Source organism: Coffea eugenioides, chromosome 10 (genome assembly GCF_003713205.1).
Source record: "Coffea eugenioides isolate CCC68of chromosome 10, Ceug_1.0, whole genome shotgun sequence".
NCBI classification, from domain to species: Eukaryota; Viridiplantae; Streptophyta; class Magnoliopsida; order Gentianales; family Rubiaceae; genus Coffea; species Coffea eugenioides.
In genome coordinates this window covers 18026503-18098591 of record NC_040044.1, presented here as the reverse complement: position 1 = coordinate 18098591, position 72089 = coordinate 18026503, and the positions used below count along the sequence as shown (strand labels likewise).

At 35.7% G+C, this 72089-nt stretch overlaps 1 protein-coding gene and 1 pseudogene across 1 annotated transcript; both read right to left on the bottom strand.

Moving 5' to 3' along the window:
• Positions 1–14505: 14505 nt before the first annotated feature.
• On the bottom strand, positions 14506–16247 carry LOC113748733 (taxadiene 5-alpha hydroxylase-like). The gene is made up of 3 exons (XM_027292280.1): positions 15302–16247; positions 14989–15176; positions 14506–14802 (listed from the first exon to the last, which is right to left on the bottom strand). The coding sequence occupies exons 1-3, from the start codon at positions 16245–16247 to the stop codon at positions 14506–14508; spliced, it is 1431 nt and encodes a 476-aa protein (XP_027148081.1).
• A 12593-nt stretch (positions 16248–28840) lies between these two features.
• LOC113750532 lies at positions 28841–32576 on the bottom strand (annotated as a pseudogene).
• Positions 32577–72089: the final 39513 nt, after the last annotated feature.

Here is a 72089-nt window from a genome sequence, read left to right as displayed (position 1 = left end):
TTCTTTTAAACGTTTGTGAACAATTTTACTTTAACGGAAGTTCAAGAGCCAAGCCAAGTCACAGCCGTATTTAGATTCAGGTCGTCTTGATTTGATTTGTACTGTTATAAATGTGTAGAATCAATGATAATCCCTTACTCAAAATGGACTATATTGAATTATGTGTTGCTATCTTTTACACTAATCAAGAAACTTAATTCATCTCTCTTCCTTCTCTCTAGAAAAAACTCTCTAACTAAACCTCCCTTCAACTCTCCCATACGAAAAAGAACAGATTTTTTCTAACCTTTCCCTCTGAGAGGAGTCCTCTCTATAGTTTTTTGTGTGATTAAAATCTCTTTTAGAATTTTCTAGTAAGAGTTTCTTCTCTCTTTAGGATTGTCTAGTGAGAGTTTTTTTGTCTCTTAAATTTTTTAGTGAGAGTTTTATTCTTTCCTAGCTAGGGATTCAATTCCTAATGAAAATTTTTGATATTTTTTTTATTTATTTTTCTTTTATTAGATCTGAGTTTTTTTATATTTTGATTATCAGATCTAGAATTTCTTGGATCCCTTCAGCGGATCTTACCATAATATCTGGATTTGAAGCAGTTAATCAACAGATCTAGTGATTAGAAGTATGTACAGATGTCCGTGGAGTTATAATTATTCTATCTCATTTTTTGAATTTGGAGATTTATAATGTAATTTTTATTATTCTTCAGATTTAGAGTATCCTTTCTTCATATTTGTTCTTTGATATCTGTGTATATTTGGTGATGTAATTTCTGTCATTAGTGCAGATTTTAATGAAATTATGATGTTTTATTTTTTTTTTAAAAAGGACTATATTGCAGGGCAATACAATCTCAATTAATTCAAAAACGTAAAAATAAATATTAAAAGTCGGCTTCTTCAACCGACTGCTCATATGCAGTGCACATGCATCCACAAACCAAAAACTTGGTGTTGTATAACCTTGCAAACTGTGGGTGCTCAGAGCATGAAAAATGCATCGACTGAATTTGAAGGTTCGAAAAATTGTGCTGACAATATGTTAGTCAAATAGTATTAAAATGTTTTAGCGCCGTACTATCCCTAGAAATCTGCTTGGACTAATAACTTAATAGGGTTTATTAGCTTCAAGTGAAAGTCAATTTATAAAAGAGACAAAAGGAATCTTTTTAATTAAAAAATGATTATAGAAGACAATAATGAAGGCATGCGACAAATGAAAATAGTAAACTACCATGGGCTTGTTTGTATCCGATTTAGGTTTTGAAAAAATTGATTAGAAAAAAGTGATTCTAGAAAATATCTAGAATCGACTAAAGTTACTTGTTAATAGATTATAAATTTTAAGATTTTTTTTACTATTAGAAAATACAAAAACGAATGAAAACATCAGAAAAATTGATTGTTTTCAAGACCAGAGTGTATAATCAAGTTAAATAATTAAACAAGAACAAATCCATGAGTCTTAAAAAGGATTTGAATATTAACAGTTGAGGTTAAATAACTGAACGAGAACAAATCCATGAGCCTTAAAAAGGATTTGAATATCAATAGTTTTTAGTGATTGTAAATATGTGTACTATTTCATGCTCAATCTGCCTAGCTATAATCTTTTAAAGGGAGAAGAAATACAGTTTTGGTTCTCAATGTTCAACACATATACAAATTTAGTCCCTAAAGTTTTGACAAAAACAAATCTGATCCCCATTATTTGACACTTAGTATCTATAAAAACAAATTTAATCCCCAGCATTTTCATTTCGAAGCAAATTTAGGACAAGTGATGGACTTTTTCAATTATTGACAGATCTAGAAACGTGTAATCATTTGTTTGTTAAATTAAAGTTTTAAAATAGAAGAAAAATAATATCTAACTTTGAATAATAAGAATAACTCACATGATTATACATAAATGACTAATTTACCAAGAAATTTAAAAAATGGAAATTTATTAAACTATATGGAAAATTTGAGTCTTAGGCTTTTCGCCTAGGGGTGGTAGGGATAGAAAGTGAGAATTATTGCACGTGATTATTTTTTATCAGTAATTGGAAAAAATTCTATAAATATTCTTAATCGATTTTAAATTGGATACATTGGAACCATATTTGTTCTTGTTAAAATTTTTGGAACTAAAATTTTATAGATGCTAAATATTAAAAACTAAAACTACATTTTTTTGGTCCTAATTTTAGACATTTGAAGTATATTTGTAGGACGAACAAGAATAAATTGAATGCTTTGGTTGAATGGATAAGAAAATTAATACTTAGTGACGTACCCCGACCTTGATGGTGAAGTTCCATCGACTAGTTACATGTTCTGCTCTAAATTGCCCAAATCCAACCTTCGACATAAAGATAAGCAAAATATATGCAAGATTGGTAAAAAGTTTGCTAAAACAGATTAGGTTGTGATATAACTTTTTTTTTATAAAATAAAAGTCAATATTATTAATAAATTAGTTGGAAATCGTCTAGCATAATTTGTTTGACAAAGCAATCTATAATAAGGACAGAAAATACATAGAACATGTTACAAATATATTTGATTTGAAAAATCATTAGATTTAATAGAGTTACAAAATATAAAAGATTATGTTGTGAATCAGTTACAAAATATAAAAGATTATGCTGTGAATCACAAATCATCAGATCTAACCAATTGCACAAGCTACTCCATAGATATATGTGCATGTCTATTCTTTTAGATCTGATGTCCAACTGGTTCAAAATCAAAACTAATTATGAGATCTGACAAGAAGACCCAAAGAATTCCAAATCTAACAAATAGATCTAAAAATATTCTTAGATTTGGGAAAAAATAACAAAATTTGAACAAAACTATCACTGGAATAACTTTGAAGAGAAGAAAACTCTTATTAATAAAACATTAAGAGAGACAAAACTCTCACTAGGATATTTTAAGAGAAATTTTATTAAACAAAAAATAAAAACAAGGGAAGAGGAAGGGAGACCTTGATTTGAGGTCAAGATCTCTCTCCTTTGGAGAAAGAATAGTAGAGAGAATGGATAGGATATCCTAAGAGAGACTTTATTAAACAAAAAATAAAAACAAAGGAAGAGGAAAGGAGATCTTGACTTGAGGTCATGATCTCGCCCCTATGGAAGAAACACAGTAAAGTGAAGGCAGAGAGAATGGATGGGAAGAGAGATACTAATGTATATCATGACTTTAGGTTGGATATAACTTTAATCAATTATAAATACACCGATCCACCTGCAAGTAATATAGTAAGTAATAGCTTGAATTCGTGGGGAAGGAATGTGTTGAATGGTATGGTGGAGGGAGTGTAAGAGGTACCGGATTTGAAATCTCTTACTTATACTTAAAAAAAATCTTGAATTCCTGAAATGTTGTGTTATTACTGCAACTATGATTAGTAGATTTGTTGAGTTACCATTTCCACCAGCCACATTGCTTTTTTTTTTTAATATAAAACATCATAATTTCATTAAAATCTACAGAAGTTACATCATTAACCATACACAAATATCAAAGAATAGATATGAGAAAAATGGATACTACAAATTTGAAGAATAAATAAAAATTAAGATAAAATAATTGTAACTTCAAGAAAGTTTATGCATGCATTCAATCACTGGATTTACTAATTAATTGCTTTTGATCCAAATATTATAGTGAGATCTGCCCAATGAATCAAGAAATTATAGATCTAACGATCAAGACCTAAAAAATTCAAATCTTGTGACGCCCCCACTTCTCCCAAGGGCGAACCCAAGGGTATCGGCGGAATGTCTGCCCAACTCTCGCCAGAACTCGGTACTAATTCAATTTACACTCAATAATAACCAATCGATACTAAAAATCGAAGAGATAAAGGAAGGTCAATTCCTCAATAAATATTCAAGTCTTACATCATAATCTACTCAATTACTTTACATTCCCAAAATATACAGCTTCCAAAATCAAATTTTAAACAAATACATTCACAATTCTAATCAAGTGAAGCATCAAGTAAGCTTCTCCAGAATTCCTCCCATTTTAGCTCCTGTTAAGGAAAAACAAATCTAACGGGTGAGCGGACGCTCGTGAGGCCAAGAAAATATGCAAGACAAGTAATTCAATAGCAATAGCACTTACACAACAGTGACAACTATAACATTCAAGAAATTCACAATTTATAATAAACCCCCTTGAGTAGGATGTAGGAGCTCTCAGGAGCTAAATCTTTGTTTACTTTGCCCCAAGTTCAATTCAATACCTTCTCGTGACGACACCCCGTCACCCGGGTAGATAATTAAATTCATAGCACTTTACATATTTCATTTATGTTTCTGAGACGACTTGAGAGGCACCTCCCACCCAAATCGGTATGATATTTACTATCGCTCAGTTTATAGCTCTGAGACGATTCGAGAGGTACCTCCCACCAAATCGGTGTGGTACTTGCTATCGTTCAAAGGTCGATGAGACACCGCTCCAATCGACTTAGAATGTTTAATGGTTCTGAGACGATTCGAGAGGTACCTCCCACCCAAATCGGTGTGGTACTTGCTATCGTTCATAGGTTTAGGGTACTGAGACGACTCGAGAGGTACCTCCCACCAAATCGGTGTGGTACTTACAATCGTTCAGTGGTCGATGAGGCATCGCTCCAATCGACTTAGCATGGTTTAGGGTACTGAGACGACTCGAGAGGTATCTCCCACCTGAATCGGTGTGGTACTTATAATTGTTTAGTGGTCGATGAGCAACGCTCAAATCGACGATTCCAAATAAGAATCACAAATACGAATCACATGTACGAATCACATATACGAATCACATATACGAATCACAAATACGAATCACATCCACATTACTATGTACAAGTCGAATATGAATTCACATAGCAAAATACGAATATAATTTCGTTCGAAAGAGAGCGAGTGTGGCAATGTACACTCGTCTCAAAATTTTCAATTCACATAACGGATAATAAACAGTTAACCACTTAGCAACAAATTCATGCACTTGACACTCACCAATCGAAACAAGGGAGTGAGTGCGTAAACAAGCCTTTAGGTGTTCCCCTTGAGATCCTCTTGAAGGTCTCCTTGAGCACCTAAGCAAATAATAATTGACTATCACACACCGTTATTTATAAACCCCCTTGTTACAAGAAAGATTGTACTTTTGTACAATATTAAGAAAATGTCGTAAAAGAGAGCCTTAATTACTCATAAATCGAGGCTCAAAAATGGAGTTTAAAACACAAGTGAAATCTGATTTTCATCTTTGAAATCAAGTGTAAAACGGTCTAGCAATATCGAAGAAAATAGAGAGTTCGCAACCTTTAATTTCCTTTAAATTTGGAAATTTCAGATTTGTCGAGCGATCTTTAAAAAATCGTATCTCACTCCTTGTAAGTCCAAAATTGGAAAACTTGGTTCCATTGGAAACTACTTCCAGAGTACTAAAAGTTCTTAGAAGGTACTTTTCCATGATTCTGATATGGTGCATTTTAGTGGGTATTTTGGGCATTATTGCACAATTAATTGACTAAATATTTTCATTAATTGGGTGGATTCTACTGATATTTTGTTTTGGTGCTAATTGCAGGAGTGGATGATGGAAAGTGCTTAAATTCGAGTTTTAGAAGATCCATGGTACATGGGGCCCGCTTGGGGAGCTGAAGACATTTAATTGTAATAGATTTTACTTTATTTTTATTTTTATTTGAGGGAGTCTTGTTATTTCTATTTTGGGAAAAAGGAAAAACACAACAATTGGCTATAGGGAAAAATCCCTTCCTGGAACTTCGGTCGACAACAGGAGGCGGTAGTTAGTTTTTTTCGCTTGGTTTTTAGGTTTTCTGGGAGGCTATGCTTAAAGGAGTGGAAGCCGCAGCTTTGTAAGGGGGGGGGGGGGGAGAGAACAAAGCCACCATTCTTGACTTTTGTATTGCTTCCCATCTTTTGTTGACTCTGGAATTCCTTAGCTTTTGATTAGTTTTGACCAAATTGAGGAATCAAGGAGAATTGAATCTTTTCTCTCGTATGCATTGCTAACAAAGGAAGGAAAGGCTAGCCGCAATTGTGGACCTACCAACTGTTTGTCAATTTGGCTTTGACCGAAGTATAGATAGTGCCTACGCTTCGTACGTTTAGCCGCGAAAGGCAATCGGAAGCAATTATAATCAATTGGTCCCTTTTCCGTCTTGGGTTTTGCTGAATTGGACGAGAGTCAATACCAAAGCATCGATGGCCTTTCCCTACCTTGTACGCACGGCCTGTTCACTAATGGGGAACTAAACCCCTAATTCTAGTCAAAGGGATAACTGACGATTTGGTTCGGCAATTACTGTGAGATCTAAACCGTTTTTAATTATTTTCTTCATTTATTGATATTCATATGTTCCCTGATTTTCATTGTTATAGCCTTGTGTATGATTGATTAGTGCGCAATAATTAATTATTCACATAGGCTATTTTGCTATATAGGGGTAATTGAATCCGTAATTGTTCGTTATCTCTATCCCAGTAGCAACTGACATAATTGGATTTGTGTCAGGGGAATATTTGACCTAACTTAAATAAACCCTCGTAGCGTGTTTGTTAGCTAGGATTGGGCCTTTCTAATTAATAATGCAATCTAAGAATTAAATCCTACGGTCGTACCTAGGGTTGTTTTTGGGTTAGAGAAATAGCTAACGGTCGTACCTTAGCTATCGATAAATTAAGGAAGGGTTGGTTGTTTAGCGCGTGCGAGACAACTATAACCAATCTATTAATAAATGTTGGAATTATCTGTGATTCGATGATCAGTGCATGAACCATTTCTGAAGTGTACCCTTGGCTAGAGCTTCTCCATTATTATTTCTTTTAATTAATTATTTTCTGCATTTAATTTGTTTAGTTGGCATTTGATACCAAAACCCCCCATTAATCTTGATTTGAAAAGAAACAAAATATCTTGCTAGTCCCTGAGGAGACGACCCTGCTTACCACTGTCTACTAGTTAGGGAATTCAGTTAAATAATTAATTCAGGTATATCGGATTAAGCAAACTCTTCGGGACCAGGGTGAATCAAGTAACCCATTGCACACCTAGAGTCCCTGCTCCAGTACTCGAATTGATTACTGACTGTTTCAGGTGGTAGTTAGGATTTATTTATTTATTTATTTATTTATTATTGCACAGGTTCGGCACCTGTCAGATTCCAAATAGAAGATATTCAAATTTTGGGTTCAAAGTGCTATTTTGGAATACCAAGACAGATTTGGGTTGATTTTTGGCAAAGTTTGGAAATTCGGCAAAATTCACTCAATGCGAACTAACCTCTGAAATTTGGAGCTCAATTAGAGTTACAATAAAAGTTTAAAACAAAATAAACGGAACAAGAATCGAAGTTTTGAGCACCAAGATATGGCGGCTCAAATTTACTGAAATTTCCTCCTTAAACAAGGATTTTCCAGATTTAAAAGGTGAACTTTGAGACTTTGGTTGAGTATCGAAATGGACTCGGAATGGCACCAAATTTGGTATGATTATACTACCATATAAGAACTATTCATCTGTCAAATTTCATGCAAAAATTCGTTCGGTTAACAAAACCATTAAATTTCCACAATTTGCTAAGGGTCTGTTTGATAACATAAAAAAGTGTTGAATCTGAATTTTTTCAGACATTCAGATGTTTTGAGTGTTTGATAAATAAAAATCTATTTGCTGAACTTGTTAAGTAGTGCTGAACCTGTGCGTATTTTTTTCAGTACAAGAATCCTAACTGAATGCTTAATTCTGATAAGAATCAATAGAATTACTTCAATTACCTTATCTTATCTACCAAATCTACCCTTGTTTGTTAATTATGTTCAAAATTCTTATCTAATTAAACAATCTAATATTCTCTATCTAATGATTTTCTATTTCTTTTTTCTCCTTTTTGAATGATTTTCACATTTTCTCCATACTCCTCATATAATATATTTCATCTTTTATATTAATTTGATTTAAAAATAAATATTATCATTTTCATACCTAACATTTTTAGCTAATTAAATCATAGGTTCTATTTCTTTTTTGGATGAAAGATATAAAGGCAAATTTGTCAAATTTAACTTATTAAGCATTCAATAATAAATATTTATCAAACAGTATAAATAGGTTTAACATTAAAATTCAGACATTCATATATATCTTTTCAGTGCTTAAAATTCAGTAAATTAATTGTTTTACTATTCAAATTTCAGAATTCAGATTCAGTTTTATCAAACGGAACCTAAGGCAAATATGCTTTACACTTTCGTTTTTCTTTTCTCAAACATTTGGCCAATGAAAATTCCTCGAACATGATTCATTTATGAAGACAAAGTCTAGGAAACATTCAAAATATGTTTGGTAGGTGATTAACACCAAGGATTTCGAATAACAAGTCCCAAATCAAGATTAGCTATAAATCAGTCCAGAATTAGGGTTTTCTTTCACGAAGACAGCTCTGAAATCCGGCCACAACTCACTCAATTCAACTCATTATTGAGCGTGGTTAGTCGCGTTGAAAACTACATTCATAAAGCTACAATTTCACAGAAGGAATCATTTTAAAATTCTGTCGACAACTAGCTCATATTTGAGCATCAATTCGCAGCTCAAAACAGGGCTTCTAGTACAGACGAGAAACAGAATAGGCAACTTTACAAGGTTGGTACGGCTCACTCAGGTGGAATCAGGGCATGTATTTTAACCGTTAGAAAACTGGAAATGTCTAGTTTCTAGTGCCACAAATAGCACTCGATTTTGATGTCGGAGCAAAGAGTTATGGCCGAAACAAAATCACTGCCAGAGCAATACGGACACAATTCTAGTTTTGGTAAAATTTTGAAATCTCAACATTTGCTCATCCAAATCACGTAATTTTTTGTAGAAACTTTCCACACAACCTATATTACACATATAAATAAAAAAAAAGTCAATTGGACCACAAAAAAGTGCACCAAAGTGCACGGCAATAGCAGGGGCAAAAACGGTAAAATTTCCTTTTCACTTCCTTTGAGCTTTCTTCCACAATACAACTTATTTTCACTAGATTAAGCACTAATCCAACATAAATAACATCAAATCTCATCAAATCAGTTCATCAAGCTATTGTGGGATTTCATAGAGCCCACTCACAAGATTTCCAACAATATAAAGCTACCCTTGTGAATCTATAAGCTCACAAGTGCAAGATAACTTCTATAAATCAAGATTTAAGAGGTTGATTGTTGTTTACCTTTGTAGGTGACTAAAACAGAAAATTTCGGTCCTTGGAAGCTAAAGAAAACCGTGAGAAGCAAGCCCTTTTCCTAGCTTTGGAGAGAAAAGGTGCAAGATTTGAAGTGGAATGATGATGGGTTTTGTTCTTCTTCTTCTTGGTGAAGCTCGGCTGCTAAAAGGAAGAAAGGAAGTGATGTTTCTGATGAAGAAGCTAAGAAGCTTCCTTGTGAAGCTTATAAGTTTGTGGACAAAAATGTTTCAAAAGTCAACTAGGAATAGTGCGCGTTCGCGGGCATTTTGTGCCTGATTCCTCTTGGGTTCGTTTCACTTATGCACTAAACCTCCAATGCACTTTCTTAAACATTATAATTATTTACTCTTAATCGTCTAGAATAAATTCCTTAAATCTCCAATTAACCGCTCCACCTCGATATACGTGAACTTTCGATTTGCACGCGTTACGGTGAAACTTCCAAGAAATTCTTATAACGATAGTATAACTAACTAATACTTGAGTATTTAGGCATAAAAATACATATTTTAAGGCTAATGTACAAGTCTCCAATTTTCCAAACTCATTGTCCCCTCGAATCGATTATTGTCTCCAAACGCGCATTCATTATTCTCACTAAATGAACTTTCAAAAATTAAATTTTTATAATAAGTCATTTTAAAAATACACGTAAGCCATAGCTCCATGTAATTGGGTCTAAAAAGATTGAAATGAAATATTCGGGGCAAACGGGCAATTAAATACTTAAATAAGCTAGTAATAGGAGTTTAAAATAGATAAATTTGTGAGTCCTCACAAATCTAATAATAGAAAAAATGTGTAGAACACAACAAAATTCACCAAAAATATATAGGAGTTATATTTGACAAAATGAATGTATATGAAGAGGCAATTTACACATATAAGAGTATGTGTGGAAGAAAAAGAGGAATAAATATTAACAATATATCATTAATTACACATAATAATAAGACTTTCAATCTTTCACTCTTCTCAACTGATACAATAATAAGATTCCCTATTTATAGATTAGATGACTTGGTAAACAAGTCTTACAATCATAAGAAAATTTTTTAATAAAATATTGATTCCTACATAACAAAACTACCATAACTGGATTCAAATAGAATTATTAAAAACTTTAACTTGACTAAAACACTACTAAATAATAATATGAAAAATTCCTATTTTTGAGCCTTGATTTAATATGTCAATATTGTCTCTATTAAATCAAGTTCTTTCTTGGATCGAGTTCAACACAATCAGAACATTAATCTCCCTTGCAAATTCAGTCAACATCACTTTATAGTAGTTCTTCATCTACAAACACTTTTTTCATTGCAATAATCCATGTATCTGGATAGACTGTTTTAGTCGCACAATTTGCTGTCAATCTATTGACAACTCATCACTGCTCATCACTTTGTGATTTTTGTAATCACAATTCAACTAACAAGATTCTTCTTCGATCTCTGTCTTTCCAACAACAATCAATTTGACAATTCATGATCCAATCTTTATCAATTGAATTCTCCATGACCAACCTTGTGGTCTAACTTGATCAACTAATTTCTTTATAGTAATTCTTATGCTCTAACTCTAATCACAAAAAATACCCAGGACTAATCTCGTAGTTAGCACAAATTTTCAATATTTACAAGCATCTCAAGATCAATTTCTTGAACCTAGAACTCTGATAGCAGATGTACAAGCCAAAAAATTTTATCAAAATATATAGGAGATATATTTGATAAAATAAATGTATATAGGGAGGCAATTTACACACATAAGAGTATGTGTGGGAGACGAAGAGGAATAAATATCACCTATATATCATTAATTACACATAATAACAAAATTCTCAATCCTTTACTCTTCTATATTGATACAATAGTAAGACTCCTTATTTATAGATTAGATGACTAGTTAAACAAGTCTTATAATCATAAGAAATTTCCTAATAAAATACTAATTCTTACATAACAAAACCACGATAATTGGACTCAAATAGAATTACTAAAACTTTAACTTGACTAAAACATTGCTAAATAATAATATGAAAAATTCATAATTTTGAGTTTTGATTTAATACGCCAACAAAATGAAAAAAAAAAAGAACTACCTAAAACTCTCACTAGAAATCCTAAGAGAGAATAAAACTCTAAGTTTAGAAGAGAAGAAAACTCTCACTAGACAACTCCAGAAGATAAAAAAATCTCATTAGAAAAACTTAGAAGAGAGTTTATTCACATAAACTCAAAAGAATCTAGAGAAAGGCTCCTCTCATAGGGAAAGATCAGAAAAATTTAATCTCTCTCTTATGGGAGAAAATTTTTTTTGTTGGGAATTCAACTATTTACGATGATAATGGCCCCGTGTAGATGAGGCGGATTCATATAATTTTGCCAAGTAACCCTTGATGTTTAAGAATAGATTTTAATATATATATATATATATATATATATATAAGTAAATGTCCATTTTTTTCAAACGGCAAAAGACACCAGTTACCAAGTGATAATTGTGATAATTTTGAAATGTGATTTAATTTTAGGACATCCAACTAAAGAAAAATTATTATACTAGGACTTTGAATACTAGAATTTTTTTTTTTGGTCATCTTTGCTAATCAACTGCTAGGAATTTTAGTTGCTAATGAGTATTGATAATGGAGAATTTTGGTCTCAACTTTTGAACTGAAGTAAAGATCACGACACGTTCTTATACTACTGCGAGTTCCCCATGAGACTTTTCATGGACGTAGTACAAATCTTGTTTGCTACAATTGACTTGGAAGATATATATGCAAATTTCTTCTTGCATACTCAAGGCTGCAAATAATTCTTCTGTAATTGATCGCTGGCTAGATACAATTATTTTCTTTTTGCTTGAATTTAGTGATCTTCCGACCATCTTTGGCAACGTGTCTTTTCTTGCACATGGGATCCTCAGTTCTACTTCTATATTTATATTAAGTGTCGCTTCTATACTTATGTCAAGTGTTCTCTTTATTTAATTTGTCATGTGCTGTTTATTTAAATTTTTTCTATTTTCATGTGATAAGTAGAATTGGCACTGAATTTGATATCGGATAATAATACAGAGAATTCTAACTACTTTTCTTGAGTGCTATTCGCGCCACCATAGCCGAACATTTGATGCATATTCACGTAATAGACAACATGATTCCCATTCCAATAGATTATCGGGGAAATGCATTGTCAAGTGGCTAAATTCTACTTTCGACTCTTAAACTATAGATATATTACAACTTTAGTACTTAGATTTTATTTTTGAATATTTTACTCCATAAATATGAAATTCCTTTTGTTCTTAAAACTTCATTTCCGGACACTTCTAGTAAAAAACCATGAAATCCATCACATGGAATTGTCAAAACTAACAAAATAGCAGGCTAGTGATGTTCCAAATTTAAGAACAAAAGTGCGATGGATTTGTTTTATCCTTAATGGGTTAAAGTGTCAATAGCGAAATTTAAGAACTAAAATATGATGAGTTTTGTAGTTTAAGGGATAAGTATCTAAAAATAAATTTTATAGCCTAAAGTGAAAGTGTGTCTATTATTTTAAGTGTCCAAAGTGGAATTTAGCCTTGTCAAGTTGTTTAACCAAGCTAAGGGATTATAAATTGAACGTTGATTTCATAGATTTTCTGCTGCAGATGAAGGCTAGGAAGTAGCTTCAGCAGAAGAATCAATGCACTATTAGTAGATCATTTGAACTTCTTATTGCAATTTACTCTGAATAATAGTATTAATTTTCTTTTCATTCTGAGCATTTTCATGCCGCGCATCATTCCATACCGGTTTTCAGCTGATTTGATCTTCTAAATATTTATAGCCCTTCCATAATTTTTTATGCGAGACTTATTCTTGTTTTGCCTCTATGCTTTGTATCTAGTGTCAGATACAGATACAGGAGTCAAACTTAATAAGTAATCTGCAAATTGTGAGGAAAGTTGTTCTTGTTTTGGCTCCTGTACCTCGTATCGAGACGATGATGATATAAGGACTCAAACAACATAGGAAAATTTTGTTAATGCATTAAAGTCAAAAGTCAAATTTGCACCGGTCTACAGCCGTTGTAACCTGAAAAACCGAACCAACACAAAGTCGTTAGGAAGGACTTTTAACGAAAATCTTGGCTGTTGCCTTGTTGGAGGAAAACGACACATAGAGGCCTGAAGAGATGTATACTCGATCCCAGCTGAATTACGTACTTTGTAACTACCATCAATTATTGTGACAAACTGCAACTCATGAAATAAAATCATGTTTGACCTACAAAGAATGATATGGCCTTAGATTCGGAGAGCATTAATTAATAAGAGGTGTAATACGGGTAAAAAATCACCTATTACAACTTTTTCTACTATATTTTTTTTATACTATCTATCTGATTGACACGTGTCCCATGTAATAATAAATAAGAATTCAAGTTTTAAAATCTCTTCATTCATGAGACACTTATCACTTTAAAAAATTGTATAATAAAGTATAACATAGAAATATATAACAACAGAGCTCAAGCAGGTGTAGTTCTGAAGTTGCCATTTGACATCTTTGACATTTTTGTGCCCTTTGTCTTTGGTAAAAAAATAAAAAAAAAAATAAGGAAAATAATGGGAAAAATAAAGAGGAAAGAACAATTGAGTGAGACTTGAACCCGTATTCTAGGATGTGACAGGTCAGAATCTTTGATTGCTAGATTATACTCTGTTCTCTGTAGCCAGAATCTTTAATTACTAGGTAATACCAGGTTCCTTGTAACACGAAACATATAAGCTACCCCATTTGATGTCTATTGCATGTGCTTGGGTTTTAATCAAACAAGTTTTTTAACAATTTTGTCTATAATAACCTCAAAAACATCGTAAAATCTTAAAATATACACATCCAAAAGTCAAAACATCAAAAATACACACCATCTTTCTCTTCTACTACTACCTCTCATTTTAGTTCGCCGCCGCGTCACCACCACCTGTCCCACCGGTGCCGACAATCCCCCTCTTTTTCCCCCTTCTCTCTCCCTCTTTCCCCTTCTCCGACCTCCCTCTCCCTCCCCCAGCTCCTCCTCCTCCTCCTCCCCCCTTCCACCCCCCACCCCCTCCTCTATGCATTCTTGAAGTTGTTACTGCTAGCAAGTGAATTAATATAAGAAAATGAACGAAGGCCAATTTGCTTCTCTTGAAGCATAGACAGCTTTTTAATGCAAAATTTTATAAGTTACAAATGTCTAATCCAATTACAATCTTATTTTATGACAACTTGGGAGAAATTCTAATTGGCATTCCGTGAGAGGGAAATGGTAGAGGATCCACAGCTATAGGTTCCTCAGGATTGACTAAGGACCATTCATATTGGGTAACCACAAAATGTATCAGTATTAGGATGTTTAACTTGGCCAATTGAGATCCAGCACACTGCCTTGGTCCTCCACCAAATGGAGAATAAACATAAGGTTGAACAGGCTTCTCAAATCTACTTGGATTAAATGTCAGAGGGTCTTCAAAATACTCTGATTCATAATGTGTTCCATAAGCAGTCCAGAGCACCTGCAGAGAGGAAGCACAGCCCCTGTTAGATTTTAATCTTCCGTTGCTGTAACCAATAATTCAATGTCGCAAAAAGTACTAATAAAAACCTTGGCTAAGAGAAAAACTGAGATTTTACTAGCTCCCGGAAACCATGTTGCTTTTGAACAAGAATAAAAGAACTGTTGGGGCTGGGGAAAATTTTACCTTCCAGCCTTTTGGAATTGTATATCCGTCGAATTCAATGTCTGCAATTGTTTTTCTGAATGAGCCAAAGATGGGAGGGTACATCCTCATGCTTTCCCTAGCAACTTGCCAAGTATAATTCATCTTCTTTATGTCCTCTAGTGTCAAGGTTTCACCTGGTTTTCTGTTGTCCTTTATGTCAAGATGTTCTGCAATGTATTTAATAACATTAAATAAGATTATTATAACAATTGCAACATGAAATTAAAGGATAATCCTATTAGGCTAATTAAACATGAATTAGCAAGCAAGAAAATATGAAAATGTGATGTACCTTGAAGAAGTTGGGAATAGCATTTTGGATGATGAGCCAACATCCTAAAGGTCATGGTGATGGCAAAAGACGTGGTATCATGTGCAGCAAAAACTAGCAGAACCATATTATCCACCACTTCCTTCTCGCTCATTTCGCCTTGGATCATTGCCTTTACCAGCCGGAAAAGTAGCATTCCTCCCTCTTCTCCTCCTTGCTGGAATTCAATTTCTTCTCTCTTTTTTCTTACTATATTTAGCAACATCTTCTCTACCTCAACTCTTGCATTTTTTGCCCTGGAAAACGCCGACCCGGGGAATTTAACTGGGGGAGAGAACACCCCTTCCAAGACTCTCTCAAAGATTCCCAACATTTTTTGTTCTACTTCAATTCCAAGCATGCATTTAAGCACAATGTTGAATGTTAAAGTTTTGGTAAACCTATACAGGCTGATAATGTTCTTACCCTGCCAATTTTCGTCCAAATGCAACTGAACGGTGTTGCACATCTTTGGGACCGTTGCCTCCAGGCCAGAACAGCTGAGGCTGGTGGCAATGATTCCTCGAATGCAACGGTGTGCATCCCCTTGTTTTCCCATGATAGAATCAGAGCCCATGAGCTGAACAGCTGAAGTAGGCCATGAACTGACCACCAACTTGAATTCATTAGACAGAAAGAACTTATTGGCTTCAGCTCCATTTACAACCACAGTTGGTGATCCCATCAAGCTAGTTTTGAAGGTCTTCCCATATTTCTTGATTCTTGGTTGAACAAACTCCTGGTACAATTTGTTATTTTTTTGGGCTTTGAGGAAGTCTAAGGTTTCACCAATCCAAGGAAGGCCTAGTTCTCCTGGTGGTAATAATTTCTTGTCTCTAGAGCTCTTGTAGTTATAAAACACAATGGCAAGAGCCAATGCAACAAATACAGAAAACAAAGGCAGAAGAAAGTTTAAATCGAAAGCCATATTGGTGTTGAAGAAAGAAGATTGAAGGGACATGAGGTTCTGAGGAGCTTAGTGTTTGTGTGGTTTGGCGGACGAGTATTCTGCAGATTTATAGTATCAGCTCCGCAGGAGGGGACGTGTATCGTCAGTTGAAAATTACTAAAGTCAACCTTTTCAAGTGTTCCATCTGTAGCATTCTACTATACTCAAATATTTGTTTAATTAAATCCACAAACCAGAAACCAATCTGGTATCAGAGCCACTTAGCTACTCTAAATCTTTTAATCTCAAGGGCTTTTTCTCCACTAATTTTGATTTTGTGAAAACGAATCTTATATAATTAATTTGTGAAAATGAAGTTTTTTAAAAAATAACTCGTGTGTTCTCTTATGCTGTTGAAAAATAAATAAAACTATACGGGTATATTTAAAACAAACTACAAAAGCTGATTTTGACTAATTAATGACCAAATTACCCTTTTGTAGTGCATAAATCGCCCTTTTAAAATTTTGAAGTTACTATCATTGAAGAATACAATAACAAAGCTTTATGAGAATTAGTTGAGAACAAGCAAAAATGTCATTGGTCCAAGGTAATTATCACCAAAACTTAAAGTGTTATACGATTATAACTTCTAGATGAGTTTTGGCTCGAATTAAATTTGGCTTCATTAGAGTTTAGGACCATATTATCAAGAAAATGGAATGGAGTTTAGGTCTACTATATCTCCAATCTTGAGTTCGGTAACAAATTATATAATCTCCCCAAAGGTTTCTAATAATTCCAAGAAGCTCCCTTCAAATTTTAAATATCATATAAACCTCCCTTATTTTTATTGTTTATGCCACAAAGTAGACCAAATCAGACAAGTATTTTTCCAAATACCTTAAAATATCCTTTTATAGTCAAAAGAACAAGAAAAGAAGAGTTTCCTAATAACATATATTCTTTAACTTTAACTCGTCACTAGAATAATTGCCAATTCACTTTCGACAATCACAAGTAACCTTCTCTTCCCAGAAAGAATACTTCAAAACCAAATCCTATACATTTCAAGCAATTTGAGTAGCCTAATAGCTCTCAATCACAAAGCTATTGATTCCATACTAATTGCGAACAAATGCTATCTAACTGTCAAATATTTCCGCGACAACCACTTCTTGATACCTTAAAATTCAACCTCATTACTCGACTCAAACCGAATATCTGCCCTAAACCAAATTCCTTATCCCTTTATCAAATCTGTCCAAATTGCAACAACCTTCTATCAATCTAGTCCCTAAAAAACTTCCATTTCCCTGACATTTTGATCTCTATGAACACCTAATTCTAGCAACCCATAAAAGCAAAACAAAAAAATAAGCAAAATTACAGGGATCATACTTACCAAGATGGAGGAAATGAATAGTCTGAGAGAAACAAGGAAAAAGGAAAGGGGTAGCAGAGGTAGCAAACACTAATTGGTAGTAGCCAGTAGGTATGTGAAGGTACGTGAACACTAAGGGAGAAAGGGGAAAGAAAAGAGGAGGGCAATTTGACAATTTGTTTGTGAAGGTGGATAGAGGAAAAAGAGCAGGTACTTTTATTTTTTTTTCATTTTTATTTGTTTGTTTCCTTTTCCTTTGTTGGAATATGTGTTTAATTTCCTTTTTTTTCCTTTGTGGAAAATATGTCTTTACTTATAGGAAAAGGTATTTTAGTACGTTTCTACTATGAAGGGAGGCAAGTGTAATTTTTAAACTTAGAGGGAAGCTTGTTGAATTATCAGAAACCTCAAGAGCGGTTTCTAAAAATATCCTTCTTCTATCTATCACAGATTAGTAAGCTATTTTACCTTGTCGGGCGGTATTTTTGACTTCCCGAAGAAATAAGCTGGAGTATATGAAATGAAATAACGTTTGTAAATTTGGAAAGAAAATAAAAGTCGAGTATAATTTTCAGTCGATCTTAACTTAGCATATCTAATATTTAGTGTATCACGTATGAACAATTTTACCATTTTCTTTATCTTTTTTGGAATATCGATTACAATTATACTTTTTTCTTTATCTGTTTAGTCATTGCTCCATTCAGATTCAAGTTGCTAACTTGTATTGTATTTTTCTTAAATTTGCTCTAATGGAAAAAGTTATACCAAAGATATGACATATATAAAGAACATATACTACATGTATATAGAATTAATTAAAAATTATACTGTAAAACTCGAAAGATACTTAAAAAGTCAAATGAAGCACCTGCAACCTCAAAAATATCTATATTTGTTCCCAACCACACTATCTACTAATTAAATTCCATAGTATTTCTAAGTTTACATTGAATTGTAATGCAGGACAATACAATTTCAATTGAGTCAAAATCATAAAAACAAATACAAAAAGTCGGCTTCTCCAACCGACTGATCATATGCAATGCATGTGCACACCAAAAACTCTATATTGTACACCTTACCAATTTTGGACCATCCGAGCAACATGGCCTCACAGATTCAGTTTGAAGGTTTTAAAAAATTGTGCTGACGGTATTCTAGTCAAATAGTATTAAAATGTTTTATAGCCGTAGCATCCCTACATATCTGCTTGGCCTAATAACTTAATAGGGTTCACTAGCTTCAAAAGAAAGTCAATTAACAAAAGAAAAGATGGGAATCTTTTTAATCAACAACGATTACAGAAGACAATAATGGAGGCATGCAGCTTATTAGAATAGTATAGAATATTTTGAGTTTCAAAAGAAATTTAATATATCAATGGTTGAGGCCTCATTAGTTTTCTGTTCTTTTTTACTTTAATAGAAGGTGGTATCGCAACTTAGTGAGACTAATCCACCTCCTGACTTTTACAAAACTCTGTCCAAGGATATATGCACGATAGCCTAACTCCTGACTTACAGAGCTCTGCTCAAGGATACATGCACGTAGCCCAACGGGTTCAAACTAGTGACATACGGGATACTATAGTATGTGGTTACCAGCCGAGTTCCCGGCTGGGGCGAGGCCTCAATAGTTTTCGACAAATGTAAATATGTACACATTTTTTGTGCTCAATTTGCCTAACTACAACAAAAGTTTAGACATTTAAAAAGTATTTGTAGGACTTACAAGAAGAAATTGATAAATAACTTTAAGTTACCGGATAGAAGATTAATATTTAGTGATGTACCCGACCTTGATTGTGAAGTTTGATCAACCAGTTGGAGGCTCAACTCTTAATTGCCCAATTTAATCTTTGACATACATGTGAGTAGTAAAAAGTTTGCTAGGATTGACACAAATTACGTAGCGATGAAATCATTTTAATCAGTTAAGGATTTGGCTAATGAGTGCTTAGGTGACAACTTTTAAAAAGCGTTTTTAAGCATTAATTTTTTGACAAAAAAAGAGATTAATTTGAAAACATATCTAAACACAGAGGGTGAAATAAATATGAGTATGTGTAGACACATAATAAGTTAATTGTGCTAATCTAAAATATTGACCACATTCATTACTGCATTGAAAAAAAAAAAAGCTGTACTAACCTAAAACATCCATCAATTACACACCTCTAAGTGGTGATAAATTATAAGCCAAAGCAAAATAAATCAACGAGAGAAAGTGGTGCTTCGATGACCGCCAAAAAAGAAAAAATAGTAATATCTTGAAGTCGTGGAATATGTTATCACTACTATACTGTGAGTAGCAGATTTAATTTGCTGAGTTACCATTTCCACCGGCCACACTGTTGGTTGACCCTCTAACTAGTATTTTTCTTATTGGGTCGGTTCACCTTGGAGGTTTTCTTTCATCCAGAAAAAACCATGTGCTTGGTCATGGTGGTTTCTGGTAAGAGTTGACTAACAAGATTTCTAGACTTGTGCAACATTGCTGCATACTCGGTCGTAGAATTTCTAAATTTGAATTAATTTTTTATATACTGAAAATATATATTCTATTATTATTGGATATATGACAATTTTTATATAGATTTAAATTTAAAATTCAAATTCTGCTTATGTATCATACATCTAATAATGATATTGTATACACTGTCAGTGTATATAAGCTTAACTTTTTAAGTTTGTAACTGTACCTTCAAATGACGCAGAATAATTTCATAAATTAAGGTCCTCCTAATTAAAGCGTAACAAAAAATTTACAAAATGAATGTAAGTTCAGCTTGTTAAAGCTAAACTTGATTTAATCGGCTTGTTAAATACAAATTCTTTCAATTTATTTTGTAAGAATTTTGGTTCTTGTGAATGTACACATGAACTTTCTATAATTAACAATTATCTAATGTTTGATGTATTTCATCAAGGATTATTCAATTTATCAACTAGCGCCGATCAAATTAAATAAGAGATTCCTAACAAGAAAAACCAAAATTTGGATCGAATCTAGTTGGTGAATTCATGTTTTTGTTAAAAGTCAATACTTTAAACATTGTAACATGAATTTAGCGTATCATGTATATAACTTTAGATTACAATAAGAGTGAATCTATGCATTTTTTATTTTTTTTTTAGTTTTTCAATAGGACAAGAGGATAGCACTTTTATTCAAACTAGAATGAATCTTCCCCAAGAATAAGTCTATGCTAACTACAGCAAATCAAATACTGTGAAGAGGTCATTTTAATTGGAAAGCAAAATAGAGTAATACTCTAATACCACTTAATTAAAGTAGAACAAAAGAATTCGTTACAGGAAAGAAAGTTAGAGGACGTATTAATAGAGTAAAGCCTGTTATTGGCTACAAAATAAGCAGTTGATATTTATTGATTACAAAAGAGAAGGGTTATAAACCTATAAGCTTGATTGCGCGTTATTTATCTATAGTTCACTGTGAATGAATGTATAGTCGAATTTGATTTCCTCTTCTTCTTCTTCCTTTTTTTCTTTTTTTTTTTTACTACAAAGTTAGGATCGGAAAATTTGCATCCATTAATATCTCCACTCTAACTTATGATTTCTTTTAAGGCAAAGGTTTTGTTTTTGAGAAAAGTTGTGACTAAAATAAAAACAAGTAGAATCCATAACCATATGTTTGTATTCATCTTGTCATTTGTTTAAGGCAAAGGTTGGGGAAGTAAAAGTCTGGTTTGTGTCCCATTTTTATCTCAAAGTGTTAATGTCTTATATATAAAACCATCATTGGTTGGTCCAATGGCCAGGGAGAGTCTCTTTAAAGCTCTCTTGTGCACTAGCGGAGTTTGAACCTTCGATCTAATGCACAGAAGAGTTTTAAAGAGTTCCTTCCTAACCATTGGACCAGCGCCCAATGATTGTATATATAAGACATCAAAATGAGCTTAAATTTTCTATTTTCAAGTCTTCTCATTTTTCTATTTCTCCGTGTAACTTTGGGAGTTTCCAGCAAAATAAAAAAGGAATAGAAAAAATGAACACTTAAGAAACTTTTGAGATAAAATGGTACACTAACCAAACTTTATACCTTCCGACACAATGCGAGGATGATTTGTTGATTTAGCTTTGCTGCTCTACCTTAAATATAATCATATATAACTGGAAACTTAGCACCGTTTAGATTGAGGAAAGAAAAGAAAAGGACTCTAGTGGAACCAAAATAAAAGTAGAGGAAAGTGACGTTCATTCATCTTATTTGAATTAAATACAAAAGGAAAAGCAAGGAAATACCAAAAATATTGTTTAGAATAGGGAAGAGAAAAAGAAAAATCATGTGTTAAGTTACCAAAAATCATGTGTTAACTCGACCTCAAATTTGAGTTTAGCCGAACTCAACTTCAAGCCGACTCGAGCTAAAAAGAATTAAAAAAGAATTATTTTATTTTTTAAAAAATGAATAAAACAATCATTTTTCCTTAATAAATAATAGAGACATATATGTAATTTTACTATTAAAATAAAAATTATATATATATATATATTCAACTTGGCTCGCGAACTAAAAAGTTGAGTTTATCGATATTTGTTTCGAATTTGATAGTTCGACTTGGTAGGTTTGAACTCGTCTCGAACTCGATGTTGACCGAACTCAAGTTAAATTTTGATCAAACTATTCATTTACAGCTTTAGGTTCATCCAAGATATAGAGCATTGATTTTACTATCTTTTATATTTCCCCACCCAGAAAAGTGCCAAATCCACCTTCAGTTCGACCATTGATAGTCCCTTGCAATCTAAAATTGTATTAGTTCTTGAGAGAAATGAATGACTTTTCTAATACTATCACTATTACTAGTTGATTACCCGGAATAGAATGGGGTAATCCATAAAAACTTGAAAACTTCTAATGGAGAAATCGATCTGCAAGCACGAAGTAGAAGCATCTAACCAAATGATCAATGTTATTTAATTCATAAATCTAATTGTATACTACTAAAAGACAATATGTTTAGACAAAAAGCACGGGATTACACTCTTTGCTAATTATAGGCTTATAGCATGACACTAGCTTGTTTAACATTACCCTACGAAATCATTGAAACACTATTTCTCAAATTGGTCTGGCCTTGATTCATCAAAGGGGTTTTTTTTTTTAATTTGGAAATTTTTTCTTGCCCCTTATTTCCTTTTCTTTTTTTTTGGGTATCTTTCTTAGATGAATTAAGTGATCTAAGAAGCACCACAAGTCAAAAATGCATTTTCGTGTTGTTGTTTTTGCTTAGAAAACCACATATATTAAAAATGCCATTCAAATTGTTTTACACTTTTCAACAAAATTTTTAGACAAATTGAAGCAAGCGAAAACAAGCCAGTCTTGGTTTTTCAAAAAGAAAAAAAAAAATTTGCTTTCATATGTTGAATGTTCCATATCAAGTTAATCAGTAATAACAACTTAGTCAAGTTCTTCCCCACAATCTCTTGAAATGTGGTCTACATGCAATCTTTACGATCCAGCCGTAGTTTATGCAATTCTAGATAATCAAGTGATGTGGAACTTGAGGTCACAAAATTTGAAGTACTAGTATTTTGGCCAAAAGCTCATATTAGAGCATATGAACCTGATTTTAAACTTGCAAAAAGTTAATGCAGCAACTTCACATGGTGAATGGTACAATTTACAAGTTGATTCTTAATGTTAATTACATAGGACAATGCTTTAGTAACGATAGTTATGGTAACGAAATAGTTTTTTACCCGATATAACAGGTTGTTGTACTTTTAGCGACCATTTGATTACTTAATGGATCTATCCACCTAAATAGGATAACACTTAAAATAAGAAAGTAAGTTTCCCATCTAAAATAGTAAGTTAACCGTAATAAATTAGTAACTTTTATACTTCAAAAGGTAAATTGGAATAAATATTAAACTTACTTTTTAAATAAATAAATTCCTACTTTATATCCCAAACTTACTTTTTAGAGAGTAAGTTTAATTCAAGTAATAGTAAGTTTTTATAAATAAATAGTAATTCTTACTGATAACATGGTAAATTTGATTAATAATCAAAACTTACTGATTTATGGGACACATGTACTATTTTACTTTAAAACATATTTCAAACTAGTATTAGGAAATTTATTTGAAATAAAAATAAAATGTTTTATTAATAATTAATGCTTAGTACCTTAGTTAGTAAGTACTCGTAATATACATGTATAATACATTATTATAGGCATAATTTAAACAATTTTTTATTTATACATTTTAAAATACTATGAAAAAAAGTTTGACTTTTCACATAATCTCGTAAAATATGTAATAAAATTTTGTCATATTATAAGTTTTTAATCATTTTCAATTTTTGAAAAATTTGAAAGTTTGGATATCAATAACAACAAATCTTCCTAGTTATAAATAGAATATCACTTGCTTATATATCACAATTTTTATAATTTAACACCTATGAATATAATAAGATGATAAAGTTTTAATAAATTTACATCTAGGACACAAAGAAAGAATATGAGTTAAAGCCCAAACAAAATGAGAAATAATATAACAATAAAAATGACAAAATTAGTATAACAATTAATATAAGAAAATCATTATGATTTGGACTTTTTCCTTGGGAGATTGTTCATAAAAACGGGATCCAACAATTATAAATGAAAATCACATGCATATATAATCTATTGTATAATTTAAATTAAATTTAGTTCACGTATAAAATGGTCCTAAAATAATTAGTACACTATAATACAATGTTATTTTAACAACAAATTTTTTTTTACTAAAAGTCTCAAATATCCATGACATACATACGAGGGATGTTTTACCATATTTGTATCTCACATCTAATCATTAAAGTTAATTTGAGGAAAAATATTTTTGACAATAGAATTATTTTGAATTTGGTTAACAAGTTGTGATTTTTTAAACAATAAAAGTGAAATATTTTGGGAACTTAGTTGTTTATTTTCCCATAATTAAAAATTGCTATATTTTAGCAATTGTTGCCATTGACTTTTCATTTTGTAGACTAATTTTTATCAATGCAAAATTAATTTTATTAACAATAATTGAAGTTCCATTGATCCGAGGATTGGCAATCTATTTCTATTATTTTATATGTAAATATTTAACCTAAGATAAATAATAGCCACTTAAAAAAAGGAAATTGGTGCTCAATTGATTGTGGTGTAAAATATTAGTATACAATTAACTAGAGCTTGAAATGGAATTAAATTTATTTAGTATTTTACTGCTAACAACTTTGACCCCATTTAATGGTTAAAGAAAAAATAAAAGAGACGTAGAGATTGGGATTGGTTCCTTAGTGTGAAAAAGGAAAGTTCCTCTGAAGTAATGCTACATGAAATTTTGGATGCATATGAAATTAGAAATGTGATAACTTTGCAATTCATTCTCATTCATGATGAATTTCTTCCATTCTATATAGAATTATAATTTTTTTCGTTCAGCACGAAAATATTCTTTTTTTTTGTCATATTGATGGCTTTTGCTTTTAAGATTATCTACATGTCAGTGGTTAGTATTATTGACAAGGTTAGAGGTCATGGAAAATGTTACTAATTTTAGGAGAAATTATGTATTGTAAAAATGGTTTAATAATTTTCTACTAAGCATAACTATTGCATACAAAAGGAAAAGATATTTGATTTTATTTTGCTTTGATTAGAAGAACTTGTACCAGTAATAAAGGAAATTTCAATTCAACAATCAACGTACACATGATTACAGTAATTTTTTAGTCAATTAGACTAATATATGCCATAAAGTAGTAAGATTTAGTCATTTGTGAATTGATAATTTTAATGGTTTACATAACATTCATCTATAAAAAATTATGATTATTATAAAATGATGTTTTATAATAATTTACATACCATTTTCCAATAAAAAAAAGAGTTTGATAGAAAAAATATGGATACAAATCCATAATGTAAATGATACAAAGTATATTTGAAAGTCACAAAACTTAACATATTGGTAATTTTACTATAATTTTCAAAGATTATGCTACGTTAATACAACTTTAATTTTTATACTTGTGACCCAGAAAATAAATTTATTAAAATTTTACCATTTTACTAAATTCATAGGCATTAATATATGAAAATTGTGATGTATAAGTAAGTGATATTTTCTATACAACTTGAAAGATTTGTTGTTATTATAATACAACTTTAACTTTTATACTTGTGACCCAGTAAATAAATTTATTAAAACTTTACCATTTTATTATATTCATAGGTATTAATATATGGAAATTGTGATGTATAGATAAGTGCAGTTCTATATATAACTCGAAAGATTTGTTGTTATTGTCATCCAAACTTTCTAACCTTTCACAAATTCAAAAATAATTCAAAATTTTTAATATGACAAATTATTCTTACATATTTTATAAGGTCATCTGCAAAAAAAAAAAATAGTTTTCATAGTATATTTAATATGCTTAAAACATGTAACATTTATAAATGATACGTACAATTGTGTATCATACATTAACATTACGAGTAATTACTAACTATAATACTAAGTTTCAATCATTAATAAAAAATCTTAGCTTTGTTTCAAATAAACTTCCTAATAATTGTTTCATATAAGTTTTTTAAGTAAAATAGTAAATTTATACTACAAACTAGTAGGTTTTGACCACTATCAGCAATATTTACTATTAATCTATAAAAACTTAATATATTATTTGAACTAAACTTACTCTCCAAAAAGTAAGTTTCGAATATAGAGTAATAATTTATTTAAAAAAAAAGTAAGTTCCATATTTATTCTAATTTACTTTTTGAGACATAAAAGTTACTAATTTATCGAGTTAACTTACTATTTTTTATGTAAAACTCACTAACCAAAATTTTACGTACTATCTTATTTAGATGACCAGTCCAATAGGTAATCAAATAGTCACTAAAAGTGTTTTTACCTGTTATATCAAGTAAAAACAATTTCGTTATCATAACCATCGTTACTTCAAACTTTTCCAATTACATAATGATATCTTCTATTATGTGCCTAACGTTACAAGAAAAACTTACTAAAAAAGGGCTGGATTCACTAAAAAAATCTATTATTATCACTTTTCTGCTGAGCTACATATAGTTTGCCGAGAATATTTACTCTTCTGCAGAAAAAGTGATCCCTTATAAAATATGCACTACTGGTCTATCACTTTCCTCTCTTTAAAGTACCTGTCGAACTTGAATATAAAAGTACAGTAATTAGTTGGGAGTTTAATTATTTATCGTGACACGTAATAACTGTGTTAGATGAGGTGGATTTAGCTAAGCTTTACCAAATAAATCATGGCCTTTTAGAATAGATTAATATCTACAAGTAAATAGTTATTTCTTCAAACGGCAAAAGAGACAAGTTACTAAGTAATATGTTCTGAATTTACAAAAGCTCACTAAATGAAATTCAAATTTTGCTTAAAACAAAGAAATTCCAAATTTAATGAGGATTGACATGATATATGAATGTAAATAATTAATGTAGATTTGTTAATTAAAAAAAATGACACAAAATGTTTTAGTATGCACATAGAGTTTCTTAGCATGTACGTACATAAATATCTTGAACAGGATTTGGTTCCATTATCAGATTTTAATTTGCACAAATTCATATGTTTGCCTAGATACATTCTTCTCTTGCAAATTTTGGATTAGGTTAGGATCTTAGTCTATAAAGATTAGAGGACAAATTACAAATGTAGTTCTTGAGCATTTACAGACTCTTATTTTGGTGTCCAATATTAGTAATTAAACAATTTGATACTCAATAGGGTAATTTTGTACCAAGGTAATTCTAACATGGTATGAAAGTTAATCTTTTGTTCGAAAAACACATCCGATTCATACTATTTAGGTTAAAAAAAATGATATTCACACATTCCTCTTTGATATTATGCTCTCACCAATTTAAATTCCTTAGAATGCAATGAAAATTAAGGTGATTAGAATGTGCGGATATCAAATAGAAATGTATCAATATCTTTTTCTTTTTCTTCTTGTTTTGAAAAAGTAAAAATTGGCCCACATTTTGTTCTTAGTGGGTTTTTTAAGAGAAAAACGGAATACATCTATTCAGATGGAGCTAAAATATGAATGTAATCTATATCAAAAAAAAGTTAAAAAGCTGATTTTGACAAAAAGATGACTCTATTACCCTTATATGCTAGATAAATAAAATTTTGCACTAATTAAATAATTTTTTATGTAATTAATTACTTTTCTTATGAAGATCAAATGATGGATGAGAAAAACAAGGGACACCTAGATGAATCTAAAAGCAAAATAAGAAAGGAAAAAAATGGAAAGACCATAAAGAGTTATCTATTCTTTAGGTAATTTAGCAGTTATGTTAACATTTGAAAGATAGTTTTATCTACATGAAAAAGTAAATCAAAATCGGAATCTAAAAGCACCTCAAAACTTGCTTTAATTTTCGACCTTTTGGGCCTAGAAAATCTAAAATCAATTGAGAGCACAAAGAAATAACTTCAAATCAATTGACAACAAAACAAAATAATGTTTCAAAAGTCAAAAAGCTAAAATCAGATTTCCAAAATCAGTTGAGAGCAGACCCGACATTAAAGTAAGCTCCGGACATATTTAAACCATCAATACCCACGCTTTATAACTGCGATAACTGTTCTCGAGAACCCTTTGTGCTTCCATATCAATTCTAATCATTTCCTACCTCCATTTTGGTTGAATAGAGAATAACTTGTCGACAATATTTTTACACATTTTTATCACATCAAACATCTAAAATGCATTTTGATCAAGACAATTCAATGGTTTTGCTTCCTGCTGCATCAAGTGTTTGCAAATATACTTAATTTTTGTCAACATGCAAACTTCATCCAATTGTTACTTCATTCTTCACCTTCACCGATTCATCTCTATGAAAACCTTGCTTTTCCTTTCTTTGTTGGCAAGGAATAAGGGAACATACAAGTACAACTATAAAAGCCTAAACGGAGAAAATTGTCAACCTTACCATGTTATGCTAGTAATCGCAACGCAACATTTGAAACAAAATGTCTCCTAAAATAAAGCAAAGCATGTTAAGGGCATGGTTTTCAACTCATAAGCAATAAGACCACTAGAAACCTTAAGTTTAGCAACTCAAACAAATGCTATAACAAGAGCACCATTGACATAAGATACTTCCATGCGACAATGTACTAAAGCAGATGAGCAGGTCTAGTTGCCAGTTTTGTTTCACATTCTATCTTCCCTCCTACATGGGGCACACGCAATGTCTTCATCGACTCTTAATATCATCTCAGCAGCCTCAGTTGCAGAGAGCAATACAGATTGCTTGACTTTAAATGCTTCAGAGATTCCAAGCTCTGCCATATCTCCTACCTGTTAAGATGACAAAATACATTTATTTGGTATAAATTGACACTTGAAATTGGTGCAAGTTACATAATATCACTCCATAGGAATAATCATTGACAAAGCTTTAATTCACATCATCAATGGTTAAAATCACAATTAGTTCTCTAAAGAAGAAAACATGGTCTATTTGTCCACTACTTCACTTACAGATCCAGATATGACATCAATGCCTGCAGCGCTTCCTTCCTTGTGGTGTTCTGCACGGAATTGAGAAACCAATTCAGCACTGTCCAGACCTGCATTATCAGCAATTATAGTTGGAATGGCCAATAGTGCTCACGAGAAAGCTTCAATGGCATGAGACTTTTTCCCAGGGGCCTTCCTAGCTAGTTCATCCACTGCTTTTGCCATCACCATCTCTGGCCATCCACCTCCAAGCAACACTCCACTGTCATTTACAGTATGAGATAGAACACACAAGGCATCGTGTAGGGCTCTATCAGCTTCATCCAGTAGCCACAAGAATCAGGAAGATATCAACAAAGACAGACAGATGAGAAAAGCTTGCTCCCGATCCAGGATAGCTGACAAAATCACTATTATAATAGCGCAGCATGATATCATACCACAGGCAAATGCTAACCAATCAAAAGAGGAAAGCAGCATAAATGTGCTTATAGTCTATGCAAGCAAATACCAAACAGGAAAGCAAACACGTCCATTATCATTTCCCTGAATTGGTCCCCAGAGCTCTGCCTGCCGTATATACTAGTGTAAAGATCAACATGGAAGATTCACTTTTGAAGTTAACCATCCAATGTAGTAAACTAGCACATTTCGCATTTCCCTGCCAAATCTGCAAGCTTTTGGTTCAAACTAGTAAATACATGCTTATTTCACTTTGTTCAGACAAAACTTGCTAATGCAGGCTAAACTAAAGTGCCAGTTGATTATCAGATGGTAGGAAAAGTGCAAGAAATTCGAATCTGTAAGTTGACTTGCCAAAAAGATGGTGCTAATAAACTCAAGTAGATGATGCAAGGCACAAGAGAAGGCTAGACAAAAGAGATCATCCAAAAGAACTAGAGGGAAAAATATGGAGCTGAGACAAAAATTGTAAGAAAGAGATCTTTCAAGAATAAGTTAACTATCTCCATTAAAAAAATTGACAACTATGAAAAAGCATGCAATAGAAAGATATAGGTATCGGAATTGACATGGCCTCAACCCTTGGGCTAGTAAATGGTTTTGGAACTTGGCTAAACCCAACTAGTCCCAGGGCTAGTTTTGAATATTTTGCCCCAAAAGTATACTTAGACTAAAATTTTTCTGTGTCCTGCAAGACAACAAGGCAACATCACCTATTGCACAGCAGATGAAAATATTTAGCAGCATAACAACATAAATTTGTCAAGATAAGTACCTTGCACCCAAGTACAATTGTACAGGCCTGACCCATTTCACAACCAGAAAAGTGGATCAATTTGTCCTCACCAATCATAATTTCCTCAATAAGTTTACAGTATCCAAACTTAACGGACTCAGGATTGTCAAAGGTTGAGGCAATCTGCGCACCAGTAATGAGTGCAAGTCGCTCAATCCCATCAAAATCAGCATGCTCTATTGCAAGTACTCCAGCACCAGCAAACAATTCCTCGGAAAAATTGTAGATCAACTGACAGTTAACAAAAACAGTTTTTCCCATGAGCAATAATCTTCTGCACCTTCTCTCTGATCTTCTCCTTTTCAGCCCCTTCAATATCTGCTACTTTAGACACTGAATCAACACGCACACGTGAACCATAGATTTTCACTTTGTCTGTGTCCGTTGCAATATTAGCCACTAGAATCTTTGCATTCTCAATTCTCTTTGATTGATCAATACCAATTTTCTTTTCCAAAACAAATCTACAACACAAGTGGCAGTATGCTATAGAAAGAGTCCCCAATACAAAGAGGTTTTCAGGACTTCAATAATTTAGCAGCAAGACAAGCAAAGGCAAATACAAATCTCTAAATTTAGCATTTGCAAACAAAAAAGTAGGAAGAGCTTAGTAGCTTGTGCACAAAAGAATATGGAAACCAATAAAGAGGAAAATCAATCTTTTCTTCAAAGATATAGGAAATGACCCTATTAAACACCAATAACACACAATAGAATAGACCTCAGCCCCTATACAAAGCTACAAATGAAGTTTTAAAATAGAATACATGCATAAGGTAGCAGTTAAAGGAATTTTTCTTTAACAAATTATATTTCTGCAGTCACCATCTATGCATGCATCTTTTAAGCAGCAAAAATCCAGGAATTTAGTCCAAGCAGCAAATAAGATCCAAAACTTGGCGATGGTGTCCCCAAAGCCTAACCAAATGTCACCATCCCCAACCCTCGGGAAAAAGGAAAAGAGGAAAAACAAATAAACAAACAAGAAAAAGGTTTTAAAAAGTAGCAAATAGGATAAAATTGAATAGCCTACCCCTCATCTAAAAATGAATCCTTCAGTGAACCTCCAGGTTTTTTTATGATTTGAATAGCCTCCACATTTGTACTGCCCTGTCATTTAGAATCAAATTGTCAGAAAAAGCATAAAAGAGTTACATAAACCAAAACTCCAACCCACCAAAGGTATATTTACCTTTAGCCTCATGACAGCATCGACAGCTAGTTTTGCGAAATGTTCCTTGTCCTGAGACAAAATTTTGGAATTCAAAGTAGTCATTGCAATCTTCATTAAATCTAATTTGAATATTTCTGCACAGTCCAACAAGAGAAAAATTAAAAACTATGAAAGAAAAAAAAAGAAAAAAGAGTTAAAACTGATAATTCATATTAAGAAAAACCACTCAGCACTTGTTGGAGCACCAGTGTAATATGAGCCCGTCTCATGTCACCAAATGGATCAATAAGTAAATGAAGAAGAACCAGATTAAGTTTGAAGCCATAAGGTCAAAATCAAGTAATGGAATAGACTAGGCCAAAGGTTGTAGAATCACTCAAATATTAAGCACAGCAACTATATCTAATAAGACTGATACCTGCATCTTGTTAATTGTCCACACCCTTCTCCAACAATGCGTTCCAAGCACATTCAGCTGCCATACGATAGCCTATTGAAAGAAGTAAACAAAATTAAGATGAAAACTGAGCATGCGTACTTAACCAAATTACCTTGAGTGAGGTGAAATAGGTAACAGGTAACCTAATGCTTCTTATCCAAGGACAAAACAGAGAGTAAAATAAAGAAATCACAACCACATGTGCAATATTCAATAAGACATTCAAACTTTGAGCTTTGCCTATAAACTAGAAGAACCAATAGAATTGCATCAAATTAAGAAAACAGATGCAACAAAAGAAGGTTCCATTAACATCTAATCATCATTAAAACGTTATTAGCATAATAATACGAACTTTGCCAACATCTTTATACCATTGTGTTGAAAATCTAGAATATCTTTTCTGTAAAGCTATAAATTTTATGTATATCCCATGATTTCTGCTCTATTTTAGGATAGAATAATTTACTCCTAATGTATTTTAGGATAGAATAAATTAGCTCCTAATTTTTAGGAGATTACAGATTTCATGGAATTGACAAAAGTCAAATTCCATTTGTATAAATGTTGTACAGAGCCTAGAACAAAAGAGATAATAGAACAATTCAGTTTTCTTTTTGTTCATGGTATCAGAGCTTTTGCTCTTGGGACCTCTTCTTGTCAGCCTTCATTGCTAAGTGCTTTCTTCTTTCCAAGTCTTTATTGCCAAGTGCAATTTCCAGCCTTTATTGCTGATTTTTTTCATTAGGCCTTCATTGCCAATTTTTCTTTGAAACCTCCAACATGTCTGAAACTGAAACATCAGAAATCAACTCCAATACCAAATCAGAAGAGACCTCAAATATTCCACAAACAGGGGATTTGCAGAGTATATCTAGGCAGCCTACAGGCTCAGCGGAAAAAACTATTTGAAGTGGTCACAATTTGTTCAAACATTTCTCAATGGAAAAGGCAAAATCAGCCACTTGCTTGGAACTAGACCGAAAAAGGGAGATCCTAAATTCGCTGCTTGGGATGAAGAGGATTCTATGGTCATGTCATGGCTGTGGAACTCCATGTTACCTGAAATAAGCGATATTTGCATGTTCCTACCAACAGCTAAAGATATATGGACTACTATTCGACAGACTTATTCAAAGGCAGGAGATGCTGCCATAATCTATGAGATCAGAACGAAGATCTCAGCCACTAAACAAGGCAACCTTTCTGTTACTCAATATGCCAATCTTCTGTAAAATCTATGGCAGGAACTGGACCAATATCGATGTGTTCAGATGTTGTGTAGTGAAGATGCAGCCACCTTGATAAACTTTATCGAAAAGGATAGAGTTTATGACTTCCTTGCAGGTCTGAATGTGGAATTTGATCAGGTCAGAGTCCAGATATTGGGGAAGGAAAGATTATTATCTCTGAATGAGACAATATCATTGATCTGAGTTTAAGAGAATAGGCGAGAAGTCATGTTGGAGCCTAAAGCATTAGAAGGCTCGACAATGATTACTACAAAGTCAAACAATAAGGAAGCAAAGATAGGTAATGGGCGTACAGAGTTAAATAAAGACACAATTTGGGGCACATACTGCAAAAAACCATGCCATACAGGAGATGATTGCTTCAAACTCCATGGGAAGGAACAAGTTCTTAGTCGTAAAGAAGGATTTAAAGGAGGAAAAGCCCACTTAACTGATAGAGAAGACCAAACACAAGAAAAATCCAACCAGGCTGGTATAGGAGAATTCAAGAAAGAAGAAATCGAAAAACTAAGAAACCTCCTAAATTCCCTTGAAAAGTCCTCTAGTACTTGTTCATTGGGTCAATCAAGTAAGTACCTTAACTCTTATGCTTTAAGTGCCTCAAGCATGTCTTCTCTAGGCTCTTGGGTCATCGACTCAGGAGCTACTGACTATATGACTTACAACCCAATCAGATTTAGAACATACAATCCATGTCCTGGAAATAGAAAAATTACTGTTGCGGATGGATCCCCTATAACTGTACTATTGCAGGCCAAGGGACAGTAAATCTATCAAATTCTTTGTCCCTAAATAATGTGTTGCATGTCCCAAAATTGTCCTCCAATCTCATATCCATCCATCAAATTACCAAAGATCTGAACTGTAAAGTAACTTTCTATTCTACTCACTGTGTTTTTTAGGATTTGGTTATGGGGAGGACGATTGGACTTGCTAAGGTGAATGATGGGCTTTATTACCTTAAGGAAATGAGTGGCAACAAGAAGAACAATAAGCAGTTATCCCTCACCTGCTCCTCAAATAATAAATCTGAAATTTGGCTGCATCATTTCAGTCTTGGTCATCCATCTTTTATTTTACTTAAAAGCATGTTTCCTTCACTTTTTAAGGATGAAGATGTTAGTAGTTTTCATTGTGATACATGTGAAATTGCTAATCATCATAGACTATCATTTCCATTGAGTAATACAAGATCTACTAGACCTTTCTCTTTGATACATACTGATATTTGGGGGCCTTGTAGAGTTTCTAGTATTTCTAGAGCAAAATGGTTTGTCACATTCATTGATGATTGTACTAGAACTACTTGGTTATTTCTTATGAAAGAAAAATCAGAAGCAGTATTTTTCCAATGTTTCATAAAATGATTTGTACACAATTTGGAAGTTTGATTAAAAGAGTAAGATCTGACAATGCAAGAGACTATTTTAATCAAATTCTCTCATCTTTTTTTCCAAAAATAGGGTATAATACATGATTCATCTTGTGTAGACACACCCCAACAAAATGGGATTGCTGAACGGAAAAATAGACATTTACTCAATGTGACTCAAGCAATTTTGTTTCAACATAAAGTTCCAAAAACCTTTTGGGGGGAGGATGTTTTAACTGCTGCACATTTGATAAATAGAGTACCTTCCAAAGTGCTAAATAATCAAAGTCCCATTGCCGCTCTTTCTATTTTTTACCCTGATTTTAATGTTTCTTGCACATTGTCACCAAAAGTGTTTGGTTGTGTTGCTTTTGTACATGTTCATGCACAACAAAGAGGAAAATTTGATCCAAGAGCTTTAAAATCTATTTTTGTGGGATACTCAAACACAAAAAAAGGATACAAGTGTTATCATCCACCTTCAAAAAATTTTTTTACCTCCATGGATGTCACATTTGTTGAAAATGAACCTTACTCTCAAAGTAACAATCCTCATCTTCAGGGGGAGAGTTCTTGGGAAAATAAGGAATTTCTCCTTTATCTTCTAAGTCCTACACTAAACTTGAAGTCTTTCAAACCTGACCATACACCAAATTCCAAAGGAGAACATGCTTGCAGTGAACCTGAACTTGAATTTGAAGTTGAACGTGCCAGTAAAGAAATTGAACCTAATCTTTGAGCTGAGAGAAAAACTGGTTTAAATCCAACTACACCACTCAAGGTCTACTCAAGGAAGAAAGTTCATATTTTCTGAACCTGTGCAAATCCAAGAATCTGAACCACAATCAAGTACTGAAAATTTTGTTCCTTTGTGTATTCAATCTGACTCTACTCCTTGTGAATTTAATGATTTAAACCTGCCTATTGCTGTTTGAAAAGGAACACAAGAATGCACTAAGCATCCAATCTCAAATTTTGTGTCTTTCCATAGACTCTCTCCACAACATAAAACTTTTCTTACCACCTTCAACTCCATTTCAATCCCACAAACACTACAAAAGACACTTAGAAACAAGAACTGGTTACACGCTATGAAAGAGGAGATGAATAACCTAGAGAGAAATAAGACTTGGCAAATTGTAAACCTGTCTAAAGGAAAGAAAACAATGGGGTGTAAATGGGTGTTTACTTTGAAATATAGAGTTGATGGTTCATTAGAAAGGCATAAAGCTCGGTTGGTCGCAAAAGGATATACACAGACATATGAGATAGATTACCAAGAGACCTTTGCACCCGTTGCAAAAATGAATAATGTGCGTGTTCTTTTGTCTTTAGCCGCTAACTTTGGTTAGTATTTATAGCAATTTGATGTTAAGAATGCATTCTTACATGGGAATTTAGAAGAAGAGGTGTACATGGAACCTCCACCGAGTTTGAATGAAATGCTTTTTGAAAAGAAAGTGTGCAGGTTAAAGAAAGCTTTATATGGATTAAAACAATCGCCAAGAATTTGGTTCGGAAGATTTACTAAAGTGATGCTAGCAATGCAATACAAACAAAGTCAAGGAGATCATACCTTGTTCATAAAACATTCAAAATGAGGTGTTACAACTTTACTTGTATATGTAGATGACATCATCATCACCGGAAATGATCCAATTGAAAGAGAAACACTCAAAAAGTGCTTAGCAAAGGAGTTTGAAATTAAAGAACTAGGGAGGCTAAAGTATTTTTTAGGCATTGAGGTGGCATACTCAAGTAAAGGCATCTTTGTTTCCCAACAAAAGTATGTCTTAGACTTGCTTAAAGAAACAGGCAATCTTGGATACAAGGCAGCAAGCACACCTATTAAGCCTAACTTGAAATTGAATGAAGAGAAGGATGATAGCACAGTAGATAAGGGAAGATATCAGCGGTTGGTTGGGAAACTGATATACTTGTCCCATACAAGGCCGGACATAGCATTTGCTGTAAGTGTAGTAAGCCAATTTATGCATGATCCAAGAGAGAAACACTTGCAGGCTGTCAACATAATTCTATCCTATCTCAAAGGGACAGCGGGTAGAGGAATTTTGTTCAAGAAAAATGAAGGATTGCTCATAGAGGCATATACTGATGCTGTTTATGCAGGTTCTGTTGTAGATCGTAGATCAACTTCGGGATATTGTACATTTCTTGGTGGGAACCTAGTGACATGGAGGAGTAAGAAGCAATCGGTTGTTGCAAGATCAAGTGCTGAAATAGAGTTTAGAACTATGGCTCATGGAGTTTGTGAATTGCTATGGCTCAAAATAATACTTGATGACCTTAAAATCAAGTGGGAAAGACCTATGAAACTCTATTATGACAAGAAGTCTACCATCAACATTGTGTCGCGCCCCATTTTTTCGCGATGGAAAAATTTGTGGAGTTTATAAAATATGTGATTTTATTTTAAAATAAGTGAAAAAGGACCTAGAATGGGATTTTAAAGAATGCGATGGTTTGGGTCCAAAATTTAGTCTAAAAAGAGTTTTTAAGAAAAATTAGGAATCGCCACTTGGTATTGAGTTTTTGGTGTACCAAGTTACCCAAAAATATTATTTAACAAAAATAAAATAAAACCTTTTTAGATAACTCCAGGTCTTTGAAAACAAGAGAAAATGAGTTCGGGAGTCACGGTTGAAGAAAGGGAAGGCAAATGTTCAATTGACTCAAACTTAAGGCACCCTTTCAACCTAATCTAAGCTAGTTGCGTGGTTTAGTCAAAATTTCTCTAATTTAACCTTTAAATTTATCACATTTGGATGTTTCCTACATGGATGCAAATAAAACGTCGAGAGGGATAAAATGTTCATTCAAGGATTTAATTGATACCAATCGCTGTGACGCCCCACCTCTCCCAAGGGCGAACCCGAGGGTATCGGCGGAACGCCTGCCTAGCTCGCACCAGGACTCAAAAACACAAAGCAATAAAAACTAGATAAACCAAAAACGTACTAGTCAATAGATATACAACCCCAAAAGTGTTCTATTTACATTCTCAAAAGGAGTTATCCAGACTACTACATTATCCAATGCTAGTATTCAAAAGTAGAAAGTAGACCCAAAGAGGGGTCCTTATACAGATCACCAAAATAAGAAGAAACATCTTAGTTATCTGACTATTACAAACCAAGCCTAATTATTCTAGTGATAGTGCCAAAAGTTTCCCACGTCGGCCCCTGTTAAGAAAAATAAAGGGAAAGGGGTAAGCTATATGCTTAGTAAGTATACAGGGGTAAAAACGTAAATTTTACATTAAGACGGACAATTACGTCACAAAGATGTCCAATTGAAAATATAAAAGTAACAACACAAGTTAAGGATACAGGTTGGCTCCAAAGCCACGTCATGTGCCATGTGTGACCTCCTGTCGACACTCCGTCGACCACCGATAAGGGTCCGTAAAACTCCACTTGTACTCCCACCTAACACCTTATCACCCTCACTGGCTAGTCACCTCACGAAATGGCTCGAGCAAACGAAACGAAATTGAACTTGGTTCACAAGTTCGGTTCACAAACTTGGTGACCTCAAGACTAAGTTGGACTGGTTTCGACCAAGCCCCGGCCGGCTCGAATAGTCCATTTAGGTCTCAAGGTCGGGCCCACAATTTCATCATATTTCACAAATTCACAAAAGTCATCCCGAGCTACAAGCTTAAGGGGTTCAGTCCCAAAACAAGTCGGATACATATATCAGGTACAAGTATATGCACAAATTTAGGGTTTAGGTCGAGTGCGGTAAAGTACACTCTCGCCTAAGTACCCTTTTATTGACATAAAAACACATAGCAACTTATATAGAGAAACGGCCTGAATACTTACACAAAGTACAAAAATAGTACAAGGGCGAAAATCACTTCACGTGTGATAGTTAGTAGACCCCACCGGCTCCGTCTAGCTCACCACTGTCTGAAATAGAAGATTGCATCACATTATACCACAAACAGCTACTAGAATGCATAAATCAAGCAAAACGGCAAAATTGGCACATGCAAAAGTGGAAACGGCATACGGAAATGGGAATAGCCGGCAAAACGAAAACAGACAGATTTAGCACCTAAAACTGTTTTGATCAAATTTTAGGTTACGATTATCAGATCGAAGTACATGAGGTACCGTTATGAAGCTAAGAAGAATAGCTATAACTCTCATGAAGACAACTCAAACTGAATCTTAACGGAACTAGGTCAAAATTATGAAAAACAGTGCCAGAATTGTGCACTTTAAGGTGACAGACAGGGTCTGTTTGCCGGACCATAACTCACAGCTCACAGACCCAAATCAAGAAATTCCAAAGGCATTGGAAAGCTATGAATAATGCTAGAACTTTTATGTTTTGGACAAAACCTGAATCAATACAGAGCAGGATGAAAAATGGGCCCAAAGTTCTTGTCAGAACTGTCTAATCTTCAAAGGCAGTTCTGACACTTGATCTTGTTTTGGGTATAACTGGAGCTACAGAGCTCGGATTTGGACGTACATTATACCGTTTCGAAGCTAAGACCAAGATATACATTTCTTATGAAGGGATCAACACCTAGTTCACACGTTATCAAGGCGAACCGAGCATGGTCAGAAGCAAAATCCAAAAACGTAACACAACTCAGAGGTTAGGACAGGAACGAGGGTTTTGGCCATAACTCAGGCTACCCAAATCCGTTTGACATGAAATTTTGCAGGAACAACAAGGACTTAAGAAGCTACAACTTTCATGTTTTGGGCAAACCCTGAATCAGTACATAGCACAAAGAAAAATGTATCCAAAGTTCAGATTCTGGGCTGCCTTGTTTTCCAGTTTAACCGGTTTCGCACGTCGCAAACGCATGGTCCTTTGCTATGGTTCTCATGCAAGTTTTCTAACCAACTTCTATAGCACAGGTTTCTATAGCTAAACGTGACATAATATCAGAAACCAGAGGTAACACTTCCATGCATCTTCCACACTTTCTCAAGAAATTTTGACATCAGTTGCAAGTTCCAGTTCAACACTCAGTTTCTGCAATTCTTCTGAAATTTTACTGTTGCTGCTTGACATTTACCTCAGCTACAAGCTCAAATTTCTAGCTAAAATCAACATGTAGCTGGTGTTTAAAGATCTTACCTTCTCCCCTTTAACGTTTGACAAAAAATTGCGGCTGCACGTTTGGTTCCTACTTCAGTTGCCACTGTATCAGACTCCCCCTTGTACTCCTTCCTGGTTCACGGTTCTACGGTTACAAACAGGAGATTGCAACTAACAACTGTTTAACTCACTCCTCCTTGCTCTCTCGGCCTTGCTCTCAATATTCGGTTGGTAAGAAAAGAAGTACGAATGTGTTTCCTCACTCGGCCACCGCCCAGGTAATGTCACCGCTGTCTCCCTTCTCCCTTTGATCATCACTTCAGTTAGCAATTAAATGGGCAGCTATCATACAGGTGTTATTCACCGCCCTAGACCAGAGGCCAAATCCTATTGGTTTCTCCCTTCCACCGCTTAAGTTTGGTGGACAGTTGTCTAGCTTTCCTTTGGTTCCATTCCCTCATTCGGTCACTACTTACTCGGCAATTTTGGTAGCAGGTTAATTTCGGCAGCTGTCCAAACGAGAGTCACTCACCGCCCCAAGCTAGCAGCCAAATTCTACTCATTTCCTTTCCACCGTTTAGTCTAGTAGATAGTTGGCTGACCTCTATTCGGTTTCAGTTCCATAAGCTCTCGGTTTGTTTTATGAACTTTTGATGGTTGCCATGAACCCGAAATTTTATTGCCTCACACCTTGACTCAAAATTTTTTGTTTGTTCCAATTTTGTATTTACCTTGAAAACTTTCTAAATATATATCTATCTAGTAGATTTTCACACACTTGATCTTAAAGAAATTCAACTAGACGTATCGCTTATTCCACTATTCAATATATTCAAAGGACACAAATGGTAATATGCATATCGGATGTTTATTTGATTCATGTAACTAATTTTTTTAGAATAAATTCTTCTTATTATATATATTTTTTTTCCTTCACCATTCTAGGATATTGCAAAATCCTTAATTTATAGAATAATTAAATTTAGTCATTTAATTTGACCAATTATTTGTTATCTATAATATTTAAAATGACGAAATAAGGGTAATAATGACTAAGTCTATTCAAGATTTTCTCGAGTTATCACAATTGCATTAATTGCGAAGTCCAAAATAATCCCTTGAAAGGGGTCACGAGTATGTAAATGATGAAATCAAAAGAAAAGAAAAGAAAATTAAATTATATACATAGGTATAAGTGACCAAAGAATAGGGAATGCAACATAATGGGTATGGAAGGCAAAAATTCGTGACATAATTTTCTTATACAAGGATTAATGGAATATTTAAATTAAAAAGTTATACTCACCCATTTCTCATGTTCAAAGAATAATTCTCCTAACATAGACAACCAAATGAGCTAATTTAAATGAGATGCAATTCTAAATGTCATGATTAACACATATATAGAGTAGGGGGTAGAGGATAATATAATAGTAAATATCATGCAAATGAGAAAAATCCTAAAAAATAAAATATGCATGAAAATGTAATAAATATCACACAAAAATGAATCTAACGCACGAATAATCTAAGGGTCTAGCATTGGACTAACCCATTTCTATAAGTTTCCACTAGCGTTGGACTAGTGAAAAACGGAAAAAGAGCCACAACTAGCGTTGGACTAGTGTGGTAACGTCATGCATTTATTATAATCAAATAAATTATATGAAACATAATAAAGGCAGATAAACACATAAATCACATATAGTACATAACACATAAGTATGATATTTAGATACAAAGATCCTAAGAAAAACGAGTAAACACATAAGCATGCAAGCACACAAGCGAACAAAAACAAATAGAGACCTAACTATTATATTTGGAAACCCTAAATACAATCTAAAGGGGTAAAAAAATGAAATAAAATAATAATCTAACTATTACAATTTGGCATTCAATTGCCTCTCAAATAATCATCAAAATTAAATCAAATATATGAAACTTAAAGCAAATAAAACCAAATAACTAAAAGAAAATCACTCAAAACATGCAAATTCACACATGAAAACACATAAAAGCACATAAGAAAATTTAAAATAAAACAAGAAGATACCTCCCTCGAAGTAGTAGCTAATTGGGTTTGGATTTGCCTATTTAACTCTAAAATTAACAAAAATCATCAAGGTACCAATTTATTTAACAAATAAACTATAAAAATAGAAATAAACATGAAATCAATCAATTGAATCATTCAAATGGAATATAATTCATAAATAAAGAAGAAAAACAACTTCTATTTGAGAAATAAAATTTGCCAAGGACCTAATTGCAAAGATTAATAAAGTTTTAGGGTCAAATTATAATTATCATAAAAATAAGGGCCCAAATTAAAAAAATAAAGTTTAGGGACCTATTTGTAATTGAATCAGGAATCTAATTGAAAGAAACATAAAGTATTTAGAGCCCCAATATAATTACTCAAAAGTATAGGGATTGTTCTGAAAATTTGTCACCAGATCACTTAAGGAATTGGGCCATCGGGCCATATTTTTTATTTCCTTGGGCTAAAGCCTCCAAAACCCAATCGGAAGTTCAAGGTAAAAGGAGCGGGTCAGTCTATTATTTTGACCCAAAATTAGCAAACAGAACAGTTGGGCTTCGACCCCCCAGCCCAAGCCAAAAACTCAAAACAAATAAACCAAACCCACTCTTACAAACCCAACCAAATATTATTACCCAAAAACCTAAACCATAATACTAAACCCAACAAGATAAACAAATCAACTAAAATTATTAAACCACAATTATAATCTAAAATCCAGAATTAATCTACCAAAAAACTACTTAAAAAAATGATTAAAATTTAAAAGGGTGAAATGGAATCAATTGCAAAAGTGTTTGGGCTATAGTGAAATTAATTAAAAAATGAGGGGCAAAATACAATTTTGGAACATGCAGCCTGTACGAAGAAGCTTTCTTCTCCTCAGCAATCCGAAACTCTTCGCAGCTGGTGGCTATGACGGCTTCTGGTAGCACCACCGCTGGCAAATTTTTCGATCACAAAATTTCATCAAAATACACACCCTCACTCGATTTTTCACATAGATTCCATTTTCGGAATTATTTTTTACAAAAAATGAATCAATAGTGGCGAAATTGCCAAATTACAGCCACGATTTTTATTTTTTAAACACACTACAATCGCCACTGAAAATAGTAAAATTCATACCAAAACACTATTTGTGATTTCGACAATCCAACATGGCCAAAATTAGTAGATAATCCAATTTAATTCAACTCTTTTTTTTTTCTTCTTTTTGCATTTTGTCAAACATTTAATATGCATATACAAAAAATTATTTCCTTTTCCTTAATCTAATTCATGTCATTTCACAAATTTCAGCAACACAAAACAACAATAAAAAAACAGCAAAAGCAAGATAAATTAAAACCAGAATACATCTAATATGCTAAAAAAATTAGAGAATACCTCAATGAGAGTGAAATTACCTTGACTGAAATTTCTTTGATGCCTGTGAATGTGTTGGGAAAATATTAGGAGAGAAAAGGTTGAGGGAAGTTTTTTTTTCTTTCTTCTCTGGCTTTTCTGTCTAGTTGTGAGAGGGAGAGAAATGAGGAGCCAGAGAGATTGAGTATATTCTGGAGCAAGGGTGGAGTTTTTTTTTTTTTCTTGCTTCCTTTTTTTTTTGTCTGTCCAGTCCCCAAAGAAAAGGCCGAGAGAGGTCTTAAAGGCAATCTTTGGAGCCTTTCTTTGCAATTTTTTCTCTTGGATCCATTGCCTCTTTTTTCTTTCCGTTGCTTCCTTCCTTTCTCTCTCGTGTGCTTTGGTCAAAGAGGTGATGGTCATCATAAGTGATCATGAAGGTTCATGATGACTTCCCCCTTTTTTTTTTTTAAACAAAAACTAATTTTTTTCTTTTGTTTATTTTGTTTATTTTTTTAGTTTGTTTTTAAACAAACCTGCAAATATAAGAAAAATGCACAGTAAATTGCAATAAAATAAATAACTCATTAAATAGAAAAAATTTCAAGAAAACATTAAAATTTGACAAAATTTTGATGTCTACAACTTGCCCCTCTTTGTCTAGAGTTTCGAAGAAATTCAAGACAAAAACGTAGACACCAAACTACTTACCTGTTTCTGCGCCAACATTTGGTTAAAATTATTAGACAGAATGATGCAATAATGTTACAGAAAACGTGACCGAACTCATGTAGAGTTGCCTACGTATCCCGCCATGGGAATCAGGTCAAATGTAGTTCGAATACGAATGAACCACAATGAAACATGTGCATTGATCATCTGTGATCTTTGCAAAGTCAAAGAAGTCTGAGCTCTCGGAACTTCAACAGGAAATTAAATTGTCAAGAAGGAAGTTGAAGGGTGCGCGGTGGACGCTGAGACTTACCAACGAAAATTAAATTTGATTTCAAGAAGGGAGATAGAAGGGTGCGCGGTGAATGCTGAGACTCACCAACAGGAAATTAAGTTTTGTCAAAAAGGGGGATAGAGGGGTGTGCGGTGGACGCTGAGACTCACCAACAGGAATTTAAATTTGTTAGAAGGGAGATAGAAGGATGCGCGGTGGACGCTGAGACTCACCAACAGGAATTTAGATTTGTCAAAAAGGGAGATAAAAGGGTGCGCGGTGGACGCTGAGACTCACCAACAAGAATTTAAATTTGATCATCAAGAAATAACAGATTGGTGGGATATGATCCAAACCCAATTAATAGATTGGTAGGATACGATCCGAGCCCAATTAAAATAATAGATTAGTGGAATACACCCCGAACCCAATTGATAGATTGGTGGGGTACGTTCCGAATCCAATTGAATGATACATTGGTGGGATAAGACCTGAGCCCAATTGAAATGAAATTTGATTGTCAAGCAGGGGGATAGAGGGGTGCGCGGCAGACGCTGAGACTCACTAACAGGAATTTAAATTTGTCAGAAGGGAGATAGAAGGGTGCGCGGTGGACGCTGAGACTCACCAATAGGAAATTAAATTTTGTCAAGAAAAAGATGCGCAGAGAGACGCGGTTATGCTCCAACAGGAAATCAAATTATCAAGAAGGGGAGATAGAAGGGTGCGCGGTGGACGCTGAAACTTACCAACAGAAAATTTAAATTTGATTTTTGTCAAGGATCTAGGTAGTTCAATAGGACTGAATTCAAACCCAGATGCCTATCAAGAGAATGAAAATATGCTCGAAACTTGGTGGACTTACAATCTCTTCTTGATTTTTCGAACTTTAAAAGAAAGGAAATAGTGATTTTTCTTTTCTTTCTTCGAAAATGCACAGCGAAACTTGGAGCTCAATTCTTCTATCGTTTGCCCCAGTGTGAATCATGCTCAACTGAACCAATATTGTGTCACATAATTTTTCCTGCAAAAAGGAAAAAAAGAAAAGAAACAACTGTGATAGAAATAGTGCCACCACCATGTGATCCTTTTGCCTTGAGTGCCGTGTAAACATGAGTTTCAATATCAACAAATTGCTCCCTTAGATTTGGTCCACAACCTCTTCAGAATCTTTGCAACCTTCTAATATCAGTTATCCAAACTTTATTATTATAGCACCTTCAATTTCCTGACTCCTTTGGGATAAATTATAGATGATTGTTTTTTGAATGAGATCCAATAAATGAGAAATATAAACAATTGAAAAATGTATTATGCATCATGCGATAATGCTGATATGAAATAAATAATAGTACCTAATAAATATTATAGTAAAAAAAATAAAATAAAATTGTTAGATTTATAAACACGGGTCCAAAGATCAAAAGTTGGACACATATTTAGAGGACAGCCTTTGATGAAGATAAGTGCTCCATCTGACCTCTTCGACGTCATCCATTTTGGAACTCATTGTCGGCAAAAGAACAACAGTATGAAAGAGACCCAAATCAACATAGTCACTAGCTCTCAGACGTCAGTATCTTTTTCTTCGTTGATGATCCTTTTGTGTTCCAAAACCTTACCTCAGCGTCCTTTCGGGTTTTCACTAAGGTTACCGTCACCCATTTTCTTTTTCTTTTTCTTTTTTTTCTTCTTTTTTTTCTTTTTTTTTCTTTGTTTTTTTTTTCAAATGTGCCTTTTCAGGTTTTCACCTTGAGACATAGAAAAGAAAATTTTAACCCCAACTGTATCAATCCAATCATGTTTTGATAATTTGTGGCATCAGTGAGACAAGCATCTCTGACATATTTCAGAAAAGTTGTATTTACATCATTTGCCAATTGATTAAGAAAATTTTTTCTCAAAATACTGCAAAAGATGAAAGTAGACAACTTTGAGCTCTTGTAACTAGAATTGGATGAAATAGTGAAGGAAATGTTGAGACTTGAAAGTGGATCTCATGATGGGTTAGTAATCATTTGAAATAGCATTCTTTTGAAAACTTACTCCGATCTAGGGTTGAAAGAGATAAAATTTGCCCCAGTTTAATTCTAATCCAATTTTTCTATTTTCTTTTTGCTTTTATTTCTTTATTTCTTTTCCTTTTTCCTCTTTTTTTTTTCAAAGAAACAAAATTGGCCCGGTATGGGGATTAGTGATCTTAAGGGGCTGCCAAGTGAGAAAAAAAAAGAAGGTGGTGCTGAAAAGTCAAAAGGGGAGAAATTAGAAATAGGATATCGAAATGAAAAAATGAGAAAAAGTATGGCTTAAATCCGTCTCTTGCAGTATTTTTTAAAGAAAAATTTTTTATAATCAAATGAAAAACTTTTTGCACATGTCTGCATTGATTGGTTGGGGAAAAACTTGACCGTCCATTTCCATAAGGATAAGCGCTCCTCCAGATAATACTTTCTTAACAATGAATGGTCTTTGCCAATTGGGAGCAAACTTCCTTTTAGTCTCATCTTACATTGGAAGAATCCGTTTCAAAATCTATCTCCAATTTCAAACAAACGGGGCTTGACTTTTTTGTTGTAAGCCCGAGCCATTCGTTGCTGATAACATTGTCCATGACAAACGACATTCAATCTCTTTTCATCAATCAGAGACAACTGCTCCTGACGTTCTTTGACCCATTCAGCTTCTTCTATCTGAGCTTCCATCAGAATGCGTAAGGAAGGAATTTCAACCTCTGCAGGCAGGACTGCTTCCATTCCATACATAAGAGAGTAAGGAGTTGCACCAGTAGAAGTTCTGATTGTAGTTCTGTACGCCATTAGTGCATAAGGCAGCTTCTCATGCCAATCCCGATGTGCTTCAGTCATCTTACGAATAATCTTTTTCAAATTTTTATTTGCAACTTCAACGGCTCCATTCATCTGAGGCCTGTAAATGGCCGAATTTCGATGTCTAAACTTGAACTGTTCACATAATCCATCAACCATATCATTATTGAGGTTCTTGGCATTATCAGTGATCAACGTTTCTGGTACCCCAAAATGACAGATGATATTATTTCTCAAGAAATCCGATACCATTTTCTTAGTCACATGCTTATAGGACGCGGCCTCAACCCACTTGGTAAAATATTCAATCGCCACTAAGAGGAATCGATGCCTATTTGAAGCAGGAGGATCAATAGTTCCGATCACATCCATTCCCCAGATCAAACATGGCCATGGAGCAATCATACTATGTAATTCTGTAGGAGGAGCACGTATAACATCACCATGCATTTGACACTTAACACACTTTCTAACAAAATCTACACAGTCATGCTCCATGGTTAGCCAAAAATATCCTGTTCTTATGATCTTCTTAGCCAGTAGATGCCCATTCATGTGTGGCCCGCAAATTTCACTATGCACTTCCTTCATCATATAATTAGCTTCTTCTTCATTGATGCATCTCAGAAGGCCCAAATCAGATGTTTTCTTGTATAGCACTTCTCCATTCAAGAAGAATCTTGATGACATTCTGCGTAAGAAATTTTTTGCAACAGAATCAGTATCAGGAGGGTAGGACCCCGTTTTCATGAATTTCTTAATATCATTGTACCAGGAGCGACCATCAGTGACCCTTTCCGTAACCAGACAGTGCGCTGGTCTATTCTGAAGTTGAATCTGTATAGGTTCAATCACCAGCTTATCTAGATGTTGGATCATCGAAGACAGAGTAGTTAAAGTATCAGCAAAGGCATTACGAGTGCGGGGAATATGTCTGAGTTCCAAATTCCTGAATTTGCTGGCCAAACTAAGCAAGTTACAACGATACAGCATAATTTTTGAATCCCGAGTTACCCATTGCTTAAGCGTCTGGTAAATCAGTATACCGGAATCACTGAATGGTATCAGGTCCTTAATCTCCATGTCTAATGCCATTTTCAATCCAAAAATACAAGTTTCATACTCGGCCGTATTGTTAGTACAAGAAAATCGTAATTTGGCAGTAGCAGGATAGTGTTTCCCTTCAGGCGACACTAAAATTGCTCCAATTCTAGTTCCGAAAGAATTTGACGCGCCATCGAAAAATAACCCCATCCAGGATACTGCTCACTCATTGCCTTAACTGCTCCGACGAACAGATTTTCTTCATCAGGAAAGTAGGTATGCAATGGCTGGTAATCATCATCTCTTGGATTTTCTGCCAAATGATCTGCTATGGCTTGACCCTTGACTGCCTTTTGTGTTGTGAAGACAATGTCAAACTCGAAAAGGATCATTTGCCACTTAGCCATACGTCCCGTGGGCATCGACTTTTTCAACAGGTATTTTAGAGGATCAGAACGAGAAATCAAGTAAGTGGTATAACCGAGCAAATAATGTCTCAACTTCTGAACTGCCCATACTAAAGCACAACAACTCCTTTTAAGAAAAGAATAGTTGGCCTCATATGCTGTAAATTTCTTACTCAGATAGTAGATGGCTTGTTCCTTTCTCCCAGACTCGTCATGCTGTCCCAGAACGCATCCGACAGCCTCATCAAGAACAGACAAATACATAATCAGAGGCCTTCCCGGCTGAGGTGGCACTAAGACCGGAGGATTTAACAAGTAATTTTTTATCTTATCAAAAGCTTGCTGACAATCTTCATTCCAATCTATCGGCGCATTCTTTTTCAGCAATTTGAACAAAGGCTCACAGGTAGATGTTAACTGTGCAATGAATCGACCAATGAAATTGATCTTTCCAAGAAAACTCTTCACATCTTTTTGAATTTTTGGAATGGACATATCTCGAATTACTTTTATTTTTACAGGATCTATCTCTATACCCTGTTTGCTGACAATAAAATCCAATAATTTACCAGCTGGGGCTCCAAAAGCACATTTCGCAGGATTCAACTTCAAATTATATCTTCTCAATCTTTCAAACAGTTTCTTTAAATCAATCAGATGGTCCTCGACCTTCTTGGATTTAATTATGATATCATCCACATAAACCTCCATCTCTTTGTGAATCATGTCATGGAACAGGGTAGTCATGGTCCTCTGATAAGTGGTTCCAGCATTTTTCAACCCGAAAGGCATCACTCGATAACAAAAGGTTCCCCATGGGGTGATAAAAGAAGTCTTCTCTCTGTCTTCTTCTGCCATTAAGATTTGATTATACCCAACAAAATAATCACCAAAAGATTCAATTTCGTCTCCAGCAATATTGTCCAAAAAAATATGACTATTTGACAAAGAAAAATCATCTTTCGGACTGTCCTTATTCAGATTTCTATAATCAACACATACTCGCATCTCCCCAGATTTCTTAAGCACTGGCACAGGATTCGAGAGTCAGATGGGATAATGAGACACCACGATTATCTTGGCATTGAGCTGTTTCACAATTTATTCTTTTATCTTGAGGCTCATTTCTGGTTTGAATTTACGCGACTTCTGCTTTACAAGTAAAAAATTTGGATCAGTTGACAATCTGTGAACCACTATGTCTGTAGAGATCCCTGACATATCATCGTATAACCATGCGAACACATCTTGAAATAGCATTAAGAATTCAATCATTTCCTTCTTCTGTTTCTTATTCAAATGAATGCTGACTTTAACTTCTTTAACCTCCGTCTTAGAGCCAATATTGATGATTTTTGTTTCTTCTAAGTTGGGTTTGGGTTTCTCTTCGTACTGTTTTAAATCCCTTGAAATAGACTCAAATTCTTCCTCAGTATCGCTCTCGTTTTGAATTTCAGATTGCATGATTTCAAATTCATGAGAGATATTGAGATTGCAGCCATCGGATTCTAAAATGGTGACATCCAAAGGGTCAAAGGGTTTTACTTGTGGCCATCTAAAAATAAAATAGAACATACGTAATAAATAAATAGAAAATTCATGAGAGATCTTCCATTTCATTAAATTCAAAATGTATCGAAACTTCACAAAGAGACAAATACACAGACATGATTGCTATTTAAAGACATTTCTAGCCCAAACCTTTATTTTCGTTTCAACAATTTTCTTGAACAAAACAAGCTATATTAACTGAAATGAGAATAAAGCTTCAAAAAAATAAAAGTAATTTATTTTAATAAAAGATCCAGGCTACTGTCTAACCTAGATATGAATCTATACAAAAGACAATCCCCTTAAATTTATCGAAATTCCCTTCGAGAGGGAAGATAATCAGCAGTTCAATTTTGAATGGCTCCTTCGGTAACTGACAAAAATTCTGAATTCTCTGATGGTTCCTTCTCACAAGTTGCCTCAACAAATAATTGAGATAGGTCCACTTCAATCTCCTCCACAGGATTTTTCGTTTCTGGCATAATCACCTCTGATGGCCGAGGAAAAGTGTGATATAGCGGTGGGACATTTAAGACAATTTGCTTACCCTTCTTTTCAACTTGTTTTAGAGCTTGCATTTCCTTTTTATTCTTAGCAGTTGGATGAAATTCCAGTCCAAATGTATCCTTTTGCATCGGGATCTCTATTGGCTCCAAAATTCCTTGCAATTCCCGTCCAAGACCTTTTCCTATTTCATATCCACTTCGGATCATCTCCTTAGCCATCATGATATCAGCCTCTGGCAAATGTGATTTAGTCAGCGACTTATCTTTGGATACCCATCCCACAGAGACAATGTCAGCAACGTGATGAGATGAAACTAGAGTCCCTTTTCTGTCTTCACCTTTGAATTTTGCATCAACGATCATGGTACAGTCATCCTCAGCAAACACAGTAATGAGCTAATCATTCACAGTAAATCCCAACATTTGATGCAGAGAAGATGACACTGAATTGAAAACATGTATCCAAGGTCTTCCAAGCAAAATATTGTAAACACTGGAGAAATCCATTACTTGGCAAGTAACTTGAAATTGAGCAGGGTCTATCTCCAATACCAGATCTGTTTCACCCATAGATTCCCTCCTTGAACCATCGAATCCTCGAACCACAGTTGCAGATGGACGGAGTTTAATGTCAAGAAATCCAAGCTTGATGAGAGTGTTCCATGGACAGATATTCAACGCTGACCCATTATCCACTAAAACTCTTGGCAACAGTTTTCCATTGCAGCGGACTGATATATACAAGGCTCTGTTATGCCCGATTCCCTCTGCAGTCAGATCATCATCAGAGAAGGCAATATGATTAGCAGCAAGTACATTCCCCACAATATTAGAAAATTTATCCACCGGAATATCTTTAGAGACTTGAGCTTCATTCAGGATTTTGAGTAATGCTTCTCTGTGTAGCTCGGAGGTCAAGAGAAGATTCCAAAAAGAAATCTGAGCAGGCATCATATCCAACTGTTCCACTATTTTGTACTCATTTCTCTTCAGCATCTTTAAGAAATCCACGGCTTTATTTTCAGGCACAAGAGACTTGGACGTCGGAGATTTAACCTTGGCCTTGGATTGAACGTCTACTTTGGAGTTTCCCACGATTCTCTCAGACATGGTAATAGTAGATACCTCTTCCTTTAAGCATTTTTTATCTCCCATCAACAGAATAGACTCCTCGTAGTTCCAGGGTACCTCTTGCAAGTTATTGACAGGTATTTGTTCCGAAAATTTGAGAATAACGGGCTCTGATATATCCCATTCAAAAGATGGTAGATCCAGAATAAAAGGGATTTTGTCAACCTCGAAAACTCCCTCTTCTACTATAAATGGCTCCTCTTTTTCAAATACAAGAGACTTCAACTTTTTCTCAACATCATCATTAGTCATGAACTTCTCAGCAAACAGCGATTTTCTCATTCTCGCGTGGTCAGTTTCCATTACACCAAACACCTCAATTTCATCTACAATGTACTGAGTGGGATCGATAAAATCTTCATCAGCGATGATAACTCCTACAGTACTTCCATGCTCAGGTAAAGGATTCTTACTGACATTGGGTCATTGTTCTCCCTTTCTTCTAAGAAGGATGTCTCCAGAATCAATAATGTCTTGGATCTTATGTTTTAGAGCCCAACAATTGCCAGTGGTATGACTTGGACTTCCAGAATGATAGGCACAGATTGCTTGTGGATCATAACCGTCAGGAGGAGCTCTGGGATAGAGTTTGGGAGGAATAGTGCTAATTTTTCCAGCTGCTCTTAATTGCTCATACAATTGATCAATGGGTCGGCCCAAATTGCTAAAGGTTCGGAATTGCCTTTGATTTTGAACTCCCCTGGTTTGAAAAGGATTTTGAGAAGGGTTATTATTTTGCAGGGTTGGTCTGGGATGATAATTGGGACGAGAGTGATTTTGGAAGATAGGTTGTGGAGGTAACGGTGAGGTATTCAAGTGACTTGGTCGAGAATGATGGAGTTGGGTAGTAGTGTGGTAGACTGGTTGAGGGTTGGTGTAATACGGGTAAGGAACAGAATAGGCGGGATGGTTTCTGGGTCTGAAAGACGGGCCTTGATCCCATATAAAAGCGGTTTCTCCTTCTTTCTTCTTGAATTGGGACTTTTTCCCCATGTTGCTTTGATTCTGTAAAGCATCCAATTGCAACTTCAATGCCGATACATTAACAATCTTCCCTGCCTTGACAAACTCATCGTATTCCTCAAACTTATTAATAATAGCAGCAAACGAACTTCTAGTCATGCGAAAGATCTCTTCAAAGTAGGGTGGATCATGAGCCTTGATGAAAGTACGAACAATCTCCTCCCCAGTCATAGGAGGCTCCACTTTGGTAGCTAACTTTCTCCACCGCTTTGCATAGGTCTTGTGATCTTCCGATGGCTTTCTTTTTGTGCCCTCCAGTGTTGTTCGTGTCGGTGCCAACTCACAATTAAACTCATATTGCTTCAAAAAAATTGTTGACAAATTCAACCAGGTTTTGACCTCTTCAGACTTCAAATTTGAATACCAATCTAGAGCATCTCCCTCTAAAATTTCAGGAAATAGACGCATAGGCAGATTTTCATCATCCATGAGCTTACCCAACTTGTTGGCAAATATCTTGAGATGCGTCTTAGGATTTTCAGCCCCATCATACTTACTGAATTTGGGAGTTTTGAATCCCAATGGTAGCTGAATATCTGGAAAAAGACATAATTCATCGTAGTCCAACCCACCATGCCTGCTCAATCCTTGATTCTTCTTCATAAAATCATCGAATCGATCCAGTCTTCTCAACAGATCTTTGTCAATAGGTGCAGGTTGTTCTTCTATCGCTGCCTTCCCTTGAGATGCAGTATCCAACACAAAAGGCACTGCAACGTGGTGGTGGGGTTCCTGAGGATTACGGGGAACGTTCAGATTGGTTTGTGGATGGGTTTAAGAGATTTGATTACTGGTGGGGTTAATCAATATATAATTTGGATGCGTATAAGAAAGGTCTGAATTTAGTCGGGTAAAGGTATTTTCAAGGGGATTAGCGAAGGGAGGAAGGAAAGTTGTTTGGGCATTGGATGTGTGTGGTGGTTGATGGTTTTGTGCAGATGGATGATTATCGACAGGTTCTTGGTCGTTCAGGACACCACCACCACTGTTGCTTGCAACCAACTGATCAATGACACACCTCAGTGCGGCCATTTCAGTACTTAACTCATTGAACTTGCCAAGTACCTCACTTAACTGAGCTCCCAATGCTGTGAAGTCTGGTGAGGTAACCATAGTAGATCTTTCCGAAATTTCTGGCATTGAACTCATGTTTACAGGCTGTCTCAAGGCTCTACTTCGAGACCAGGTGATGATGGGACTTCTTTGGGTAGCTATTGTGAGAAATATCTGATAGTGGAGAAAAGAAACTAGTTTAGGAATGGATTTTCTGTCAAATTGCTGTAATTTATTCAAGAAAAAGAAAAAAACATGAGTTAGTATATAGTTAAATAATTCGGATGCATGTCCTATGGGGGAACCCTTTTTATACCAGGGTCAGCCTAATATGATGCAATACCTTCGGAATGAGACCCGTTGATCAAACCTATTATTGACAATCATTTTGTGAAAATGGAGATATTTCATTTCATTGCAAAATACCAGGTACATTTGTTTACATCATGTCACGAAGGCGGTTTCGTATAAGGTCACCAAAATTTCTGAGCCTATCTAGTGCAGAATCTCTAGTTTTTCTAGCATACGGAATCTTGACACGTTCGACTTGATCATGTAATTCCCCACATTTCCGCTTCATCTCTTGGCGCTTTTCTCGCTCCATTTCATATAACCTTTTGTTTTCCTCTGCCCTTTCCTTGTGTGCCTCGACGGATTTCCTCAACTGTAAAACCTCCTTGTCCTTGGCTTCAACGATGGCTTTCAACTTCGTGATCTCCTCATACGGCTCACATTGCAACCCTTGTGTGGTGGAGTTTCTTAACCAACCCTCGTATTGTGAAGTTGCTACACCCTTCTGTTTGAGCTCCGGAAGATAACTAATGCATATATCATTGGATATTGTTCTCCAAGCTTCGGTGATTTGGCTCTTCATAGGGATCTCTTTTGGACATACTCCGTTATAAAAAAAAAAATGGTGACTTCACTCAGCTCAGATGCAGACGGTAGTCCCTGTATGCGACCTAGTTGTCTGAGAAACCTCTTCGAGGTATATGAGATGATTCCTTGAGTACCCAGCAAAAGAACACATTCTGACGCCTTAGTGCGAAGTACTAGTTTAAAACAATCCGTCCAATCTAATACCCACCTAATGTCATGATCTTGCAACATTTCCAAGTAATCCACATATTCGGATGCGTTCTTCGGTAGCCAGAGGTGGTTAATCCTACCTCTCTACCTATTATTAATCCATATACTACTTTTGGTAAGAAATCTTTCTCTCCAGCAAGGGTAATTAAGTCTTTAATTCAATATCATCCCAAAAGAGTTAAAGAATATATTCAGGCTTCCAAAATTGATCAGCATCCAATTTCTGCCACAAAAAAGGAACAATTCATCACTCTCCACATTCCAAATGATTTTCCTTTGCAGTGGAAACAGCAGGGATATACCCATATACATTTTGGAGCAATTAGGATTTCCTTATCATTCCATGGGAGAAAAGGATCACCATTAGTTGCTCGAGTAGCACTACTTGACACAAGATTTACTACATACTAGCATGCTTGTATAACAAGAGTTGAAACAACTTTAAATGCTGGAACAGTGTTTGTAACGCTTTTCCCTAATTTCAATATGTCATTGGCAGATCCACATCTTCTTGATGCTTTAAAAGTTCAAGTACAGATTGTTGGTGTAGATCAAGTTCAAGATGCAGTAGCAGCAACTTTACACTATCAAATGGTGTACAAGGTTCAAAATCATGCTCTTGATCTAACAATCCCTGGTGGTGAAAATGCTCTTCTTATCCAGGTTGATGAGAAGAATTCAGCATCTTGTACTCATGTCCCAAGACAGATTTCTAAGTCAGATCTAATCTCTCTATTACCAAACAGTTGGATAACTGACTATGAATCTCTTCATACACAGGCCAATGAACCCCTTGAGTCCTCAAACTCAAGGATTACTCAAACAACAGAAGGGAGAATTTCTATTTCATTTGATCATTCCCATTTAAAATCTTCTTCTAAAACACATATTCCTTCTATTATGATTTCAGAGGTTCCTATGCAGATGCCAACAGAAAATGGAAAACTGATGGGCCGATATGATTTTTATGATAATCAAAAGTGCTTCCTCCAAGATATTATAGCTCATTTAGATCAAAGAGCTAAAGCTATTTATCATTTTCAGGATCCAATCTCTGGTCACATCTATTTTGATGTATGTACAAAGTGTGATGATTGCTAGTGGGAACATACATATGGTACTTCAGACCCTGTTACTTCTAGGAAGAAGAAATCCAAACCAGTTGACCCTGAACCTTTTGAACCTCGACCATGCAAGCCAGATTCTCCACCTAGAAAACCAGATACTGATAATTTCCAGTCAGCCTGTAGCAGCTTTGATGGCTATAAGATTCCATCCTCTTGGGTTTATCAGCAGCCAAAAAAGGAAACCACACCCCTTCATCCTTATTACCAAAAATGTCTTGATATTTTAGAAAAGGAAGCAAGGGAGCAAACAAAGAAATTGACCTAAGAATGGAAACCTAAATCTGTTTCACCAAACCAATGTCTTCATCAAAAGAGTGAAACACAAGTTCAAGCTATTCCTGACTGTTTCATGTTTCAAGAAACAGATTTTCCTCATTTAGAATCATTTGTTAAAAATGGTTCTAAACACACCCCAAAAATCCAAAATGCTGCTCCTATAGTTTTACCTACAGGAGAGACAGTTAGTCCTAGTCCTATTGAAGAAGTTCTTAACTGGCATATAGAGAATTCTGTTGTTCAAAATTTTGCACTTACTTCTATTCACAAGAATGTTACAGAAGTAAGCGAGAAAATTGATCATGTTGATATAGCTGTTAAAACTCAGAATTCCTAGGTATCACATATGATTGATGTTTTCGAAAGAAGACTTGAAGGACTCAAGCATGAGTTACCAACTGATTCATCTTCTTTAGCTAGTTTTGTTTTGAATAAAGAAAAGGAAACTCAATTCATTCAGAACCAGCTTGCTACACTAAGAACAACAGGAGAAGTTCCTAAATTTGATATTGGAATAACTGAACCAGCTCCAAAGGTAAGTCCAGGTTTTGGTGCTACACCCATCAAAAACTGGCCAGCACCTTTTTATTTTGGAGGAGTTACTACTCCTAATCCTTCTGTAATTTTTCCTGACCAAACACAACAAACTTCTAAACCTTTTGATATTGCACAGGTTCTGTGAGATTATCGTAAAAATAAACAAAAGCAAAAGGAAGAAGAAATAGCCAAGAAAAAAACTCAAGAGGCAGAGGAAAAAGCTGAAGAAGAGAGGAAAATAAAAGCAAAGCAAGTAGCACAGGAAGCAGACACTTCATTAATGTATTCTGTGCATACTAATCCTATTTTCTCTCTTGAACAGGAAAGGAAAGCAAATGAAGCTACCAAGATTTATGATAATCCTCTTTCCTCCATGATGAAAGATCTTCATGATGACTCAATTCCATACATTTCAACATATTCACAAGTCTATGAAGAAAATGCCACAAGCCAAGAATCAGAAGAAACTGAAGCAACCTCTACTTCTGGTTCTCAAATTTCTGAGGAATCTTCTTCTGAAAAGTCCATCATAGAAACTAATAATTCTTTTGAAGAAGAACAAATTCCTGAAATTCATATGGCAGATGAACCTGAGGTAGAATACCCTGATGAAGAAGAAGAAGCTCCAACAACATTCAGGCCTCAGAAGTCCGACCTTCCAAAGTCTAAGGGAGTACAAATTTTTACGATTGATAATATTCCCGCTTAGCAATGGGAGGCAAAATTCCAAGAATTTCATGCTTGGATGATTGTCCAAAATTTAACAGAAGAATCTCATTATGAAATCTTATCAGTCTTTACTGCTCATTTTGCAGGGATTCTCAAAGATTGGTGGACAAGTTTAGGAGATTGGGATAAGATGGTTTTCTTAACTCTTCAAGATTTCTCTGAAAACATTAATATTCTTTATTTAATGTTTATCAGAGATGTTAAGGAAAGCAAGGAAACAAAGCCAAGGGAATTCTTTCAAATGTAATGTTTATCTTATGAACGAAAAGATTTAAATAAACATTTCAAAAAAATGACTAAATTATTTTTTGCTCTTGGTGCAAATATCAATCTCAAACATGCTTTTATCAGTTCACTTCCAAAATCTCTTGCAGATGGTGCTGAAATATATATCCATAACAAATATGGTTCTATTCTTAATCTGTCTACAGGACAAATTAAGCAAGCAGTTCTTCTATCCCTTGATGATCTATGCAACAAGAGGAAGATCATTCGTGAATATCTTAAAGGAGATGTTTGTCTAGATCAAGCCTGCAAAAAGCTTGAACTGATAATTAAGGGAAAATGTCAAGCATGTGTCCCTTTCTAAAGAAGAAAGAAATTCAAAAGATTTAAAAGCTTCAGCAAAAGATACAAAGGATTTCCAAAAAGACCTTTCAGGAAGAAATGGAGATATTTCAAAAGGAAAGGCAAGCAATTCCGGGGGAAAAAAGGAGACAAATGTTTCATATGTGGAAAGCCAGGACATTTTGCAAAAAATTGTCCTCAAAACCAAAAGGGAGTGCATCTTATTTCAGAAATTCAAAATGAGCTTTATTTTCATATTTCTGATTTAGAATCTGAATTTTCTGAACAAGACGTAGCCACTGACTCAACTCTTTTGGCATTACAGGTCCCTGATGAAATTTTTACTGTCACTACAGTAAAAATTGACAAGAAGACTTATCCGCAAGTTCACATATTATTGGATAAGTATTCTAAACCAATTCCACTCATTGCATTTTTTGATTCTGGTGCTTCACTTTCAATAATGAAAATAGATGTTTTACCATATCATTATTGGACTCCATATGTTCATGAGTTTAGAGGAGCTGATGGAAATCTTTTCTATACTAAATTTATAACTAAAGCTCCTATTACTCTCAAACTTCTTCCAGACTGTTGTGTAAGTTCAAAATTCCTTGGAGCAACTTTTGTTTCTAAAGATCTTCTACTTGGATTTGATGTTTATCGTGAGGATAAATATCTTGCTACAGGAAAAGGGATAAAATCAAAAAAATATTTTAAACCCTATATTGATATCCCAAAATTGTATTTAATCCAAGAAAAACAACTTCTGTTGATAGAAGCCCAACTCAAAGATTTTCAAGAAAAAATGATCAAGGAATCATGTGTTTCCAATCATCAAGAGTTTTTGGGAAAATGTGATCATCCCTTTTGGGAAAACACTGATTTTTATATCCAACTTCCTTTCAAAAAGAATGAGAATATAAATCTCACAAAAGGTAGTCATTCAGGCATGAATCCTGGAGATACTAAGCTTGCAGAGCAAGAATGCAAAGAGCTTCTAAAGTTCGGATTAATTGAACTTTCTGATTCTCAATGGGCATGTCAAGCATTCTACGTCAACAAGAGATCTGAACAGGTAAGAGAAAAGATGAGATTGGTAATTAATTACTAGCCTCTCAACATTTTTATTCTTGATGACAAATTTCCTGATACGTTCCTCGATCAACTCGTTTCGAGACACGTAGCATGTTTGCCCAATGATCTAGCGAGGTTGTCCTACGCTTGGTTTGCGGAACCAAGAATCAAACGGACAACACGTTTGATTAAAGGCGGTAGAACGACACTCCGATAAAGGTGAATACTCCAGGGGAATCGGTCGGTTGAACAATCAAGGACAGAACGGAAGATTGCTCAAGAACCCTTGCCAAAGCAAGTTAAAGGTTCGAATTCTCTCTTAAGAAGAAAACGAAGATACTAAGAACTTTATTCATGAAAACTTGTCTCCTTAATCTTACAAAGCTAGCCTATTTATAGGCTAAACAAAACCCTAAAGAAACCCTAAGAGGGGAGTCGGCCATCTTGACTCCAAGATGGGCCGGCCCATGCCTTCTACTAAGCAACTATTCTAACTGAATAAGTAATAAAGACTAAGGCCCTACTCGGCCGACTCACAAGGAGGCCCATTTGACTCTTCATGGGCTTGGATCAAGGTGTAAGTTACTTGATTGTCTCTTTCTAAGCTTTCAATATCTCTATGGGCTCCATGTTGGTCTTGGACAACTCGAATGAGGGCTTGGAGGGATTCTTTGAAGAGCTTGGCCCGTGCACGTGTGACTGGGCCCAATGGGACTCGGACTGGGTCATTGCGTGGGCCCTGATCCATGCACACATTAGTCCCCTCCTCTTGAGAAGGATTTGCCCTCAAATCTGGATCCTCCCCGTCAAGAAATGGGCTCAGGTCCGCGACATTGAAGGTCGCGCTAACATTGTATTCCCCAGGTAGCTCCAATTTGTAAGCGTTGTCATTAACTCGGTGGAGCACTCGAAAGGGTCCATCACCTCTCGGGGATAACTTGCATTGTCGCTGCTTGGGGAACCTCTCCTTTCGTAAGTGTAGCCAAACCCAATCACCAGGCTCGAAGATCATCTTGCGACGGTGCTTGTTAGCCTGCTGGGTGTATTGTTGCGTACGCCTCTCAATGTTTGCTCGAACGGCTTCATGTAACCTGCGCACAAAATCGGCTTTCTTTTTCCCATCTAAGCTTGTGTGCTCAGAGGAAGGTAAGGGCACCAAATCAAGGGGGGTCAGGGGGTTGAAGCCATAAACAATCTCAAAGGGAGAATATTGTGTTGCATTATGCACAGTTCAATTGTAGGAAAATTCAACATGAGGTAAGCACTCCTCCCAAGACTTAAGATTCTTTTTAATCAAGGCCCGAAGTAAAGTGCCAAGTGTGCGATTGACAACTTCAGTTTGTCCATTACTTTGTGGATGACTAGTGGTGGAGAATAATAACCTAGTGCCCAGTTTGGTCCACAAAGTCTTCCAAAAGTAACTCAGGAACTTCACATCTCTGTCACTAACAATAGTCCTAGGCATGCCATGCAGACGGACGATCTCTTGAAGAATAAATTAGCAACATGAGATGCATCGTCAGTTTTGTGACAAGGAATAAAATGAGCCATTTTAGAAAATCTATCAACCACCACGAATATGGAATCATTACCCCTTGGCGATCTAGGCAAACCTAGTACAAAGTCCATAGACAAGTCAACCCAAGGATGGTGAGGGATCGGTAATGGGGTATACAAGCCATATGGGTTTGTCTTAGACTTTGCCTTGTGGCAAATAGCACACCTACCAACCATGCGTTCAACATCCCTACGCATATGGGGCCAGTAAAAGTGCTCTTGTAGCATGGCCAGAGTCTTGGCAATGCCAAAGTGGCCCATGACACCACCACTATGTGCCTCGTGAATCAAAAGATCACGAATGAAGGAATTAGGCACACACAGTTTATCTACATGGAATAGAAATCCATCATGCAAGAAGTACTTTCCATGCGGGTTCTTAACACAAGCAGCATAGATATCACCAAAGTCATGATCATGTGTGTAGAGTTCCTTGACCATTTCGAACCCTAGTAACTTGGCATCAAGAAAGGCAAGCAAGGAATGTCTACGTGATAAGGCATCAGCTACTACATTCGTTTTGCCAGTCTTATACTTAATGACATAAGAGAAAGTGTCAATGAAGTTTACCCATTTGGCATGTCTCTTACTCAACTTGGATTGCCCTTTGAGGTACTTCAATGACTCGTGATCAGTGTGTATCACGAACTCTTTTGCCAGGTCTCCAAGGCCCTCACTAATGCGTACAACTCCTTGTCGTACGTGGGGTAGTTTAATGCAGCTACTCCCAACTTCTCACTAAAGAAGGCACAAGGCCTCTTGTCTTGCATGAGGACTGCTCCAATACCTACACCAGAAGCATCACATTCAATTTCAAAAGTCTTGTTAAAGTTTGGTAATGCTAACACAGGTGCATGTGTGAGTGTGTCCTTAAGGGCGAGAAATGCTTGTTCTTGTGATTCTCCCCAATGGAACTTGACATTCTTCTTTGTCACGGCGGTCAATGGAGTGGCAATGGTGCTAAAATCTTTGACAAATCGCTGGTAGAAGCCTGCCTGATGTGTGTACGGGTCAAAGCCCACGCCATGACTTACATGTTTCGAGTCCCATTGGGCCCAGTCACGCATGCATGGGCCAAGCAATTCAAAGAATCATTCCAAGTTCTGGTTAGAGTTGTGCAAGACCAACATGGAGTTCACAAAGATATTGAGGGCTTGGAGAGAGACAATCGAGCCATTTACACCATGATCCAAGCCCACGAAGAGTCAAGCGGGCCACCAAGAGAATAAGGCCTTAGGCCCCATCAATTAGTTAGCAATTACTTAATGATTAAGTAAGAGCATGGGCCGGCCCATCTTGTTCCAAGAGCATGGGCCGACTTTTTCCTTTTCCTAGCCCTTTAGGGTTTTAGTCACTTTAGCCTATAAATAGGCTTGCTTTGTAAGGTTTAAGGGTCAGAACTTTTATCAATAAAATTGTCTTATTTTCGTTCCTTCTTCTAAGAAGAGTGTTCGAGCCTTTTACTTGCTTTGGCAAGGGTTTTGAGCAATCTTGCGTCTCGTCCTAGATTGTTCTACCGACCTATCCCGTGGAGTAGTCACCTTCATTGGAGTCATCGTACTACCGTCTTGAATCCAATCGTGTCGTCCGTTTGGTTCTAGATCCCGCAATTCCAAGCGTTGGACATCCTCGCTAGATCCTTGGGCAAACGTGCTACGTGTCTCGAAACAAGTTGATCGAGGAACGTATCAGTTGGTATCAGAGCTTTGGTAGAGGTATCTTTCGTTATATCCATATTTTTTGTAGTTGTGTCGTAGGATTCTTAGTACTTTCCACTGCCTTGTTCAAAAAAAAAAAATATACTGTTCATCGTACTGTTCACTGACACTGTTCATAGTTACTGTTCATCCGAATACAAATCTGTCCAGCCTTGTTGTTTGTGTTATCCAACTTGTTTACTTGGTTTTCAAATCTGGATTTTGACAAAACTTGTTGGAATTTTTGAATCTTGAAGAGAACTTACAATAATCTTGAGCTTCTTGAATTCTTAACCACAATCTTGAAATTTCTGAAGTTCCTGACAACTTCCTTGAAAGTTCTTGAAAGATCTTGGAGTTCTTGGTAGTTATTATTTGTGGACTTCCTTGTTTTGTGTCGTGGTTGATAGTTGTAGTCAAGAAAAAAAAAAGAAAGAAAAGAGGAATCGGTTGGCAAGAAAAAAAAAAGGGAAAGGAAAGAAAGGGGCAACCGAATTGTTTCGAATAGGGAACCAAATCTGATTTGTGCAATCTTTCTTGGAGTAGAATTTGGAAGTTACCAAAAGTTGTTTCAAGAAGATTACCAAAGGTTGTTTCAAGAAGGTTACCAAAAGTTGTTTCAAGAAGATTACCAAAAGTTGTTTCAAGAAGGTTACCAAAAGTTGTTCAAGAGGAAAAAGATTTTCAAAAGGTTTCCAAAAACTAACTTGTTTCCAAAATCAATTAGGAAACTAAGTAAAACACTTGGATAACTCTTTGTACTCACTTGGACACTCTCTCTTCTACCTTTTTAGGAAACTTTCCCAAACTCTCTCATCCATTTTTTTTTGGAAACTTTCCTAAATTCTCTATTCCATTTTTTGGAAACTTTCCTAAATTCTCTCATCCATTTTTTGGAAACTTTCCTAAATTCTCTAATCCATTTTTTTGGAAATTTTCCTAAACCTCTCTCATCCATTTTTTGGAAATTTTCCTAAATTCTCTCATCCATTTTTTAGGAAACTCTCCTAAATTCTCTCATCCATTTTTAGGATCTTTCCTATATTCTCTCATCCACTTTAGGGAACTCTCCTATATTCTCTCATCCACTTTAGGAAACTCTCCTATATTCTCTTCCTAGATTTTAGGAAACTTTCCTACATTTTCTCCTACATTTGCTCCTATATTTTCTCCTAGATTTTAGGAACACTTTCCTACATTTTCTCCTACATTCTTGTGGTTACACTTGTGGAAAAGTTGGTAACGGTTGTTGGACTTGAGCAGCATTTTTCAACTACCTAATCCAACAGGTAAAGGTATTTGGTAAGTCCATTAGAACGCTTCGAGAGATACACGAGGGATGAGCACATACACGTGAGCTTGTGTGACGTGAGGAATCTCCTTTTCTTTGCTTACCATTTTGGCAGGTCACGCACTCATGCCTAGAGAAGTTGCGTCTTACCCATACAACCAAGAATTCTTGGAGAATAAGCCTCTCAAGAGGAGGGGTCTCAAGATGCCTACTCACAAGTACTCTAGTTCCATGCAATCCAGTTCACAACATGGGTATCATTCACTCCGGGAGGAGATGCAACGCCACCGTGCTTTGTGAGTATATGAAAGGTATAAACAAGATTGTGATGAGTATGAGAAGGAGCAAAGAAGTCTGCGTAGAGCATCTAAATCGAGGTCAACTTCAAGCAAACGAGGTGCATCTAAGAAGTGTCTTGACAATCAAGACGAGGAGTTTGAGAATTCTCGAATTGAGTCAAAGCTTCGTGAATCAAAGGATAAATTCCGAAGTCGGACTAAAGCATTGATTGATGACATGATGGAAAGACTTAGCCAAGTGCTGGATTCACACTTGGAGCAACTTAACCATGTGCCAACCGGTGGTAATAAAGGAAAAATTCAGTCTAGTCCCTCGTTGATTGAAGAGCCACGTACGAATGAGTTGCTGCCGAGTCGTGAACAAGAGCTCCCCAATGAAAAACAAAACTCAAGTCCAATGAAGGATCAATGGTCCGAGAAGAAGGGAGTGGGGATAAGCAAGAACAATTTGGCCTTAGTGAAGAGTCAAGAAAAAGAGTTGACCATGTCTGCAAACATTGAACATGTGAACACTTTGTTTGCTAACCGGATAACATGTGTTTTGTTTAGTATATCCTCGTTTGTGCAGGTTAAACAAAGTCAAGTAGAGTTGGTCATGGCATGTTCCATCCCGAAGTCACTTGGACACTTTGTGAGTTTCCATGGAGTTTGTCTTCTAGGAACTAAATCTCTTTGGTATCAATTCATGGAACAACGTCCAATCAAATCTATCTGCACCATTGGAGGATTCATTCGAGCTCATCTTAAAAGGGAAATTCCAGATTCTACTTCTTGTTCTTTACCTATGGTTCATTCATCACCTTTGCCTTATTTTGAGCATGTTACTAGCACTAACTCTTGTTGCTCTTACGTAGATCTTGATGAGGAAGGACTAGCACTGGACTCTCAAGTTGAATCAATGGGTGGAAGAAATATTGAAGTGTCAAAGGGAGTTCTCACATTTAAATCTTGCTCTAAACCTTCTTACTATTTAGTTAATAACGTTCCCTTATTTCTTTATCCAATTTCTGAATTGTTTCAAGTTGAAGGTTATTTTGTGTTTGTAGGTTGTAAAGCTGGCCAAAATTTCCCAACTATGACTAAAGAGTTGCAACCTGATTTCGTGCTTGTTCCAGATGCATGTGGCGCGAACGCATGTGATTTATATGAAGTGCGTCTCACTTCATTGTTGCCGCTTATGCTGGGTGATGCACACAAGTGTGTCAATCACAATCCGAATGCTACCCTTACCTCCCTGGGTCATGTTTATATGGGTGTACAACACGGGTGGTTCAGTGTCCTACCTCCAGCTTGGAAAGTTGAGCCGATTCAACAATGCCTAGGGCCGAACTGTACCATCTTGCACAACCAGATTCGGGGCTTCCCTAGTCCCAACGAACATCGTTATAAAGTGCACGTGAATGCCCATACTCGAAGACAAATTAGAGAGCTTTGTGTTGCAACCTGGAACGTTCACAAGCCTTACACACGTTCCTTCTTACCTTGGAGAATGTCCTTGTTCGAGAGGCCCTTGAAGCTGACTAAGAGACATGTGCACCGAATTATTTTAATCATAACATATGCAAGTGTTATTCAATCTAAGAGGGCCAATATATGGAGATTTGAGGTGTCATACTGGCAACTCTTGTTAGTCTCATTCATTCCCATCCAGATTTGAGGACAAATCCTTCTCAAGAGGAGGGGACTGATGTGGGTACGGGTCGAAGCCCACGCAATGACTTACATGTTTTGAGTCCCATTGGGCCCAGTCATGCATGCATGGGCCAAGCTATTCAAAGAATCATTCCAAGTTCTGGTTAGAGTTGTCCAAGACCAACATGGAGTTCACAAAGATATTGAGGGCTTGGAGAGAGACAATCGAGCCATTTACACCATGATCCAAGCCCACGAAGAGTCAAGCGGGCCACCAAGAGAATAAGGCCTTAGGCCCCATCAATTAGTTAGCAATTAGTTAATGATTAAGTAAGAGCATGGGCCGGTCCATCTTGTTCCAAGAGCATGGGCCGACTTTTTCCTTTTCCTAGCCCCTTTAGGGTTTTAGTCACTTTAGCCTATAAATAGGCTTGCTTTGTAAGGTTTAAGGGTCAGAACTTTTATCAATAAAATTGTCTTATTTTCGTTCCTTCTTCTAAGAAGAGTGTTCGAGCCTTTTACTTGCTTTGGCAAGGGTTTTGAGCAATCTTGCGTCTCGTCCTAGATTGTTCTACCGACCTATCCCGTGGAGTAGTCACCTTCATTGCAGTCGTCGTCCTACCGTCTTGAATCAAATCGTGTCGTCCGTTTGGTTCTAGATCCCGCAATTCCAAACGTTGGACATCCTCGCTAGATCCTTGGGCAAACGTGCTACGTGTCTCGAAACAAGTTGATCGAGGAACGTATCACTGCCAATCTAAGAAAACTGCGCACGTCAGGAACGAATGTGGGAGTTGGCCATTGGTCGATGACCTCAATCTTGGATTTGTCCACCTTGATGCCCTGCGAACTTACCACATAGCCTAAAAACACAAGCTCGTTAGTACCAAAGGTGCACTTCTTGAGGTTAGCGTATAGACGCGCCTGTCGAAGTGTCTCAAGAACTAATCTCACATGCTCTAAGTGCTCATGCTCACTACGACTATAGATCAGGATGTCATCAAAGTAAACAATGACAAATTTGCCAATGAAATGTCTCAAAACATGGTTCATTAGTCGCATGAAGGTGCTAGGGGCATTAGTCAAGCCAAAAGGCATGACTAGCCACTCATAGAGACCATGTTTGGTTTTGAAGGCTATTTTCCACTCATCGCCCTCTTTCATCCTAATTTGATGTTAGCCACTCCTTAAGTCAATTTTGGTGAAAATAATAGCACCATCGAGTTCATCAAGCATATCATCAAGTCGAGGAATGGGATGACGATATTTGACAGTGATAGCATTTACAGCCCGACAGTCAGTGCACATTCGCCAAGTACCATCCTTTTTGGGGACAAGTATCACAGGCACAGTGCAAGGACTTAGACTCTCTTTCACCCAACCCTTACCTAACAGGCCATCAACTTGCCATTGAAGTTCCTTAGTCTCCTCAGGACCCATGCGGTAAGCAGGTTTGTTGGGCAGTGGCGCTCCAGGAATGAGGTCGATTTGGTGCTCAATCCCTCGAATGGGTGGTAAGCCATCTGGGACCTCGTCAGGGAAAACATCCTCAAATTCCTGCAAGACAGCTACCATACTCGCAGGCAATGCCTTATCGAGTTCAGCAACATCTAAGAGCACATGTTTGCAAATCATGAGGAGTGCAGGCTGGTCAGAATTCACAACTTTTCTAACGTCCTTAGCCTTAATAATCATATTTTGCTTCCTAGTGGTGTGTGTAGTGGGTTAGTTGTCACGTGTAACACTAGGTGTGCTCACTTGACCCTGGGTCGATGGCTCACTTGCAGAAGTGGAGCCTTTGCCAGGGTCGACCGCCTTTTGCTTCTTCCTTTGACGGTCTTGTTCACACTCTCTTTGCAACTTTAATTGGTCCTCATATACCTGTGTAGGTGTGAGTGGTGTGAGGACCTTACATTTGCCATCATGCAAGAGTGTGTACTTGTTGGCCCTTCTATCGAAGGTGACGTGTTTGTCAAATTGCCATGGTCGACCCAAGATGACATTGGTGGAGTGCATAGGCACGACATCACAAACAACTTCATCAGTGTAAGTTCCAATGGAAAAGGGAACGCGTACCTGTTTGAAGACACGTACCTCTCCATCCTCACTCAGCCATTGGAGGCGATAAGGGTGTGGATGTCTAGTGGTTGGAAGTCCTAAGCTCTCAACCATGAGTAAGTTTGCCACGTTTGTGCAACTCCCACCGTCGACGATGAGGCTACACACCTTGTCACCCACTTTACAACGAGTGTAAAACAGGTTCTCCCTCTGGAGTTGTTCGTCCTCTTTTACTCGGGCGGTTAACACTTGTCATGCCACCAGACACCCTACTTCTCCTTGTGTAGGCGAGCAATCTTCCTCAGCCGAGTCTTCATCCCGGCAGTCGCCTTTGGTCAATTCGGGTATCTCCTCACAGTCGTTATCATCGGACACGATCTCGCCATTGTGAGTGATTAACATGACCCGTTGGTTTGGACATTGAGATTGAATGTGCCCAAACCCTTGGCACTTAAAGCATTTGATGTCCCTTGATGAGAATATAAAGACCAAGGCCCATTCAAGCACATGGGGAATTGGAAGATTCAAGTGAAGACTAGTTGATTGCACGAATGCTTGAGTTTAGTAGGATTATTTGATTTTCCTCGTTGATTTTGGTTATTTCTCGTTTTAAAAAGTCTAGGTAATTAAGATAGTTTAATTGCGGCCCATTTGTTAGTAAGTAAGGCCCAAAATCTTTCTTAAGCATGTAGGGTAGTTTGGTCAACTTTTGGATTAGGGTTAATGCTTGTAAGGGCTATAAATAGCCCCACTTCCTCTTTGTTTGGGACCAGTTTTTGACTATTAAATACAATTAGTGAGTTTTCACTTTCTCTTTGGCAAGAGAGTTGCCTTTGAATACTTGAGAATCTTCTCAAGTTATTCACCCGAACTTATCAATCGAGTATCTCCTTGATTGTGGCGTTCTACTACCTCCAATTTGGTTCGTTAATTCGAGTAGTTACGGGTTGAGATAATATCAAAATTGTTCGTGACTTCTAGGGATTAGTTGGGTCAAATTTCCGCTGCCTAAGCCATGGAGTTTTGGTTGTCTAGATCGGGGTTTCACATCAGTTGGTACCAGAGCTAGTTGACAACCACCAGGTTATATCTTTTTTTTGTTTTTCGTTTATTTCGAGTCATATATGTTTATCCCAATCTGTTCATTTGTTTAGAACCAAAAAAAAAAAATTTCTGTTCACAGACACTGTTCATAGTTTACTGTTCATCCGAATACAAATCTGTCCAGCCTTGTTGTTTGTGTTATCCAACTTGTTTACTTGGTTTTCAAATCTGAATTTTGGCAAAACTTGTTGGAATTTTGTGAATCTTGAAGAGAACTTACAATAATCTTGAGCTTCTTGAATTCTTGACCACAATCTTGAAATTTCTGAAGTTCCTGACAACTTCCTTGAACGTTCTTGAAAGATCTTGGAGTTCTTGGTTGTTATTATTTATGGACTTCCTTGTTCTGTGTCGTGGTTGATAGTTGTAGTCAAAAAAAAATGAAGAAAGAAAAGAGGAATTGGTTGGCAAGAGAAAAAAAAAGGAAAGGAAAGAAAGGGGCAACCGAATTGTTTTGAATAGAGAACCAAATCTGATTTGTGCAATCTTTCTTGGAGTAGAATTTGGAAGTTACCAAAAGTTGTTTCAAGAAGATTACCAAAGGTTGTTTCAAGAAGGTTACCAAAAGTTGTTTCAAGAAGGTTACCAAAAGTTGTTTCAAGAAGGTTACCAAAAGTTGTTCAAGAGGAAGAGGATTTTCAAAAGGTTTCCAAAAACTAACTTGTTTCCAAAATCAATTAGGAAACTAAGTAAAGCACTTGGATAACTCTTTGTACTCACTTGGACACTCTCTCTCCTACCTTTTTAGGAAACTTTCCTAAACTCTCTCATCCATTTTTTGGAAACTTTCCTATATTCTCTCATCCATTTTTAGGAAATTTTCCTAAACTCTCTCATCCATTTTTTTGGAAACTTTCCTAAATTCTCTCATCCATTTTTTAGGAAACTCTCCTAAAATTCTCTCATTCAATTTTAGGACCTTTCCTATATTCTCTCATCCACTTTAGGAAACTCTCCTATATTCTCTTCCTAGATTCTAGGAACACTTTCCTACATTTTCTCCTACATTCTTGTGATTACACTTGTGGAAAGGTTGGTAACGGTTGTTGGACTTGAGCAGCATTTCTCAACTACCTAACCCAACAGGTAAAGGTATTTGGTAAGTCCATTAGAGTGACATCCATATACACGAGTGCGAGTGGATACACGTAAGGGAGCGTGAAAGGCAATATCTTCGGTTTCGTTGCTAACTTTTTGCAGGTTCCCTCATACGTCATGGCGAATACAAGACGCATAAAAGCTAGCCCACAACATTGTCTTCCTGATCCTAAGGGAGTCAAAGAAGTGGCATTACGTGGTGTAGATGAGCAATTGGACCTCGTCAAATCTCAGTTGCTTGGTTGGTTTTATACCCGTTGCGGTGTCAAAGATAAAATTTGTAGCTTGGCCATTGATGGGAGTTGTGAAGTCAACCTTGCAAGCGCTATCATGGTTGAGAAATTAAATCTTCCAACCATTGATCATCTTCAACCGTACAAGTTGACGAGCACTCATGGTGATGTTTGGGTTACTAAGCACACACTTGTACCTATTCACATCGGCAAATATGTGGATGAGGTGTTGTGTGATGTAGTCCCAATTCAAGTGACACATGTGTTGTTGGGCAAAGCATGGATGTCGAGGCGAGAAGTTAAATATGACGGACATACTAATAAGTATTCCTTCTTATTTAATAGTCGTCGTCTTGCACTTGTATCACTTACTTATGACCAACTTTGTATTGATCTAGCATGCATGAAAAGTGAGCTTGAGCGTTATAGAATGGAGAAAAAGCTAGATGAGGGAATTGTGCCTGCAGAGGTAAAACCCGAGGAAGTTGAAAGTAATGAGATGAAAGGGTCAGCTGTTGAACTAGAAAAAGAGATGAAAAAATCTAATGAGATGGGTGGTAAAAAGGAAGAAAAGAGAGAAAGTGGGCTGATCTTGAGCAACCCGGTGAAGGCCTATTATTTTCTTAACGAACTTACCTTTGCTTTGTTTAGTGTTTCTTCTTTTATACAGATCAAGCAAAGGCAAGTTGAGCTGATCTTGGTGTGTTCCATTCCAAAATCAATTGTAGACGTTGCAAGCCTCCATGGAGTTGGTACTCCAAGAGTTAAACCCCGTTGGTATCCATTCATGGAACAATGTCAACTCAAATCAATCCACACCAAAAGGGAGTTGATTGGAGCTCGTCTTGAAAGGAACACTCCACATTTTGGGGATGGTTGTGTACCAAGGGTTCGTTTAAAGAACAAGTACCTCAATGACCATTATGATTTTTGTCTTGCTCTTAGTCCACATGAAGCTCCAACATCACCAAATCCGCCTTGGTGCCTTGCAAGTGTGTTCGAGCCAGAGTTCGATTTCACGGGATACACTTCATACCACTTTGAGTACCCTTACCTCATGACCACAAACAATAAAGTTGAGCATACATTGAAGATGGTTTGTGAGATTCAAGGTTCGACGAGAGTTATTTTCCAACTTAGCACATGGGCTTTGCATTGGATGCCATCTGTAGCCATCATAACAAGATTGAGTCGAAGGAATGTAACTCGTCTTGTCACCATTCGTGCTTCAATTTGTGGGCAAATTGCTTTTAAGAGGAGGGGAATGACGAGAATATAAAGACCAAGGCCCATTCAAGTACATGGGGAATTGGAAGATTCAAGTGAAGACTAGTTGATTGCACGAATGCTTGAGTTTAGTAGGATTATTTGATTTTCCTCGTTGATTTTGGTTATTTCTCGTTTTAAAAAGTCTAGGTAATTAAGATAGTTTAATTGCGGCCCATTTGTTAGTAAGTAAGGCCCAAAATCTTTCTTAAGCATGTAGGGTAGTTTGGTCAACTTTTGGATTAGGGTTAATGCTTGTAAGGGCTATAAATAGCCCCACTTCCTCTTTGTTTGGGACCAGTTTTTGACTATTAAATACAATTAGTGAGTTTTCACTTTCTCTTTGGCAAGAGAGTTGCCTTTGAATACTTGAGAATCTTCTCAAGTTATTCACCCGAACTTATCAATCGAGTATCTCCTTGATTGTGGCGTTCTACTACCTCCAATTTGGTTCGTTAATTCGAGTAGTTACGGGTTGAGATAATATCAAAATTGTTCGTGACTTCTAGCGATTAGTTGGGTCAAATTTCCGCTGCCTAAGCTATGGAGTTTTGGTTGTCTAGATCGGGGTTTCACATCATCCCTACTCCTAGTCTTAGGAGTCTCATGGGGTGCCGTCGAAGTAGACCTGGATGTATCGGTAACTTTGTTAGGGGTAGAATTAGAATTTCGGCTAGGAGCATTACCTTGAAGTCGGCTTGAAGAAGTTGGTGTGGCCGAATATCCAGCTTCGTGGATCGCCCTCCGTGGTTGGTTGCCCTTCCATGAGGTGGAGTGTGAAGACTGGAAGGTACGGCCTCCTCGCCTCAGTCTCTTTCCCCTCTCGGCCTTGATAGCGAGTTCAA

What these genes read in the sequence shown, in the direction of transcription:
- LOC113748733 (XM_027292280.1), bottom strand. Translation starts at nt 16,247, where the DNA reads ATGGCTTTCGATTTAAACTTTCTTCTGCCTTTGTTTTCTGTATTTGTT. An exon ending in CTATTCCCAACTTCTTCAAG is followed by an intron (nt 15,177 to 15,301) that starts GTACATCACATT and finishes AATACATTGCAG; the next exon opens with AACATCTTGACATAAAGGAC. An exon ending in CAATTCCAAAAGGCTGGAAG is followed by an intron (nt 14,803 to 14,988) that starts GTAAAATTTTCC and finishes TCCTCTCTGCAG; the next exon opens with GTGCTCTGGACTGCTTATGG.